Here is a 72,089-nt window from a genome sequence, read left to right on the forward strand (position 1 = left end):
TCTTCTATTACTATTCAATTAATTTTTTTAAAGTATGTAAAGACCGTAATACCTCCATTGTGTCTGGATTAATTTCATTTGTAAGGAATTGTTTAATTTTTAAGTGTTACAACAGCAACAGATTGCTCTAGCCTAGAAAAAAACAGTGGTTAGTTCAGTGCTTTTTCATGGCAAGCACTTTCAAAGCAGAGATTATGCCTTCAGGATCTGATCCTGAGAGATGCTGCTAAGCAACTACAACCTCCATGTAAGTCAAACGGAGCTGCAGTTGTTCAGCAGCTCTTGTTATTAGACTCTGAATCCTAATGGGCAAAAGAGCAAATTGAATCTGGTACTGTGTGTGTTGAGTTAAAATTTTAGTGGGCTCAGGGTCAAAGAATTTCGTATCAGGTATGGTTGACGCAAGTGTGGATATGATTGCATTATTTTCATGAAGGCTAGTATAAGGAAGTTCTAGTTTCTAAAACCCATTGCCTAGTTCCTCCTCCTTTTTCATCTTCTCCCTTAAGTTACATATATGGCTCTTATTACCCTAGAGTCTGAACATCCCACTATACCAGTGGTTCCCAAACTTGGGACACCACTTGTGTAAGGAAAGCCCCTGGCGGGCCGGGCCGGTTTGTTTACCTGCCACGTCCGCAGGTTCGGCAGATCGCGGCTCCCATTGTCCGCAGTTCGTTGCTCCAGGCCAATGAGGGCTGCTGGAAGCAGCGGCCAGTAGGTCCCGCGGCCCGCGTCGCTTCCAGCAGCTCCCATTGGCCTGGAGAAGTGAACTGCGGCCAGTGGGAGCCGCAATCAGCCAGACCTGCGGACGCAGCAGGTAAACAAACCGGCCCAGCCCGCCAGGGGCTTTCCCTACACAAGTGGCGTCCCAAGTTTGGGAAACACTGCACTATACCCCTCTGAGATAAGAAAGTATTACTATCTGCGTTTCACAGATGGGGAATTGAGGCACAGAGAGGCTCAGTGACTTGTCCAGTGTCACACATAAGCCCTAACCACTGAGTCATCCTTCCTTTCTATTACAGAAGTGCAGGGCAAATGCACACAATTGCGAGCATCCTAGCAATGCTACATGCTTGCTCACATTTCTTGGAATTCATTATTTGATTCCCGCAACTCGGGTAATAATTCTCCATCTCTCTAGCATATCAGGGGGTAATATTAAAGCTGGCAACATTTTCCAGAAAAATTTCAAATCTGCACATAAAAAATGTGTGAAAATCTACACAACATTTTCATGAAAATGTCATCCCAGTTTTCAACCAGCTATAAAGGTTTTGACCCATTTGACCCATTTTTCCACAAGCTCTAACTAGCATGATCTTGCTTTCATCTGTTTCCCAATAGAAGGGGAACTGCCCATTTTGTATTGTTTATTAGGGAGGATGGGTAACTGGGACAATCCTGGCAACTTTGTATGAACTTTTGACAATAGAAATCATTACAGATTCCCATTTAAACATGGCAATTTAACACTGATCTTTTTGTACTGAGTTACCCTTCTTGTGTTCATTTTTCTTTTTGTGCAACATTATTTGCAACAGTAAAGTATGTTGGCCAGACATTGAGAAAGCAATATCAAGGACTTATTTGGCTGTATACTTTTCAGCACATAATTCATTCTAAAGGACTGTAGGAACTTATCACCCTCCAAAACAAATGTCAGCAGAGTTCCAAATCAGGGTCCACATGCCATTAGCTGCAATATTTAGGGCATAGACTAAACATTTCTCAAACTTTACAAAATTCAAGTGACTCGTTTTGGTTTCTCTTTATACAAGTTTGCATTTCCTCTGGGCTCTGCATTTTCTTGACATTTGCTTTGACTGGCTCTTGTGATTGGCAAATCCTTTCTGCCTATAGTACAACATTGCCTTAACAGACAAGCTTTGGCAGTAGCTCCACCGCGCCACTTTCTTCTTCGGCGGCACTTTGGTGGCAGGTCCTTCCCTTCGAGAGGGACGGAGGGACCCGCCGCTGAATTGCCGCCAAAGAGCCCAACGTGCCGCCCCTTCCCCTTGGCTGCCCCAAGCACCTGCTTACTGAGCTGCTGCCTGGAGCCGGCCCTGACTTGAAGGTATTTCTCTTGTGCTTATCTGGACGTAATGTGATAACTTTTGAATACGGTATCTGATCAATTCCAAAATTTTAGGGAGTGTTCTATGCAAAATGGGCAGAACGCTGTTGATTTTGGTGAAAATCATAATACCATGATGGTGGGAGATGGGGAGACAAATGGATCTTCTTACATCAGGTCTATAATTGACTATAAGTCAAAGAACCAGTTGATGGCAGTTGGTAGCACTTTCCAGCAATACCCCCACCCATCTCAGCTCTGCCCATTATCCCAGTAGAGTTTAAAATGCTGACCCCTTATATTATCTCCTATACAGAAAAAAAAGAAATAAGAATGATGGAGGGAATGGGAAAAGGGGGGCAAAACAGGCCCCTGGCATGGGGCAATAATGGGGGACCCTGATATGGAGGAAAAAGGGGAAAAGGTGATACACACAGATCCTGGCTTGGCGGGGGCTAGAATGGGGTGACCCTGGTATGAGGTAGAATGGGTGAAATGAGGATCATGGAGAGAAGGGGGAAGCCCACACAGCACCTGGCACGAGAGCAGAATGGGACACAATGGTACATGTGAATTGGGGGAGGCACACAGAGCCTCTGACATGGGCGGGGGGAAGAGGACATGGGAGGAAGGGAAAATGAGGGAGCACACAGAGCCCCTGACATGGGTAGAGAATGGGGCACAATGGTGTACAGGGAATGCCGAATTGGGGGGGGGACACAGAGCCCCTGACATGGGGGGAGGGGAAAATGGGGGGAAGGAGGGAGCACACAGAGCCCCTGGCATGGGTGGAGAATGAGACACAATGCTATGGGGGGGGGGAAGAGTACAGGGGACACGGGTAGTGGGGTTACAGGGAATGGGAAGGTCTCAGACAGGGAGCTTGTGGGGGAGGGGAAATGACCTAAAATATAATTTCCACAAAAAAAGTGAAAGTCTGATATCACAGAATCTCCCAGATCCAGTCACTGCCATGCTGGGATGCTAGGAATATGTATTTCAGTTGATGTAAAACTCCTGTTATGAGAGAGAGAGAGACAGACAGACAGAGAGATTCCGCCAACAGTTTTGCCTGAAAGTATCTGAGATCTGACATAGTTGAGCTTTTCCTATATTTATATAAATCCACTCTTGCTAGCATATTTTTCTAGCTTTAGATTTAACCTCTGGATTTTCTGAATGGCATTCAATTTATTCATCCATCACAAGTTTATTAAATTCAGGAACCTTGCTAATTAAAGATACACTTTTTGTGCATGACCAGTGTTTTGCCTGATAATATTATGGATCTAGCCATTTATGTAACAGTTCGAGGTATTCCTTTTCTATATTGACCCATTTAGGAGTTTCCTCGTTGTTTTGTGATCCTGTGTCCCAATGTTTGGTTTATTGTTTCGCAATGAGGAAGATGTCCAGGAAAGCACTTTAAAGCAGTTGGTCATTCAGTCATTTGTGGTTTTGATATGAGTACTTGTGACACCTAGTGGTTAAGACCTAGAGTAATGCACAAGACATTAAAGGAAGAGGAAGTAGGAGGTGAAGACAGGGGGGGGAAGGAAAGGTTAAACACAATCTGGGGAGGAACCTGGTGACTATAGAGGTGGAACAAAAACACTGTTGGACACAGTTGAATTTAAAATGTTCTGTTGACACTGATGAGAATGTTTTTGTGGTGCCTGATCCAGCAGAACCAGATATGCCATCTAGCAATGAAGAGCTCTAGCTACAAAAACATTTTGAGATGGGTATGGGAGATTATGGATATGGGCCAAAAGAAATCTGATGAGGTTCAACAAGGACAAGTGCAGAGTCCTGCACTTAGGAAGAAAGATTCCCATGCACCACTACAGGCGGGGACCGACTGGCTAAGTAGCAGTTCTACAGAAAAGGACCTGGGGATTACAGTGGATGAGAAGCTGGATATGAGTCAGCAATGTGCCCTCGTTGCCAAGAAAGCCAATGGCATATTGGGCTGTATTAGTAGGAACATTGCCAGCAGATTGAGGGAAGTGATAATTCCCCTCTATTCGGCACTAGTGAGGCAACATCTGGAGTACTGCATCCAGTTTTGGTCCACCCACATACAGAGGGATGTGGACAAATTTGAGAGAGTCCAGTGGAGGGCAATGGAAATGATTAGGGGGCTGGGACACATGGCTTATGAGGAGAGGCTGAGGGAACTGGGCTTATTTAGTCTGCAGAAGAGAAGAGTGAGGGGGGATTTGATAGCAGCCTTCAAGTACCTGAAGGGTGGTTCCAAAGAGGATGGAGCTCGGCTGTTCTCAGTGGTGGCAGAGAACAGAACAAGGAGTAATGGTTGCAATGGGAGAGGTCTAGGTTGCATATTAGGAAACGCTATTTCACTAGAGGGTGATGAAGCACTGGAATGGGTTACCAAGGAAGTGGTGGAATCTCCATCCTTAGAGCTTTTTAAGGCCCGGCTTGACAAAGCCTTGGCTGGGATGATTTAGTTGGTGTTGGTCCTGATTTGAGCAGGGGATTGGACTAGGTGACCTCCTGAGGTCTCTTCCAACCCTAATCTTCTATGATTCTATGATTAAAGAGGTTTGAGTTCTATGGTAAGGCTGATGTTTAAATAATGGGATACAGTTATGCAGCCTCCTAGCTGTGTTGCAGAACTGATCTATATGACTCTAAAGCATGTCTTCCAGCAAATGAAAAGGCTAACTTGAAAAATTAAAGGCTGCCTTACAAACAGATTGTGCCCCAATAGAGAGGCCCAGGAGTTATGGATAACTGAGTTTCATCAAGACCACCAGGACACTCACAAGTATGCTTTTGATGGATAGAAGAAGAAGAAGAAGAAGAAGAAGAAGAAGAAGAAGGATAGTCTCCTGAACTGGGCAGTTCCAATGTATGAAGGAAAGAGAAGGGATTCCCTTTAAAAAGCTTAGTTTACTGCTGGCTCATTTTCTGACAGAGAACTTCTATCCAGCCTGACTACACCTACCACAGATGTGGTCATACATAGTGTTCAAACAATTTCTGTCAGTACTATTGTAAGGTTTGTCCAATCAGTAGAGAAACTTTGGATCACAGTAATTCTATGTTCTTTTAGAATTCTTAGGGACGCGCAGGATTGACAGTTCTTTATGTCACTCCCTAAAGAATCCCATGCCAGTTGCTCTTAGGCTTTGTGTGTGATCATTTGACTGGGACCAACCTGTCTTAACTCTATTTGCCGATCCCATCAGTCATCATCAGGTGATGTTCTATCAGAGGTGGTCAGAAGAACTCTAATCTCATATAGTAACTAGGGTACGAGTTGTATGTCATCCAGAGATGGGGTAAATATTTGCCAGCAGAAAAAGGAGTGAAACTGATATTTGGACTATGCTCCAGGATCACCTTACTTTCCTCATGCCTTCCTCTGCACAATGAAAACAGTTAGGAATGAAAGTTGAATCTGCTAACTGGCTCCAAATTCCATTCCTCCACTTTCCCACTCAGTGCCTCAGACTTGCAAGTAAGCCAAGAAACATTGACCCCTTAGGTCAGAGCAGCAGAATCACTCTGTTGGGATTTAATGCCATCAGTCTGTGATTTATAGCAGTCTTGTGTATGGGAACTTGGCAGGACAAATCTAGAGCCACACTGTAATCTCACAAGGGCCCTGGACTGTTATACAAAGCCCTAGAGAGTAAAGGGAAGTTGAGACTAGAAGCAGCTGAACATGAGACCCCACTGGTGGCTGGGATGATTAATAGTCAGCAGCCTGGATTGCAGAAGTCCAAAAGGAGTTGACATGCAAGAAAAGGCAAGGCTGTATAGGGGAGTTAAAACTGCCACCAGTCTATGGATCTAGGGTAGGGCTCAGGGAGTAACATTGCACCAGATAAAGCTGTAAAAGTGGTTAGTTTTTTTTTCTTTTTCTTTCCATGAATGAATGTAACATTCATATAAATTTGATCCATCTGTAGGCAGAAGATTAATGAAATATCAGAAATTACAAGATCATTAGCTTCTTATCCTTGCAGTGTCAACTGTACATGTTAAGAAGCTATTAAAATAGAAACAATTACTAAACTTAAAAATAGAAACAACAAGAAATTAGGGGTATGTCTACACCCAGCCGCTAATTCGGCGGCTGGCAATCGAAGTTCTGGGTTCGACTTATCGCGTCTTGTCTGGACGCGATAAGTCGAACCAGGAAGTGCTCGCCGTCGACTGCGGTACTCCAGCTAGACGAGAGGAGTACCGCGGAGTCGACGGGGGAGCCTGCCTGCCGCGTGTGGACCGAGGTAAGTTCGAACTAAGGTACTTCGAACTTCAGCTACGTTATTCACGTAGCTGAAGTTGCGTACCTTAGTTCGATTTGGGGGTTTAGTGTAGACCAAGCCCAGGAAACTGGCCAGGTTCTATTTCAGGATCACCCTGGTAAATCCAGAATAACTCCATTGGCTTGAATAGAGTCACACTCAATTTACACTGGTGTAATTGAGATCAAAATCTAGCTAATTAGTTTCAAAGTTGATGTTTTAACATCTAGCCTAAAAATCTCAGTAAGGGGTCAGTAACCATCCATGTGCAATTTGTCTATGTTCCTTTCTTTTCATCTAGAAATGCCATTGGAGACTACATAGCAAATGTTCAACTAGTTCTGGAGCTGCTAAAATCCTCTTCTTTTGACAAAGAAAATCCGAATTTAAGTGTTAGAATTTATATAAGAAAAATAAAATCAAAATGTTTACACCTTCATCAATTTGTTCTCTTGCTTTCAGAGAGTCTTAGTAGTGTAGAGAGTGTTAGTCTTATCAATGGGTGGAGCAGCTTTGGAAAAATTCCACATTGGTTTCCCCATTAAACAGAAATTCCTCAGATTTAATTTTTCCTGGAAGAGTAAAAGTCTTTTTTTCTAGTGGCATTAATTGTAACATTTCCTACTTGCAAAGAACAAATTGTGAGGGATTGTCCTGCATTTATAATGAAATTTGTGCTATGAGTAATGACTGAGCTAATAACCCTTTAGCTACAGCTGAGCTTTGCAGAAGAGCAGTTTCTAGTTTGGTGTGAGGACATGGCCATATAAATACTAGTCTTGTAACTAACATTCACAAGCCAGATAAGAACTATGTCTATACACTGCACCCCAGAGATGCAAACCACATAAAAGGGTCTGAGCTTGTTCATTCTAGCTTGTGCATTAACACTGCTAATGAAGCGTCTAAGAATCTTGCCCTCAGTTAGACCTATATAACCCCATTGTCCTCAGTTATACCAAGCACAACCCTATTGCCTTCAATAGGCAACAGATGAAGTCATTGGGGTCACAAAGGCATACCTGTAATTGGAATTAAGTTATTAACTCTGTTGATGATGCTCAAGCTATAAAAAAATGCAGTTGGCTTTTCCAGAGTGACATTGGTTCTACAGGGCTCCCTGTAGGAAGGAGTCAAATCTTACTTTTTTTTCCACTAAACTAAGCAGAGCGACTGAATGCACATAGGACGCAGTTCTGCTTAGTAAATACGTGCCATTGCACCGTCACTTTGCATAGTCAATCAAGTAAAATAACTGAGTTTTATTTACAAGTTCTGCTGAGAACCAAGCCCATTGGAAATGGGCTATGAAGAAAATTAATTATAGCTTTCTCACTAGAAGTATGAAATAATTGTGAAGACATTAGGAATTTAATGCTATACCATGTGCTTGGTAGGTGTTTCAGAAGCTATTTCAATCAGTACTTTTATTTTTAACATAGTATGTGACATTGGATTAGAAATGCTTTTTTACTTGTTTGGACATATTAATGGAGTTATCAGGGAAGTGTTACTGTAAGATGCAACTGAATATCCTTCCTACTGAAATATGTTGATACCATCCAAGGCCAATACACAATGTAAAGGAAATGTTTTCCCTGTGATAAAGTAATTAATTGGAATAACTTTGGCAGAATAAATGTGTTTTGGCCTGTACTTCATTTCCACACACTACTCTTATGTTTTATTTTACTCCAAGAATAAAACAGAGCCAGGCAATGTACAAAGAGGTGTAGAGTAGCAATGCCCTTCTCATCCCTCTATTGGTAAAAGTTAGCATCACCGGCATATTGGACCAAAAATAGAAATAGTAACTGATCATCATTTCCTTTTGCCTCTAATTGTGTTGAATTGTTAATATCACTGCTGGATTCATAAAAACAGGAAAGAACCCTCACATGCTAAATTTTACAATATTAAGCCTTTTGAACAGTGCATAGCATGAGTGTCTTAAAAATTAAGCACTTACCTTTCACCTCTAAGAGTAGGTCTACACTGTATCTCAGAATGTGCTTCCCAGCTCTGGTGGGACAGATGTGCACTAGCTCTTCTCCAGTTAGCAACTAAAAATAGCAGTGTAGCCCAGGCAGCAGCTCAAGCTAGTCATCCAAGTACAAACCTGCCCAGACCCCCTGGGTAAGTACTTCGGAGGCTAGCTCAAACCACTGTCCATGCTGCGCCTGGCTATACTACTATTTTTAGCACACTAGCTTGAGCAGTGCCACCACATGTCTGTCTACCGGCAGTGGGAAGCACATCCCTAGCAATGGTGTAGACATACCCTAAAATTAGGCAAAAAGAACAGGAGTACCTGTGGCACCTTAGAGACTAACACATTTATTAGAGCATAAGCTGTTCTTTTTGCGGATACAGACTAACACGGCTGCTACTCTGAAACCTAAAATTAGGGTTCAAGACCTGATGCCAAGCCCACTGACGTAATGGAAGGTTGCCCACTGACTTCAGTGGATTTTAGGTCTGGCTTTAAGTGCTACTTAAGGGCTGAGGGATGCACCCTTATATTGGGCAATCTTAGCTCCTGATCAACAGAAGTCCACTTCACAAAATAGATTAGTATATACATCACCATTCCCAGGAGAGCCCCAAGTCTGACCTGGTATAGAGACTGAACTACTCCGGACCCCCCCAGAAAAGGAGTCATCAGTTCTGAAGCATAAGGGCTTGTCTACATGCAGATACTCAGGAAAACTAATCCAAATGAACTAAGGCCTGATCTACACTACGGGGTAAGGTGGAATTTAGCTGCATTAGGTCGATTTAAAAATGAATGCATCCACACAACCAACCCCGTTCTGTTAACCTAAAGGGCTCTTAAAATCGACTTCTTTACTGCTCTCCGGCAAGGGGAGTAGCTTTAAAATCGACTTTTCTGGGTTGAATTTGGGGTAGTGCGGATACAAATTGACAGTGTTGGCTTCTGGGAGCTATCCCAGAGTGCTCCATTGTGACCGCTCTGGACAGCACTTTGAACTCCGAAGCACTAGCCAGGTACACAGGAAAAGCCCTGGGAACTTTTGAATTTCATTTCCTGTTTGGTCAGCGCAGTGAACTCAGCAGCACAAATGGGAAGAGAGATGCCCAGCAATCCCCCTCAGAGGTGGTACTTGCATGAATGGGGTAATTGATGGGACGGGGTTGTGGATCCTTAAGTAAGGCTTTCGGGGAAAGGAGAGTGGCCTGGACAGATGAACGAGGTCTTGGGAGACAGTTCTAATCACGCCAGCTCATAGTGACTTCTTGTGTGCTCTTGGACAAATCATTTGAGAGCCTTCCCCATCTATGACATGGAGATAATACTTATGTACCTCTCAGGGTTGTTGAAATAATTAATTAGTTAAGGCCAGATTGTGTCCAGCCCTGCACTTTTGTGCATGGGGTGAGGAGAAGTGCAAATTGCTTCCAGCCCTCAAATGTCCAGGCCTGCTGGAAGACCAGGTACAATCACAGTCCTTGCATTCCCAGGGCTTCTGGGAATTAACACCTTCAAAAGGTGGGGAGGACAGGGTGAGGGAATGCTGGTCAATGGATCTTGGTTCTGGGTCATCAAGCAGGTTGGGGAGTTCATGCTGCTCTGTTCTACAGGGTTTGGGGATTGATGGCCCATCACGTACTCCCTCAGAACCTGAATCCTGGAAGTTGGCCAGATTTCTTTCCTGAGTTCACACTGCAGCATAGCTCCTCCATATCTAATGCCGTAATGCAAGCCATGGCTGAAAATCACAATCTGGCCCTTAATTCCTGTTTAGCACTTTGAATGTGCAGAAAACTATGAGCCAGGTTCAGTCACCCCTACTGGTGTTACACAGCATCTTATTGTGCCAGTAGTCCCACTGATTTCAACTGATGATTGCAGTGGGGCTAGTTGTGGAGTAAGATACTATACAATATGCATAAAGGTGATAGAGGCCAGCCCTTCATTAAGTGTTAAATATTAGCATAATAACAGCATGTCTGCCTTCTGGCAGGTTAGTTTTACAGTTTTATTATTGTGCTTTATGGAACTTTTTATGTGTATTTTTTGGAATTGGAACTATAAGTAAAAGAATTAGGATTCAATGGATTTTGCAGACACTATATGAAACTGATTCTGAATTAGATTTAATTCCATTTATTGCTAAAACTTTATACCTCTCCTCTGACTGACTTTGACTTCACCTGTAAATATCTCCAGAGAGTAGTTAAAAGCATTTGCTAGTGAGAATTGATTCAGAAAAAAAAGGTAATCCACAACACATTTATGTGTTGACACTCTCAAATAATCTTACCTTTATCTCTCTAATAAAGAAAAGTAAATAAATTCTAAGCCATGTGGGCCAAATTCTGGTTTGACATGCAAGGGCTGAAAAGCCAAAACCAGAAAAGGAATCATGGGATAAAATGTGTTGGTTTGAATTCTGACTTCTCTCCAAATCCTCAGGAGATATAGGGATGGATCACTTGATGATTACCTGTTCTGTTCACTCCCTCTGAAACACCTGGCATTGGCCACTGTCAAAGACAGGATACTGGGCTAGATGGACCTTTGGTCAGACCCAGTATGGCTGTTCTTATGTTTTCCACCAATCTTCCATGTGTGAAACACTGGAGGACCTTCTGGGACTGAGCTGAGGGACCAAAGGACATTTCATGCATGTTAACATGGTCCCATGCACCTTCATCCTATGTGGATTATTCCTTTACTGGAAAGAGTAATCTATTTGGTAAGCTGTGCACTGGGCTGAAGGCTGCCAATACATAGGCTCACATTAGCAGTGCTAACATATACCCAAGTGGAGAAGGGGGCAATTACAAAATTTCATGTCTGGAGCTAGCCTACTATATACTTTCTTGTTTTTCCAAATCATGCTCAGGTAGAAGAGAAACACTTTTCAAATTTAAGGACAGCTTCTTCACGGAAAGTGGTGCACTACGTGAATTTTGGGGCAGCATTTGAATAGTTGGGATACTGATTTATATGTATGCATGCAAACTTGGAGATGGAAATACTCATTTTGATGTGGCAAGACAGTTATTCCTAGATTCCAACTTAAAAAAAGAAATGAGTCCCTTGAAGTGAATTGCTTCATTAATTGGTATTTAAGTACTCATTTTTCCTTAGGATGACTGAATTTTTCCTCTCACAGTTACCATGAATTATGTTACCTGAGTCCTGGCATCCTTCTTGTGTCTTGAGTGGCCAGGTAGTCTGAACTGACATACATAACATTCCACAAAATCTAATACTCTTAAGAGTTCTGACTCCCCTCTCCAATCTCTGACCTGATCACAATTAATTGCTGATGCTAATCTATCACAGGCTGCTCCTCCAGCCATCTCAGAACTGATGCCAGTTTATTTCCATCCTTTAATGAGACCATGAAACCATAAGTAGAGCAGCACTGTTTGTTCCCTCGACAGTTGCCTTCTTCCTACAGCCACAAAAACATTAAAAAATAAAAAGACTTTTTCTCTGTCCCTAAAATTATCATCAAGGATGGAACCACAGTGACATGCCAGAACTTGCTTCTATGCTTTATAGTTCTTCAGCAGTGCTATGAAGGAATACTGGATATTGCCTTATTTCTTGTTTTTGATCTGTTAGTGTAGCTCTGTCTAGCTTTTTAGCCATCTTATGGCATGTGTTAAACAAGGGATAATTAGTCAACATTCAAGGCCAAAATCAGTCATTTTAGCACTAAGGGCAATATGTCATATTTGCATGTGAGCTATAAAAGAGAAAACCTTAGCTTATCAAATGGAGAATAAAATCAGACTGGAAAGAAATTTGATTTTCAAATTTTGAGTATTACAAACCATACAGTTCAAAACTCAAACATAAGTGCCATTTTAACACTATTATCTAGTCTTCAAGGGCCCCAACCTTGCAAACATTTACACATCTGTTTAACTTTAAGTCTCCCTTTGAAGTTAATGGGCCTACTCACATGTATAAGTGTTAGCAGACTCAGGCTCTACAGCCGTATTATTTATATCATCCTCTTTCAAAATGAGGTGGCTTTCCACAATCATGTAATTATGGTAAAATAAGTCACCTGACCAGTAACCAGGAAGAAAGCACATTTTCAGATCACAACCTGCTTACTATTATGAAGGCACCTGGAGTTTGCTGTAGAACAAGACAAATAAAACCAAATAGCCCTCTGTGTCCTGCTCCATCAAAAGGAACCTCATCACAAAAGAAACAGATGTACCATGAAAGACATGGAAACCTTTTTTCTATTCAAATGAAAGGTGAACAATTAAATATTACATGATGTTAGTAGTGCAAACAACAAAGTAATAGAGCAGTGATCCCAAATTAACAATTATATTGTGCTGTTTTTCATAGATTCCAAGGGCAGAAGGAACTATTGTGATCATCTGGTCTGACCTGTATATATGCAATAGAACTTCCCCAAAGTAATTCCTAGAGCAGATCTTTTAGAAAAACATTCAATTTTGATTTAAAAGTTGTCAGGGATGGAGAATCCATCAAGACCCTTGGTAAGTTGTCCCAGTGGTTAATTACTCTCATTGTTAAACTTGTAGGCTTTATTTCCAGTCTGAATTTGTTTAGCTTCAACTTCTAGGCATTGGCTCATGTTATACCTTTCTCGGCTAGACTGAAGAGCTTATCATTAAATATTTGTTGCCTATGTAGGCATTTATAGACTGTAATCAAATCACTCCTCAACCTTCTTTGTTAAGCTAAATAGATTGAGCTCCTTGAATCTATTGCTATAAGGCATGTTTTCTAATCCTTAAATCATTCTAGGGACCCTTCTCTGAACCCTGTCCAATTTATCAACATCCTTCTTGTACTGTGGAAAGCAGAACTGGACACAATATTCCAGCAGTGGTTGCTGCTCCTGGGGTGAATTCTGCACCAAAAATGTAGAAGTTCTATGCACAATATTTTAAAATTCTGCAAATTTTATTTGTCAAAATAACACTATGTAATCATGCCAGTTTCAATTATTTTGGTAATTTATTTCAAAATACCAGTCACAAGTATGTCTGAAACAATACACACATACACAAAAATTCCTCCAGGAGTACGGAGTTATAGAAACACATGACAACCCAGTTCCTGTTTCTCTGCTCCCTCCCCCCCCCCAGAGTCCAGCTGTGGGCCCCCCCAGCCCAGACATTCACACCCCCTACCCTCCTAGAGCCCAGGGATAGCTCAGTGGTTTGAGCATTGGCCTGCTAAACCCAGGGGTGTAAATTCAGTCCTTGAGGGGGCCATTTAGGGGTCTGGGGATTGGTCCTGCTTTGAACAAGGGATTGGACTAGATGACCTCCTAAGCTCCCTTCCAACCTGGACATTCTTTGATCTTGCCCAGGATTGATGTCAGACAAAAGAGCTTAAGGTCATCCTCTTTAGCCTTTACCCTTTTTACATATTGGCACAACATTACCTTTCTGTTTAATAACCTAGTTATTGTAGAAATGTGGCAGAGGCAAAATCTGCATGTTAGTTATAAAAACATCTTTCCAGTATTAGAATATGTCAAATACAGGCCTGTGCACAACTGGTATTTAAAAATGTTATACTATTGGCCCAAAATCTTAGACAGGCAAATGCAGAGGAGATGAAATTCACTTCCCCCACATTGAGGAGTTGTATTTGGCCTATATGTGGGTGGAGTGCAGGGAGATGAAATTCACTTCATAAATCCAGGGTCATAGCTTCTACATGTGGCACCAATGCTACTGAATAAACTTGAAAGTAATAATACCGGTCTGTAGTCCTGGCACACCAGATGGAATACATCATACAGAAATCTCCTCTTCACCGGTTAGGGAAGCTTAAAAAAAATAAAATTGAGGAAAAATACAAAAAAGGACCAAAATGATACAAGGATGGGCCAGTTCAAGAAAACACATCAAGAAATATGAAACATATGAAGAAAGCATCTAGAAAATAATCTTGAGAGAACTACAATCCATCTATAAATACCTGATGATAATGTAAATAAAGGGGATTATTCACAAACTCATAAGAAGTTAACTTTAGGCCATTTCTTCTTATCTTTTATGAAAGGAAAAAATTAGGTTCCATATTAGGTAGCATTAACACATAGAACAATTGGTTAGTACACCAGATAGCACTTGCAGTGGTTAGCTAAGGCATCAGTGTAGTGATTAGTTCTGCAACATGTAAGCAGAGAGATTACATGACGCTGTAGATTCTTCTGAACCTACTATTTAGAATCCTGTTAAAAATTTTACCAGCCAGTTTTAGCTTTCAGAAAAAAGTTAGTCTAGTCTGATAGCACTAAACAATCTACAGTTTGTAGAACAACAATTTCACAGGATCTGTTTTGACCACTTCCCAATTATAAAAAATAATAACCAAGACATTAATATTTGTGATAATTTATTATTGCGCTTGTAAGCACAAACTGCATTACCAAATGTTTTGAGCAAGTAAAATTGAGGCTTTTAACTTTTTAGCGGACTATTTGGGCTAGGGGGGTGTTGATTCTCACCAGAAAGCAACCAACTAAAAGTGTGCTCAGCTGTTTAAACACAATGGATGAAGTTTTCCTCTCAGTTTGTACCAGTTCAATTCTACTACTTTTGCAACAGGCACTATCTTAAAGCGGTTAGAAAGATTCTGCACCATAACAATGATTGTTCCACTTGATACAATTTTACTACCTTTATCATCAATGAAATATGAATATCTGAACCAAAATGCAGTTTGCGGTTAACTATACCTTAACTCTTCCAGTGAGATGATATCCCCATCATTTGTGATTTAATACTGATTTTAGGCTCCCCTGCATAACTAATGAGCTTTTATAAATCTTCACTTGAAAAAGAAAATCTTTAAAATTCCACTATATTGACAACAGCTCCACTTCATATATCTGAAAATTTTATTTAACAGCCACAACCGTTCAGAATAGTTACATCATCGCTTTGAAATATGATTGCACACAGCTGTGCAGTCCATTGAAATACTACAAAACAGGGAAAAGGAAAAACCTGGAGAGTAGAGGAGCTTTGTTCGCTAAACTGAGCTCGTTTGTAGCAAACTCCAGTATGGAGACAATGTCCTCATGCTTTCTGGTAGACTCTCTTACACTTGCAACCATTCATGTCACATTCCTGGAAAAAAAAAATTAATTCAGTAGTGTATAGGCCAGTGGTTCTCAACCAGGGGTCCAAAGCCCTCTGTGAGGCCACAAGCAGGGGGGAGGGATAGCTCAGTGGTTTGAGCATTGGCCTGCTAAACCCAGGGTTGTGAGTTCAATCCTTGCGAGGACCACCTAAGAAACTGGGGCAGGCAAAATCAGAACTTGGTCCTGCTAGTGAAGTCAGGCAGCTGGACTCAATGACCTTTCAGGGTCCCTTCCAGCTCTATGAGATAGGTATATCTCCATATATTATTTTTCAGGAGGTCCACCAAAATAAACCAGAGAGCAGGACCAGCAGACTCACTGGGGCCCAGGGCAGAAAGCTGAAGCCAAAGCCCGAGCAATTTAGCTTCACAGGGTTCCCTGTGGCGTAAGGCCCTGGGGTATTGTTCTGCTTGCTACCCCCTAATGCCTTTTAATCTACTGAAAAACAGTTGTGGCACAGGTGGGCCATGGAATTTTTATAGTAGATTGGGGGGGCCTCAGAAAGAAAAAGGTTGAGAACCCCTGATATAGGCTAAATTACTGCAGAATACAGGGATGCAGATGGCAGTTTATAATAGATTTTGAGTCTCTTTTAAAGTTAGATTCCTGCTATTGTCTACAGTCTTGCAGTAGTCAATGATCAGAAAGTAGGAATGCACTCACCACCACCAGTTTCCCATCCTCTATCTTCCGTGTTATTGTGGAGTCCTTGCCATCCCACTGCTGGAGCTGAGTCAATGTGTTACCATCTAAGGTGACAAGAGTCTGCAAAGAAAAGCAGGACTTAAATATTTTACTCGGTCTCTTTGAGTGGAGGTGATACACTCCCACACTATACTCTAAGGCCCTACTGAAGTCAATGGGAGTTTTGCCATTGACTTCAGTAGGGCCAGGATTTCACTCTACATTTCTCATGACTCCTTTTCTTCTTCCATTACTTTGCTACTTGTTTAATCACTGCTTTAGCACATTTATACATGAAACATGACTTTGACAGCATGCACAATTTAAGTGAACAAGACCTGCTTAGTGTGCTAAGTTCATCTCCTCATACATGTGCTTTGGCTTTTTGTATCATCTACATCTGAATCTTGCACTTGGCAGATGTGTTGCCAGTGCACAGGTGAGGAGTGGGAGGGTCTTGGCAATTGGCCTGAGAGAATCCTATGGAGAGTGAATAATCTTTCTTCACCCTCCGCCACCTCCTCCCAGGGATCAGTGGCGGATTAATAATTTTGCCACCCCTAGGCCGGGAAATAATTGCTGCCCTGGCCCCGCCCCAACTCCGCCCTTTTCTGCCCCCATTCCAACCCCCTCCCCAACTCCGCTCCTTCCCTTCCCCTATTGGATCCCTTCCCCAAATCCCCGCCTCTTCCCCCAGCGCGCGGCATTCCCCCTCCTCCCCCCTCGCAAAACAGCTGTTTCGCGGCGCAAGCGCTGGGAGGGGAGAGAAACAGGACACGGCAGGGCGCTTGCAGAGGAGGCGGAGGTGAGCTGGAGCAGGGGGGCGGGGCGCGGAGGGGAGCTTCTGCCCCTATAAATTTGTCGGCCTAGGCAAGAATACGGCGCTGCCAGGGATAGTCCCTTTAATCAGTCAAGTTGGAAGCTACTTGAACTCTTGAAAAGACGAGGAATATGGAGTCTGAATTACATTTAATTTACTCCCTATATAGGTTATTCCACTTGTTACGCAAGTGTGTGAGATTGTGTCATCAGATTAGTTGTAGGACCATATCCTGCTCCTGTTAAAAATCAAAAGGCTTTTTTGACATTAACTTCAATGAAACTGAAATTTGGCCTTTGGTATTTTTAACATGGGTCTGGAGGGCTGCCAGTTTTATCACCCCAAGGTGCGTCATGGGGCCATACAAACTGAAAATGATTAACCAAACACACCAGACTTTATCTGGTTTCAGTATTTTACCATTTGTAGACTGGTTAGTCCATAAAAACTGATGGATTTCAATGGGGCTTGTGATGACAGGGGTACCCCACCCACCACCAGAGCAGGGTACTTACTCAACATGAGGGAGTGGGGGAGACTGGGTCCCTAAATAGCCTTTATATCTGTAAGCCAGCCACTCCAGTGGACTGGGTGTATTCAGTGAAAAAAAACCTCTTGTACTAACCTGAACTTTCCTGCCATCTAATGTATTTTCCTCACATTTCTCACCCAGCTTGAAGCTGAGCTGTGAAGATTTAAAGGTGCTTTCTGTTTTTATGGTGATTGTATCTCCATCCTTGCTGATGTAAACATCTGGTTTGGCCATGCTCCCCATTTTCCTCAGGGCCACACCCACACCTGCAGAGCAAAAGCAACAGCATATCAGAGGAGACAGTTAAACACTAAGCCCACATAGAGAGAGGATCCCTTTTAATTATACAGGGGGAGGGAGGAGAAATTCATTTTGCAGACTCATTCATCCTGAATGCTCCTGAGATCTAAATCAAATCTATTTCTCCCCCTATAGGACCTGCAGGTCACCTGAAAAGCAGTATCTCCGTTCACACAAACTGACGTGTAAGGTGGAAAAGGGGAAATAAGAGCTATAAAGTAGTGTTACAAGAAGATTGTGTCCAAGTTTAAGCGAACTGTGTTTTAAAAGTTCTCCAATTGACTTTTCAAACTGTAAAATGAATCCACTTTTATATTTATATACAATTTATTAAATGTATATTCATTATATAGATGTATTTCTTCTAACTTACTTAATGAACACCCAGCTGTCACTCTAGACGTGTGTAAAATGTCAAAAGTATAAAAAAAAAAAAAAAAAGTAGAAGACTCCCCTCTGCAGAAAAAAGCTTAAGGGAAAAATTGGAGCTTTGGAGCATGACTTGAATTCAACAAAGTAGGACTTTAGCACACTACTAAAGGAAGCACTTGAGGTCCCTTCATCAAAAAGCACCTTGCCTCCAGCCCCCTCTTGATTAATCCAGTGACTCATTAGCTTGAGTGCTTCACCCAACTCAACAGGTTTCAGGCTTTGGGGTTACTCAGGACTTTCACAATGCAGGGCTTTATACAGCAGCTATTAATCAGCCATTTAAATTGCATCCAACAATAAACTGGAAGCCAATGAAGAGCTCCAGGGTGACATTCTTTCTGCAAGAAGTATCATTAAGTAAGTCAGAAGCTGCATTCTGTAGTAGCTGTAGTTTGAATAATCTTAAAGTGCCCTCACATACAGCACAGTGCAGCATTCCAAAATGAAGCTGATAAGGGCATACATTACTGTGGTGAGATCTGCATCCAAAACAGAAGGGCCTGGATCCACAAAGGCATTACAATGCTCAGTATTGCAACAACTAGAAAAAAAATCACAGGAACATGCTACAATCCACAAAGCCTGAGTTAGGCACTTAGGCTCCCAATACAATGCATGGGGAGAGACAGGTGCCTTCAAATACAATCCACAAAAGCCAGCATGCTAGGCAGGGAGCCACTTAAGCTAGCCATTGGGAGATGCTCAAGAGAGGGTTGTGTACTAAGCCCCTCCCCTCTCATCAAGATAGGTGCCTAAGTCCAGGCTGCAGGGAGGTGCCTATCTTTGCTTAGCAATAGTGATCCATGAACAGAAAGCCGATGCCTGGAGTCAGGTGGCTCCAGCACCTAAACTATTTCTTGCAGGAATGAGTTAGGTGCCTGCCTTGCTGTGCACAAAAGAGCTGGAGGAAGAGAAGCCCACTTAATAGCTTTAGCTCAGTAGTTAGAGTACTTGCCTGGGAAGTGGGATATACAGGTTAAATTCTGCACTCTGCCAGAAGGGCAGGGAGAAGAAAGGATTTGAATAGGGGCTGCCCACTCTCCTGTTGAAGCTGTTCCACTGTGGCTAAATAATGAAAGAGTGATTGGAGCAAGGGAACTGTCCAGGGGAATCCCACATGGGTACTCTAACCACTGTACTACAGAATCATTCTGTCTCTGGCCCAATGACTATATAAGTATTTATACTCAGTGAAACTGTTATTTGGGGGGGGGGGCAGGGGAGGAAGCAGCACAGAGAGAGAAAGAGACTCTGTAGCATAGGCGCCAACTTCTACTGGCGCCGGTGGGTGCTTGAACCCCCTTTGCCCCCGGCCCTGCCCTGACTCCATCCCTGCCCTGCTCCCTCCCGCCCCCATTCCAATCCCTTCCCCAAAGTCCCCACCCCAACTCCACCCCCTTCCTGCCCCATTCCAACTCCTTCCCCAAATCCCAACCCCAGCCCCGCCTCCTCTACTGAGCATACCACATTCCCACTCCTCCCCCTGGAGCCTGCTACAACTGTTTGACGGCGGCAAGCACTTGGAGGTAGGTGGAGGAGCGGGGATGCGGCATGCTCAGGGGAGGAGGCGGAGGAGGAGATGAGGTGGGGCGGGGTGGGGAGCTTGACTAATTTTTCCCTGTGGGTGCTCTAGCCCCGGAGCACCCACGGAGTCGGCACCTATGCTCTGTAGTCCAGAAAAACTAGTAGTCCAAAACAAGTCCAGTGGTTAGGGCCCCCAATCAGGAAGGCAGAAAAGCCAAGCAATCTTGAGACCCAATCATGACACAGGTGGAAGTGGAAGTATCATTGAAGAACCAACTCTTTGTAATGTTTAAGATTGTAGGTGGGGTCTGAAAATGTGAATCTGTGGCTTGTGGACAGACATGCTCTGAAGGTAATATTTAGAACTGATCATCTGGACAGGAACCGTAGAAGGAGCTCTTTGTTAAGTGCTAACAATTCCTTGTAGACTATATTTAGAGCCATTCACTCTTTCAAAACTATACTCCTAGCAAAATCTGCATTTAATCTTGCAAACTATTTAGATTTAAAATCTAAAATGATGTGGAGCCTAAATATGCCCTACACTATCCTAAATATTCTTTTAAAAAGTGTTGATAAACACATTAAGGGTGGTGATAAAAAATAAGTCAGAATTCAGGCTGATACCTCTTTTCACACTTGTTTTCTGGGGGTGGATGGGGAGAGGAGACAGATGGACACGAGCTAAGGACCTAGTGTGTTCACTTTAACTTTTTAATTTCTCAAGTGTGTGGTTGACTTGTACCTCAAACTAAGAATTTATTATATTTTGTACTTCACATAGACTGTCTTTGCAAGGTCTGAATTTTAAGATCTGGATTTAGATTTTTTTTTAAAAACAAACATTGCCTGTGCTCACTCTTGTTTAATGTTATAAGCTGCATAGCAGGAAGTTGTATTGCTTTGCTATGAATGTTTACAATATCATAAGTTGCACTTTCTTGTTATGAGGCAATTTATTAACAATTAAACAGTTTATCATTTTTTAAAAAGTTCTTTGTGAGTTCTTTAAGACTTAGGGTAGGATTTTCAAAAGTGCCTAAGGGAGTTTTTTGAAAAATTGACCTTAAATTTTAATTTTGCGGTCTCTGGCTTGCAGTACAGTCTTCTGTCAGTACGGCAAGTGGCTTGGCAAGAAGCAATCACACCACATTGTGCTGCAGTAAGGCCATTAAACTGTTGTAGCCAAATGTACATTTCCACCCCCCCCCCAGGCTATCTGCATACCCAGTCCCCCTGCTCCAATGATTCTTTCCATTGTTTATCCACCGGGGAACAGCTTCAGTGGGGGCGCCCCACATCAGAATATCCCATAGCTCATCTTGAAAACATGACCCTAAAAGATTCAAAACCCATAAGGGAAATTAAAAGGACTCCAACAGTTTTTTAATCCAATCTCAGAATTGGGAGGAGGGGGCTCCCTTGTGATTTTTGAACAGTTGAGATTGGCAATTCAGGAAGAAAATACTTGGGATAGAAAGTGAACTGATGGTGCTACCACTGAAACTGTTAAGGAATACAGATACATTTTACATCTAGCAATAGAAAGAGTCTTTTCAATGATATTTTGTATCCCAGTAGCAGCTGCATTGATATGACCCCTTATGATAATATACTATCAGACAAATTCATGTGAGAGTATTACAGCACAAATTTAATAGAAAATAGGAAGAGGCTGATAATTGTGTGTTCTAGTTGGGGATTTCCCACTCCATTCTCTTCTCATGCTATCATTTACCCACCTGTTCTTAACACTAAAGACTGTCATTTAACTGAAAGCATGTGTGCACATACACAAGTTTCCAATCTGTTATTGAAATGTTAATATAAGGAACTGTGATTCTAGTCAGTTTCAGTCCAGTGTGCTCTGATTTTGCAGATTTAATGCACAACACAAAAACTCATCTCAAACCAGATAATATGCAAGCTACTTTGTTTATAACAATAAGAAATTCAAGGTGTATATACCACTGAGTCCCAATCTGCTCTCACTTCCACTGATAAAAATCTGGAGGAATTTCAGTTATTTCAGTGGAACTGAGAGCAAATTATGGCCCAGGGGTTCAGACATTCAGCAAACCAAGAGGTTACAAATGCCTCACAGCAGATGCATTATTTAGGCAATGAACGCACAGATGTATTGGCGCTACCCATCTCAGGTGCAGTATAATAAAGACTAACATGCACACGTTCATTTTCTCCATATTGGATAGATTTTGTTTTCTGTTCTTCTCCCCTTTCCCTAACCCCAGAGCAGGACCAAAACCATTCCAAGAGGTCCCCTCTCTATGAGAGTGTGCTCTGCCCAGCATCAGCTTAGCCAGCAGGGGAGAGAGACTCTTGCTATTCAAACCATTGCTGCAGGTCACACGGTTGCTTTTATGTTGACGCCCTGGGAATGGTCTCCTTTCACTTTAGTTAGCAATCTATTCCCAGGCGGCTCCTAGCATCGGGCACCAAGACGCCCCCGCAGACCTTGGACAGAGCAGCTGAAGAAACCAGGCACAAAGCTTTGGATCCCAGATGAACTAACATAGTGGAGCTAAGTCCGGTGGGCCAAGGAAGGGGCACCTTAAATCTTAGGTCCTTGCCCTTTCCACCCACCCATCCACCCACCCACCCCCATCCATCCATGCATCCAGGACTATACAGACAATACAAATAAATTACACACACGTATACGAGAGAGAGAGGGTTTTTCTTCCAGCGGGCAGCCAGCAACAATGGGATTTAGGGAGATAGTCACAGAAATCAGAGTCCACCAAACCTCATTTCTTCCCCCAAACCTAACAGCCAGGGAGATCCTGAATGAAAAGTCCTCGCTGCCCAGAGTGCGGGGGACATTCCTTTATTTTCTATCCAGGAGCAGAAGTACAGAGCCCCAGCACCCAGCCAGCCACCCCTACCTTCCCCTCCCTCAAACCCACAGACGGTGAGCGATGATTTTTATCCCACACGGTCTCTCTGCCCCGCCAAGGCTTCCTTACCTAATTCCTTCATGTACTCCTCAAAGCCTTCGCTGGAGATGAGGCTCCACTTGCCTACAAAATCGTCTATGCTCATCGTGCCGGCTCGCTAGGAGGTGTCCCGCAGGAGGTGGAGGCTGGAGGACGATGTAGGAGGCAGACAGGGGCCAGAGGCGTCTTTATCCAGATGCCCCTGAACATGTGCTGCGGGAGAGAACCAATGGGGACCGACAACGTCAGGGGTTCCTACTCCCGGCCCTCGCCCCCTTCGCTCATCAGCCCCCGGGAGGACAGAGCGGGGTGAGGTTCACACCGCCACTCCCGCCAGGAGAGTGCCTGCCCGGGGGCGCCAGGCGAGGTGTCGCCCCGTCAGCGCCTGCAAGCAGAGACTTGCTGCTGCTGCTGTGTGCAGCGTCGGCATAGCGCGGGGAGACGAGGTTGCATTTCTGCCGCCTTGCCAAAGGCAAGTGCTCTGGTTACTGGAGCCCGAAGGAAAAGTGCACGTGCTCCGCGTTTTCCAGCGCAGCTCCCCACTCCCAGAACATCTGCAGCCCTAACAGCGTCACACCGGGGAAAGGGTAACGCTACAGCCGTCTGGAATGGATCCTGCCAATTTGTGTTACCAAGCCCCAAAGTGTCCCACGATCACTATAGTGAACAAGTGCAGCACACACACGCGTCCAGACCCTGGTGCCTACTGCAGCACCGGTGCAGCAAAAACCCTGATCCAGCCCCTGTATCCTGCTGGAACCAGCCAAATCTTGGCTGTAAGACTCTAAATTGTAGTGACTAACTAAACAAGTCTAGCTGCTCTTACTGCACCTGGACCATCGTGCATTCTGGCAAATGAATGCCACAAAAACGCAGACTCTAGCGCATGGATCCTACTAGAGCCACTCAATTTTGAACATAAGGACATAAGAACGGCCATACTGGGTCAGATCAAAGGTCCATCAAGCCCAGTATCCTGTCTTCTGACAGTGGCCAATGGCAGGCGCCCCAAAGAGAATGAACAGACAGGTTATCATCAAGTGATCCATGCCGTCACCCAATCCCAGCTTCTGGCAAACAGAGGCAAGGGACACCATTCCTGCCCATCCTGGCTAATAGCCATTGATGGACCTATCTTCCATGTATCTATCTAGCTCCCTTTTGAGCCCTGTTATAGTATTGGCCTTCACAACACCCTGTGGCGAAGAGTTCCAGAGGTTAACAGTGCGTTGCATGAAAAAATACTTTCTTGTGTTTGTTTTAAACCTGCTACCTATTAATTTTGGCTCTCACATTCCAATGCCTGAAAAAAGAACAAATGTAGCTGCTCTTACTGCATCAGAAAATCCAGCACAAACTGATGCAAAACCTGGATTTTGCACCTGGATCCATGGAGCTTTGCAATTTCTGGTTCCAACCACCAAACTGTATGATTTCTTATTAATCATGTTTTTTATTGTAGTGCCTGAAGATCAGCCAAGAATGGGTTGTGTGAGGCACTGTACAGATACAGAATAGTAGACAGTCCCTGCCCTAAAGAGCTTACAATCTACATCTAAATAGAAAACAAGGATAGCCATTCCCACTACACTGGAAAAATTGAACCCCGCATGCATCCCAGCCTAATAACACTGGAAAAATGCATTTCTGATACCTGGACCTTGCCAATGTTTAATGGCAATGCTCCCAAATTCTACTAAATAGACAAAACATAGCAGCTATTAGCTGCTGCAAAGTGGCACAGAAGCACCACAAAAACATGTATCTGGCATCTCGACCCTGCTGAATCAAGCTAGTTTTTTGTTCCCAAAATTCTACCAGCTAAGTAGAGGAGTGCAACTGTTCCAGTTCCACTAAAAACTACAGATCCCAATGCATCCCTACTCAAAGGCACCCCAAAGATACATATGCAAGTTCTGGAGTGGCTGGATCCTACCACTTTTTTGGCCCCAAGCTATCAAAACAGACAACACATGGTGTCACTCCTACTTGACCAGAAAAATCCCTGCTCCAGCAAACCTCAAGATGCACCAGGGTCTGGGGTGTTTGGGTGCAGTAGAAGCAGCTACGCTTGTTTTCTATTAATGCCATGGAATTTAAAGTTGAGAATCAAAAATTGAATGAACACAGCAAGATCCCTTTGCTAGTTCTAGGTTTTTGCACCAAGATACGTCAGGGTTCTGAATTGTTCTGGTGCAGTTGGAGCAACTGGTCTTGTTCTCTCTTTAGGCATTAGATTTTGCAGCAAAGCTAATCCTTGAAGCTAGCTGGAAAATTTTGAAATTCCAAATTATTTATTGAAAAAAGAGACATATTTTTCACCAAAAAATCATCCCATTTTTTGACCAGCTTTCGCAATCAACCAGGTTTTTTTAAAAAAGATTCTGTACAAATCCAGTTGTTCAATCCCATAAACCAAACAAGCAGTGCAATATTCCCTTCCTGGTGGCACTGGATTGTCAATTACTGCTCTATATTTCCTTAATCTTCAGTAACCCTATTTTTTAAAATATGTGAATAATGTCTACTCATAAAAAAGCAAGTCACATTGTTTTCTTGTCATTAAATAGCTAACTTTAGACATAAACGCTTCAGCTTCCTTCCTCTTTGATCTTTCTTGCTTGCACAAGTGGGTCTGAGTGGGTTTTAAATTAGCCTATTTGCCATCTATTTCATGTCATGGCAGCTACTGTGCTGCCGGTCTAGTAGTCTTGATTTCAAAAAGGATAAATTAAAAACCATCTGATTACAGATCAAACAGAACATCTGTTAGTCACAATCTTTAATATATTGGGAAGCATTGAGTCTTCTGTCTTGTGACTGAGCACAAGTCTGCAGCATACGCCTCCCTAGAAGCAGAAATCCTGCCTTTACCATTGCAAAATATTAATTTCTGATCCAGGACTTCTGAAGTCCTGTCTGCAGAGGGTTTACGTGCACATAGACTTCTGGTTCACCCTCTTGGCAATACAACAGGGGAATGGAAAACACTCTATTTCCATCTAGTGGTGAGACAATATTCCTTTAACTGAAATCTAGGTATCCAGCTAGAGATCTAGTTACCCATGTATCTACAGTGATGACAACTCTTGTGATTTTAGCATAAGTCTTATGATACTTGGTGTTTTTCTTACAGTGCCATCTCCAGGAGTCATGGGAATATGGGAGAATCTTAGCTTTCATTTTAAAAAAGTGTCTAGCCCCACTAGTTTGCAAAGAAAGCTTGAAAATCTAACCCAACTGTACTCTAAGGCACTACGGGTAAATACAAATTGTCCCCATTTTTAAAATAAATCAAATGCATTTTAAGATAATCCTGTGATTTTTTTAGGGGAAATGCAGTCTAATGATTTTTAAATGCTTGGGATTGGCAATGTTGAGTTGTATCTATATCTCCAGTAGTCAGACTTAAAAAAAACTTCCCTGACATGGGAAATACTGCTGGAACTGGTGATATCTCACACAAGAGAAGAAACTTAGTAAGTGTGACCAATGTAGACGTATCTTTGTGCACACACGTACATTGCGCTACAACATATTATTTATGTTTGATTACTGTAGTAAGATGAGGACCGGAGACATAAACCCTTGGTATCAGAGGCCCGGTATGAGGCCTGAGGCTTGAACTGAAGTAATGGTCAAGACGTTGCTAACATAAAGCAAAGTTAGGCTGTGAGCCAGAGGCAGGCCCTGCTCACTGAAGCTGGCAAGAGGAAGGCTGCTAAAAGCACGTATACACATGTAAGCACTAATAAGATGAACATATGCCAGGACAGCACCAGAACAGCCTGGTACAAACACATCCCACATAGATAACAAGGAACAGGCAGACCTAACCTAAATACAGTATAAAAGGACAGTATGATGGATAGACAATATGAAAGGACAATACAGTGGATAGACAGTATGATGAATAGACTTGTTTGTTCGAACCAACCTGTACCAGGAGAAAGACAATACCCTAATGCATAGAGGGGCTGTACCTCAGTGCGTTCAATGATGCGTAACCTGTTTGTACCTGTGTATAAGAATGCATCCCTGAGTGAACGTCTTTGTCTGGCCTAGGGGGCAGTGGCAAATCCCGCCCCCGACTGAGCCGGTCCATTGTCAGGGAGCACATATGTACTAGCAGAACTGTAGACATCTGATCCGGGGAGCTAGAGACTGTGTTTCGTTTGACAATAAACCTGGCCAGGTGCCTTTGTACCTTATTAGAGTCTGTGGTCATTGGGCGGTACGCTCGAAATCTGCTGTGCCAGCGATCTGTGCAGAGCTGGGACAGCACACAGCGGGAACACACGCACACAGCCAACTGTTATCATCATTGAACAGAGCAGAGCACCACACCGGTAGCATCTGACGACAATTACTTTACATAGTGTTGATATTGGCCAAACATATCAAATGTGGGTGAATGAATTTAGGCACCTACATCCATATTTAGGCACCAAAATAAAAGTGGCTGCATTTTCAGAAATGCAGAGCTCTCATTGGCTCCCACTCAAATTTCTCTTCAGATTTCTCTCTAGAAATCCCTATTCAAGTCTGAGTTCAGGTTGGCATCAAGTTCGGACTACCTTAGAAAGAGCCCCTTTCTACTGGCCAGCTTCCTCTCCACTCCAGCCACATCCAAAGGGAAGGAAAAGCTGTACATTTACATTGGAGCATAATGAGGCCAATCCATGTGCCAAGTATTACAGTTCCTATCTGGATAGGATGAGCACTTGGAGAGTGTGACGGACCTGAAATTCTGGATGTGTCACTAGTCCATCATTATTGTCCAAGAGGAATAGAATAGAATCAAATTCAGTGCAAAGAAAATACATAACCAAAGTTAGAGACACCATTTTGACAGCTTGGGTACAGCCACAGAGGGATAGTACAGAAGCATGTTGACCCCAAATAGGCAGATCCTGCTTGAGTTGTGTAAGGGTGGGGAGTAATTTTGTTGTTTATCACTGACTGCAAGGGCAGAAGGGGGGGAAAGGATGCAAAGAGCCCTTCCCGCTACACCACACACCTGTGTATGATGCAGACAGATCATGGCCTTTGACTGCAATGAGAGCTGGGAATTGGGGCCAGCTAGCATTACAGGCAGATGAGGTTTGTTCTAATGTGACCATAGTCTCACCTCCTGCATTCCAGCCAAGGGAGGAATTAATGTCTTTCAAAATTACAATAGATGCTGCTTGGGCAGGGCACCTTCTCGCCATCCACACATATTGCTGGCTTGTGCGAGGCATAATTCTGTCTCAGACGTTGCCTCATTAAAATGCCCATCTACTTAATCTGGGAGGAACCCATATAAAATTGCAATCTGATAGTGTTATGTGTGGGCTGTATTGGGTAAGAGAGAAGAACTTCCTTTCCCCTAATTAATTATATGTCTAGAGAAATGGCGAAACTCTCTGTACACCAGACTCCTTGTAGGTGTGAGGTGGGTCAGCACCTACTGGAGCCTTGCAAAATTGTCCAAAAATATTAACAGCACAAACAAAATCTACTCACCTGCCCTTTAGCAGTGAAAAAGCTAATAGCATTCTACTAGGTCAGGGGTAGGCAACCTATAGCGTGCGTGCCAAAGGCAGCACGCGAGCTGATTTTCAGTGGCACTCACGCTGCCCGGGTCCTGGCCACCGGTCGGGAGGCTCTGCATTTTAATTTAATTTTAAATTAAGTTTCTTAAACATTTTAAAAACCTTATTTACTTTACATACAACAATAGTTTAGTTATATATTATAGACTTATAAAAAGAGACCTTCTAAAAACGTTAAAATGTAAAACGAAATCTTAAATTAGAGTGAATAAATGAAAACTCAGCACACCACTTCTGAAAGGTTGCCGACCCCATACTAGGCCATCAAAAAAAGTTACTCACCTCTCCTGCTTTGTGAGTAAGAAGAATTTTGCAAGGCTGACTGTTTCTATTTCCTTATTGTGTTTGGGTGGTACTCTGTTGCCAGCTGTGTAGTCACTGGGCTAACAAGATGAAACATGAGACCCTGGTTACACAGCTGATGTGGGGTACACCTTACTCAGTTCAAAAGGTACTATGATACTACATCGAGAATTGTGAAGCTATGTGTGACCCTTGACATTTGCATGTCAATACTCTTGCTATACTTTAGTTTACAGATATTTCAGTAGTGTCTGAGCTCTGGGAAGTGGGTTTTATATATATGTAGGGTCCTACCAAATTCACAGCTGTGAAAAATGCAACATGGACCATGAAATCTGGTCTCCCCCGTGAAATCTGTTTGTGTACTTTTACCCTATACTCTACAGATTTCACGGGGGAGACCAGAATTTTTCTCAAACTAGGGGTCCCAACCCAAAAGGGGGTTGCAAGGTTATTGAAGGATGGTCATGGTATTGCCACCCTTACTTCTGCCCTGCCTTCAGAGCAGGTGCCCAGCAGCAGTGCAGTGCAGAAGTAAGGTGGCAATACCATACCATGCTATCCTTACTTCTGCACTGCTGCTGGCAGTGGCGCTGCCTTCAGAGCTGGGCGGCAAGAGAGTGGCAGCTGCTGGCCGAGGGCCCCGCTCTGAAGGCAGCAGTGCAGAAGTGAGGGTAGCAATACCATACCATGCCATCCTTACTTCTACACTGCTGCTGGCAATGGCGCTGCCTTCAGAGCTGGGCTTCTGGCCAACAGCCACTGCTCTCCAGCTGCCCAGCTCTGAGGCAGCGCCACCACCAGCAGCAGTACAGAAGTATGAGTCGCAATACCACAACCTCTCCCACAACCCTCTTTTGGGTCGGGACCCCTACAGTTACAATGCCATTACATTTCAGATTTAAATGTCTGAAATAACAAAATTTATTATATTTTAAATCCTATGACCGTGAAATTGACCAAAATAGAATGTGAATTTGATAGGGCCCAATCTATATGCAGTTTGCTAAGATTTAAGTAAAAATAAGGTTGCTCTAACCCCGTGCCCAGCAAAATCTCCCTGGTATCTGCAAACCACACTACATGCTTTCTATCTCACCAACAATATCCGGGAATCAAAGCTTGGTGTCCCATTCTGCCTTTGGATATGGGCACCATATCTAGGCAGAGTTTTGCCCTTAGGTGGCAGGTTTCCCAAAGCTGCATGTGGCAGAAGAATATACAAAATGATCCTCAGGACCTATATTTGCTGTATATACAGTAATATGTATTTATGTGCAACCTAAAGAAATGACTTCTTAAGTGTCACTTTGAGACTCGTTTGAGTGATCAAAAATCACACCTGAAAGTTTTCATCTTTGGTCCATATCTAGAGAAAATTTGGCTTTTTTTGTTCTGTTTTGGCTTTTTTGTCCCGTCAAGAATCTAGTCAGAAATTTCAAACTTTAAATTGTAAGGTGTAAACTCAGGGATTGCAGTCAATGCAATTTAAATTCCACCCTAGCACTAGTCATCAAAAGGTATGCATGCTCCTCCCCCAAGCTGCCTTTCTATTATAGTAGGGGCCAGATTCTGCCCGCATAGAATGGCTCCAAATGCAGCATGGCTGCACAAATGTAGGTGGGAGTATAGCTTGGCAAAATTGCCAAAATCAGTGGTTGAGATTTTCAAAACCAAATGGGGGATTTAACCTTGCAACACCCATTGACACTAATGAAAATTGTGTGGATATATCCCCTAAGCAGTCAGCTTGGCAATCTCAACTGACACCATTTAAAAAAAAATAATGCATTTTAATTTGATCATTTGATTAAACTTTTTTTCAGTAAGAAAGGCCTCTCTCCTGCAATAGCTACACCAGGCAAATTCCTGTACCTCTGCAGAGTCCCTGTGAAGTCTCTGAGACTCTGCATGGCCACCAGTGCAGATCTGATTACCCAACAGCAGCCTTTAGTCCAGAGGTGTAGTAGAAAACTGTAATTAGCCAACCGATTAATTTAAAAAGCATTCTGTGTCACATTTTATGATACGGTCAAGGCTTGGTCAAAAGGCAGTGCCATTAATTATTCCAATGGAGAAATAAAAATTATGCCTTCAAAATTATTCCCTATTTATTTGGGAGGGGGAATGTTATACTGGTAAATGGTGAGACCTTGCTGAGATAATCTCTAGTCAGTTTCCTTGTTAGGAACAGAATCAGACTCTAAAGAACTCAAAAGATGAAAAACCCGGTGGGCCTGATGCTGGGGGACCTCACCCAATATTAATGTTGATGGGAGTTCACAGTCGCAGCATCTCAAAGGCAGAGCTCAGCATCTTGCAGGACTGGACCCTAAGGGTTAACTATTCTTATCCCCTATTAGAAGTGCCACATTTTTCAGTTTTTACTGAGCCCACAATTGTCAGTTTTTTCAGCACTCTGGCTCAAATGCCAGACTATCATTTCCCACAGACATTGATGTGCTCCTAATTTAATACATACCCCATTGTTAAGATAACATGTCCTACTTCCTAGGTGACCATGTACTTTAACCCAGGGATCGGCAATCTTTTGCACACGGCCCATCAGGGAAATCCGCCAGCGGGTTGGGCCAGTTTGTTTACCTGCAGCGTCAACAGGTTCGGCCGATCGCAGCTCCCACTGGCCGCGGTTCACTGTTCCAGGCCAATGGGGGCTGCAGGAAGCGGCACGGCTGAGGGATGACGCTGCAGGTAAACAAACCGTCCCGGCCCACCAGCAGATTTCCCTGATAGGCCGTGTGCCAAAGATTGCCAATCCCTGATTGAGCCCACCCAATGGTCATCTTCATATTAACTCTACCAGAAACAAATAATGGATTAATTTATTTGGGTATAAAATGAAGGGTTTTAAATAAAGGATCAGAGCACAGGTCTATCAAATGTAGGGTGACCAGATGTCCCGTTTTTAAAGGAATAGTCCCGTATTTAAGCCCTCCTACAGGTGTCCCAACTTTTTCTTAAAAACGGGCAAATTGACCCATATTTTTTGCTTCCCCCCCATCAGCCTCCCTGCTCGCCAGCCTCCTGCCCACCAGCATCAGTGGGGAGGTCCAGTGGCTGACAATGTGGGTGGGTGTGCAAAGCTGGTGGTGGGGCGGAGCTGCAGCACACGGGGCTGGCCGCTCCCCCTTCTGGTCCATCAGCACAGCCCCCGCTGCATGCCGGCTCTTGGCCAGCAAGGCCCCGCCCCCTGTCTTGTTTCTGGCCAGCGCTGGCTGCACACTGTGGCAGCTGATAAGTACGGGCAGGCGCCAGGTGGCGTCCGGTTACATGTCGCCTCTGCTACCCACCCATCAGCCCTTTACATGCTCCCCCTCTTGCTGTACTCTCCTTGTTTTGCCCCACTGTTCCTCCATATCCCCCCTGGCGGGGCGTGTCCCGCTCCCAGCCCTGTGCGGAGAACCAGCCCCTGGTCTGAGCGCTCAGCTCACCAGCAGCCTGGCCAGGAGGCTCCTTCCTTCCTCCACTGCCTCTGGCTGGGCTGGCACCCCAGGACAGCCCAAGACCCTCCAGTCCAGGGTACTAGCCAGGAGAAGCCGAGCCCTGCATGTGCCAATGCCCTGCACAGCGCTGGCACAGGGAAGCTTCTTAGTCCTTCAGCTAAGCTCTGGAGCGGGCAGGGAAGTGATTTCCAGACTGTTCCTGCTGGCTCCACAGCAACCGCCTCCCCTCGGCAGGGGCTTAGCACCCTCTTCACCCGCCCTACTCCTCACCACTCTGAGTCCTGCCCCCAGGGAGTGGGGGCTGTTCTGTCCCCTAGGCACCCTCCTCTGCTGAGCCACCTCTCTGGCTGGTTTGCTGAAGCCCCCCGCAGTCAGGTTCCCTGGGACCTGGTGCACAATGTGTCCTTAGGGCTTAACCCTTTCCTGCCCGCTCTGTAGCCTGGGGACTGGAGGGGGCTGGGTTATGTCGGTGACCAGCAGCAGCCTGGAGATGTTAGTTGCCTTTTGACACTGTGTGGGCAGGAAGGGACAAGTTGCTTCCAGCCATGGGGGGTAAGGGGGAGGAAGAGATGAACTCTGCAAAGACACAGGCCAGGTCATCCCTTCCCCCTCTCCTCGTTCCCTGTGGCTGGAAGCAGCTCCCATCTCTTCCTTCCCTCCCGTAGTTCTGAAAGGCTGCTGCTAGCCACGTTCTGGTGTGAACCCTGGCAGAAATCAGGGGGGAGGAGAGGGGGAGATGAGACCCCGTGTGCCCCCCCACCCCCCACAGAACAGTGCGTCTGGAACTCATTTCCCCTTTAGCCTGACAAAGCTGAGCTTTGTTAACCTTCCGGGTACGTTCATCTATTTTAATGTGCTTGTTTGCACAAAGTGGGATGAGGAAAGGTTCTGACTATTATGGGATTACTACGTTATGTACTGAGTTTATTTTATCAGTATAAAGGCCATGTTTTAAAATGACTTGGGCAGTCGAGTCCTTTTATCGTATTAAGGATATCTGTCCTTTTGCCATGGTTTTTAATAACTGTACAATGCCTAAAGGATTGATAGGTGATTTAGTAAATGTAAATTTTAAAAAATCCATTACTACGACACACATTGTGGTCGCGCCTGGAGCCCCAGCCGCAGACCAGGACCTCAGTGGGCTAAACACTGTACACAGAACAAAAAAAAAGGCTTTCACTACCTTCTCTTGCCATCTTTCTGAAATAAGAGCGAGCCTAATGGACCTTACCATTCTCCTTTCTATGGGCCCAAACTACAAACCTGTACTGGTAAAACTGTCCTTCCTTCTGCAGATTTTATGCATATGGGAAAAAAACACACAGAATCAGGCCTACTCTGTTCTTAAAAAAACTAACAAAACTGGACCACAGCAAATGACCTCTCCCTCCAAAATACTGAAAACACCAATTCATCTTTCACTTTGGGCTATATTCTGTCACCCTTATTCACAACAAGTTGCACTTTTTCTCTGTGGATAGTCCCTTATAAGATGGGTCTTCCACATTCTTATTTATTTTGTGGGTTTGATTTAATTTCTGAGCTAACTAAACACTTATTAATCTTCAGAGATTCTTGAATCAAAATCAGTTACTTAGTGACAGACAAGTAGAACACTATAGAATCTGTCCTGAATTTTGTCTAAAATACTGTAGCTGAGTGACAGCAAATCTAGATAATATTTTAAACTTATTCATCACATTTATATTTACTGACTAACTTTAAAAGCAATAACATTGTTTAACCATCTAATGAAGTTTTGGATACCAGTGCATAGCATGTATGCTGAAAACACTGTCTAAACTTAATTTTTCCATTTGTAACAAATTTATTAGGCTCATCTTCATTATTCATATTAATATACAAATAGGCATGGCATTGATCCAGTGTGTGCATAGTCAAGAGACTGATGATTTGTGTAGATGGCTAGAGGAATTTATTTGTGCATACTAGACTTGCCGACCCTGCCAGAGTTAACGATTTTAGCTTCTCCATTATACTTTCCTTAGGAAAAATATATATTTATATGAATTGATATTTATATGTATGTTGAATTGGCCAGCATTTTGTCCATGTCTCTTTTTAAGATTTCATGTCAGTTATTAGTGAAGTTTCCTATGTAGTTATGATGACAAAAACTGCTCACTGCTTTTCACATGCCTAAACAATTTTAAACATAATTGTTCCTTTGATCTTCAAGCACCCTTTTTCTTGGTTTTCTCTTCTGCCTTAAGGTCTTTTGCTATGCATCTGGAGTTGAAAGCTGATAACATTTCTGCTGCTGTCAAGTTGGCTCCTTTCATTATCAATCTGTCTCCATCAGCTGTAAAGGAAAGATCATAAGTTTTAGAGGTGATAAAGTTATAAGAAACAATTTAGCATACATTCAAACTAAAATCAGTGTAAACACTCAGTTCATTCAGTTTACTTAAAAATATTCAATGATTTCATATACCCATTACCATTGAATCTGTGCGCATACCATACATTTCAGAGTAACAGCCGTGTTAGTCTGTATCCGCAAAAAGAAGAACAGGAGTACTTGTGGCACCTTAGAGACTAACAAATTTATTAGAGCATAAGCTTTCGTGGACTACAGCCCACTTCTTCGGATGCATACGAAGAAGTGGGCTGTAGTCCACGAAAGCTTATGCTCTAATAAATTTGTTAGTCTCTAAGATACCATACATTAAGAGCAAGGAACACATTAAAGTTAACTGCCCACAACAACAAAAACAGCCTCCATCCCTGAACTGCCTCATCCAAACATAAGGAAAAGCTCCCCATATATGATCTAGTTTCAGAACAGATGTGTTACTAAAGTAGTTCACACTATTCTCTGAAAGTCAGCAAACTTGGACTCTAAGGATATGTCTACACTAGAAAGGTAAGTCGACCTATATTATGTCGACTTACAGCCACTGCTGTAATTACTGTAGCGGTACAGTTCCACACTACCCTCCTTGGGTCTGTGGTATGTGTCCTCACCAGGAGCACTTCCACTAACTTAAGAGGGGTAGTGTACAGGGCTGAGAGACCAGTCTCTCAGCTCTGCTGGCAGCTCCCTACTGGGAGCCCAGCTGCCCCACAGACTTCCGGTGGGTTGCCCTCCCTCCACTCAGGCAGGGGGTGGGGGGAGAGGAGAGGGGGAAGCTGACCGCGGCTTCTTGCCCCGGCTTGCAGCCGGGAGCAGGGTCCAGTCACCCAGGCTTCTCACCCCAGCTCCCAGGCAGGAGCGGAGTCCAGCCGCCCAGCTCTCCAGGGGAGTGGGGGGAAGCGGGACTCTAGCTGCCTGCTTTCTTGTCAGTTTCCTGGCTCCTGCCAACAGCTGATGTAAGTAACGCAGTGTCTACCCTTACATTGCATTGTCCTATCTACACCGACATAAGCCTTACGCCTCTCGTGCAGGTGGAGTTATAACGGTGTAGTAGGGCACTTAGGTTATGTCTACACTTACCAGAGATCAACACTGATGTGATCGATGTAGCGGGGGTCAATTTAGTGGGTCTGGTAAAGTCCTACTAAATCGATCGCAGAGCGCTCTCCGGTCGACTCCAGTACTCCACCGGAACAAGAAAAGTAAGGTAAATCGACAGGACAGCGTCTCCCATCAGTGCAGCACGGTGTAGACACCCACAGTAACTCAACCTAAGCTACGTCGATTCAAGTTATGTTATTCATGTATCTAGAGTGGCATAACTTGGGTTGACTTACCGCGGTAGTGTAGACAAGGGCTTACATCGGCAGGAGGAAGGCTGTTGTATAGAGACTGACATAATTAGGTCGACATAAGCTGCCTTACATTGACCTGTGTAGTATAGACCAGCCCTAAGGGAGTGGATTCCACATCTGAAAGAGACAAGGTGGGTGAGGTAATATTTTTTAGTGGACTAACTTCTATTGGTGAGAGACACAAGCTTTCTCACCAACAGAAGTTGGTCCAGTAAAAGATATTACCTCACCCGCTTTGTCTCTCTAGTATCCCGAGACCAACAAACTACAACTATACTATATATTGTGTATAGTCAGTTTCGGTATCCCCTGAAGAGGAATCAAGTTAATCAGTTTACCCTGTTCGTTTGTGTCTTTAATACAGAAACAGGTAAGAACAAACATTTTAAAAATTAGGAAAATTTCATTTTAAAACCTAAAAATTGTCAGGGAGAACTAGGAACAAAATGTAGTGCCTAAAACTAATTGTAACTAAATTTCAAAGTGACTAGATTTTTCAAGTTGACAGTATCCCTCAAAAAAACTATAGCAAGCCCAGCAGCATAATACACTGTCTTGTGCAGTTTCCAAGTTCAGGTCATAGAATCATAGAGTATTAGGGTTGGAAGGGACCTCGGGAGGACATCTAGTCTAACCCCCTGCTCAAAGTAGGACCAATCCCCAGACAGAGGTCCTGTGTTCGCAGGCTGCAAGGACTGGAAATGTTTCCTTGGCAACATGCTCAGCACCTTGGGAAAGTGAAAAATTGAGAGCAGTAGTTCCTGGCATCAGTAAAATAATCCCTTTTGGCAGAGGCTCTGCACAGCATTGAGCTTCATCATCTAGTATAGCCAGGCAAGAGATAAAGATGAGAAATAAACGAGGAAGGAAATACTGTAAAGACACTGAAAAATATATATATGTTTGACATATCAAAGCTAAATCTTTGCAGTGTTCGCTAGAAATGACAGCTGACCCGATTAAAATATGAAAGTTTAAAAGGAAAACAAATAGATAATCATTAGTGAAGGAAAAATCTTAATGGGCTGGGTTCTCTGCTGGACCTCTTAGAAGGCAGCAGAACAGAAGGTAAAGCTCAGGAGAGAGGAGAACAAAGGCGGATTAAAGCGATTTATGAAGTGCCTCAAATCTGGGCTGCGCTGGGGTTGATGGAAACCTCCAGTATAAGTTAGAGGAGCCTACAGAGCTGGCTGCACATCTCGTAGACCCATTTCTGCAAACATTTATACATGTGAGTAGTCCCACTAAGGTGGGACAGCTCATATGACCAAGTTACTCAACTGCATAAGTAGCTGCAGGATCAGACCTTACGTTCTCAAGACTGAGAAGTCTATGACTCCAATATTACAAGTGAGATGCACAGAGGTGGACAGGTCTCTGTGGCATCATGGAGCCACATTGACTTCAACAGGGCTCTGCACAGGTACAAGGGTCCACTTGCAGACCTCTCATTTAAGTATTGGAACTTTATGTTTGTAATGAAATCAATCTCTTTTTTTTTAGCATTCCCTTGCTTCCCAGTTCTAAATCCAGTAGTCGGAATTTTTTATGATTTCCTTCCATATCCATTAACCTGACTGATTCCATCCTACTTTTGCTCAAAAACATGTTTGTACAACACCTAGCACAATACGGTTCTGATCCATAACTGCGATGTCAATACCAATACAAATTACAGGAAACAATCACAAATATCTTCCAGTGCGAGTCTAGAAAGGCTACGTTCCCTTTAAGATGAATGATAAACTCCTTACCAAACATGATGTCTACAACTGGTTCAGATCCATCATGTCTTACATCTGTTGTCACTACACAGTTGATATTGGAGGCACGAGCTTTTTTACTGTTAACATGTTGAAGAAATATTCTGAAAAGATTTAAGAAATATAGATTAAGTAAGAATATACTGAACATATTTCTGCAATTAATTTACATAGTTTGATGTTGCTAGCTAACCAAAATACAAACCAATTAGGATTTATATTTACTGCCCCAGTTCTACAAGGAGTTCCATAAGTGCAGACTCGATTGCATGATCATTTTAACAGATTATTATTACAAAGAAATTTTAAAATCCAATTTGCTTTTCACTATTTTGTTTACTTTCTGCATTTCTTTTTGATTGATTGCATTATCCCAGCTATCAATCAAATCAGTTTTATTTTTCTTTATAACTAATTTTACTTTCAGGTTGTCAATGTTTCAGTATTTGGAGTCCAGATAAATGTTTATTTTGTTTAAATATCTGTTTCCATTGGATTTTTTCCCCAACTCCATGGTAACATGTCTAATGATTTGCTGAAGCTTGTGTAATTTGTTTTTCCACATTTAAATTTTGGCCAAAGTTCAATTAATAGGGTCCCTTTGAAGATAGGACAGTCACCTGCAGGAGTCAGGAAGGGACGCACACCAATGTATTCTGTTATGGGTTATTTTTATTGCCTTCCTCTGAAGCATCAGCGATGGCAACAGCTGGAGATATGACATTGGAAGGGATGGGCCAGAGCTCTTAGGTGGCACGGAGCATTCTCTCTCTCTCTCAAGGTGCTTGGCTGGCTGGTTCTTGCTCATATACTCAGGGTCTACCTCATCACCATATGTGGGGTGAGGAAGGAATTTTCTCTCAGGTCAGATTGGCAGTGACCTTGGTTGTGTTTCACCTTCCTCTGTAGTGTGTGGGTGGTTGTGGCAGCGGCGACTTGTAATATACAGGTCAGACTAGATGATCTGGTTGTCCCTTCTAGCCTTAACCTCTATTACTGTGTGTGTATGCACATGCACGCATGCGGGTGTGTGTAAAATAACTCGTCAAATCTGCTCCAAATTTGTGTTTTATGTTCCTGTAGTGAAGTAGTTATGGAAAAAGCACAATTATTTGGACTTCAGGCAATTAATTACCAAAGAACATCAGCATTGTGTTTTTCCTCACTATTTGTAAGTATTGTAACACTAATAACTAGGGCCCTACCAATTTCACAGCCATGAAAAAAACGTCACGGACCATGAAATAAGCCATTCCTCGCAATGGGGGCGGGCTGGGGGGGACGACTAGAGCCACCTCTGGGAGCCTCCCCCTTCTGCAGGATGCTCTGGAACTAGGCAGCAGCCCCAGAGGGTTCCCACAGCTGGAGGAGGCTTGTGGAGTTGGATCCAATCTTCCCTGTGCTGCTGGGAGCATCCCAGCAAAGGGGGCTCCTAGCTGATAGTCCGGGCAGGGCTGGGGCAGGACAGAACTTGCTCTTTCCCTGCAGGGGTGCTCTTGGGTATCTCTCCTGGCTGCAGATAGCTCCACACCCCTTCCTCCCCACTCTGTCCAGCTCTGAAGGCAGCACAGAAGTGAGGGTGGCAACCCCATGACCCTCCCCCACAAACAGGTTTGCAACCCTCCCACGCATTCCCTTTTGGGGTCGGGACCCCCACCATTAAAACACCATGAAATTTCAGATTTAAAAATCTAACAACATGAAATTTACCAATTTTCAAATCCTATGGTCATGAAATTGACCATAATGGACGGAGAATTTGGTAGGGCCGTACTAATAACAAAGGCCCTAATCTTACTGCTGACGCCACATGGGCTGACCCTTGCACTCACATGGATCCTCAATGACTTTAGGATTGGGGCCTCTGTGCTTAGCATAGTAAAGTTAAGCACATGTGTGTTTGCAGGCCTTAGTAAGTACCTCTACACTTTGAGCTGGAGGTGCAAATTCTAGCTCCAGGAGACTTAACCCGTGCTAGCTCTGACTGAGTGTAGCTGTGGCAGCAGGAAGGGCTACCCACCCACTACATGCTTAGTGTCTCCGACTACATAGTGTGGATAGCTCCCCATCCCCTCTACTGCTACACTCTATTTTTAGCATGCTCGCTCAGTCCCAGCTCCAGCAGATATGTCCCCTCAAGTTGGAATTTACGCTTTCCAGCTCATAGTGTAGAGTAGACATACCCAAAGACACAGAAGCAGAAGATAGACTAGTTGTATTTCAACCCATCTTCTGATCATTTGTTACAGTATATCTTTCCTGTGGAACTTCGTTATGATACCTTTCTTCTCTGAAAAGCGAATAAAAATGGCACCTTTCTATTAAAGAATGCCGCCTCAGTGTTCAGACATATATCTGCTTACTGATAGTAAATCATATCATCTTATTGTAGTAACAGTAATTTTCACTGCTGCATTTTACTCTCATCAATGTAGTAAAGACAGCACATCCGAGGAGGAACTAGATTCTATTCCTTCTTTTACAACATCAACAATTGTTTGCTAAACTCATGTAAATTATATTTGTGCAAATCAAGTGAACACATCTATACAGGTGTCACCAAATGAGTAGTCTGAAAACAATGGGGTTGCATAGGTCTTGCCGGGATCTTAACTTGGCCAACTCTCACGATATTTGATATTTTAACTTAAATATAAGAATGGCCATACTGAGTCAGGCCAATGGTCCACCTAACCCAATATCCTGTCATCCAACAGTGGCCAATGCCAGATGCTTCAAAGGGAATGAACAGAACAGAGCAATTATCAAGTGATCCATCCCATCCTCCAGTCCCAGTATCTGGCAATCAAAGGGTGGGGCTGCTCCCCGTGAGAAAAGGATGGGGAGAGATGGGCTGCTCCCTGTGAGCGAGGTATAGGGGGGGACGGGCTGCTCCCCGTGAGTGGGGTATAGGGGGACGGGCTGCTCCCCGTGAGAAGAGGATGGGCGGGGGCGGGCTGCTCCCCGTGAGAAGGGGATGGGCGGGGGCGGGCTGCTCCCCGTGAGAAGGGGATGGGCGGGGGCGGGCTGCTCCCCGTGAGCGGGGTATAGGGGGGACGGGCTGCTCCCTGTGAGAAGGGGATGGGCTGCTCCCCGTGAGAAGGGGATGGGGGGACGGGCTGCTCCCCGTGAGTGAGGTATAGGGGGGACGGGCTGCTCCCTGTGAGAAGGGGATTGGGGGGGACGGGCTGCTCCCTGTGAGAAGGGGACGGGCTGCTCCCTGTGAGAAGGGGATGGGCTGCTCCCCGTGAGTGGGGTATCGGGGGACGGGCTGCTCCCTGTGAGAAGGGGATGGGCTGCTCCCCGTGAGAAGGGGATGGGGGGACGGGCTGCTCCCCGTGAGTGAGGTATAGGGGGGACGGGCTGCTCCCTGTGAGAAGGGGATTGGGGGGGACGGGCTGCTCCCTGTGAGAAGGGGACGGGCTGCTCCCTGTGAGAAGGGGACGGGCTGCTCCCCGTGAGTGGGGTATCGGGGGACGGGCTGCTCCCTGTGAGTGAGGTATAGGGGGGACGGGCTGCTCCCCGTGAGAAGGGGATGGGCGGGGACGGGCTGCTCCCCGTGAGTGGGGTATCGGGGGACGGGCTGCTCCCTGTGAGCGAGGTATAGGGGGGGACGGGCTGCTCCCTGTGAGAAGGGGATGGGCGGGGGCGGGCTGCTCCCCGTGAGAAGGGGATGGGCGGGGGCGGGCTGCTCCCCGTGAGAAGGGGATGGGCGGGGGCGGGCTGCTCCCCGTGAGCGGGGTATAGGGGGGACGGGCTGCTCCCTGTGAGAAGGGGATGGGCTGCTCCCCGTGAGAAGGGGATGGGGGGACGGGCTGCTCCCCGTGAGTGAGGTATAGGGGGGACGGGCTGCTCCCTGTGAGAAGGGGATTGGGGGGGACGGGCTGCTCCCTGTGAGAAGGGGACGGGCTGCTCCCTGTGAGAAGGGGATGGGCTGCTCCCCGTGAGTGGGGTATCGGGGGACGGGCTGCTCCCTGTGAGTGAGGTATAGGGGGGACGGGCTGCTCCCCGTGAGAAGGGGATGGGCGGGGACGGGCTGCTCCCCGTGAGTGGGGTATCGGGGGACGGGCTGCTCCCTGTGAGCGAGGTATAGGGGGGGACGGGCTGCTCCCCGTGAGAAGGGGATGGGCGGGGACGGGTTGCTCCCTGTGAGCGAGGTATAGGGGGGACGGGCTGCTCCCCGTGAGAAGGGGATGGGGGGACGGGCTGCTCCCCGTGTGGAGGCTGAATGGGAGGGGGTGTCTGGCCGCCCTCCCGAGCTCTCCTCACCGCGTGGTTTCCACGTTGGTCTGGAAAGGGCAGAACCGGACCATGACGCTCTTCACGTTCCTCAGCGCCACCACGGCCTTGGGCACCGCCATCTTCCCCTTGCTCCGCCTGGGACTACAATTCCCAGACGCCCCTTCGCCAAGGCGGGACGCAGAGCGGTGGCGGTGCGCACAGCTCTGTGGGAAATGTAGTGCTCGGCGGGAGCGGCGGCGCAGCCGGAGCCCCTAGCGGTGCCGCTCCGCTGGTGCCGGTGCCTGTGCCTGGGAGCTAGGCGCCGGGTCGCGCCTCTCCCGCTGCGGGATGATAGAGTTTGCTGCTGGGTCCGCTCAGATGAGCGGTTTTCACTCATTTAAAGCAATGATCCCCGTCTTCAGAACGGGCTCCGATTTTGCCCTGGGAGCAGTCGGACGGGGTGCGGGGGAGTGTACGCCCCTAACGCCCCGCCAGGTGTCGTTCATTGCAGTGCAGTGAACAGAAATGAGTGAAGAGCAGGACACCCCCGGCCTCATCAAAGCTTTCAAAAGACAAAGAGCAAAGATTCGAGTGCAGGGCAAGTGTTAGGAAACTTGATTCTTTTCATGTTAACATTTTTATTTGATTCTTTTTTTCTTCATCAAACTTATCAAACAGCAGGAGCAAAAATATAGAACTATAAATGGAGTATATATCCCTGACACAGTGCCCTCCTAGGTGCCCTGTAGTTTGTTTATACACGGACCCACTCCAATTGGCTTTGTGCAGATAGACATTCATTGGCTTCAGTGTGGGTTGTCAATAGAGTTGCCAACCCTCCAGGATTGTCCGGGAGTCTCCAGTAATTAAAGATTAATTTTAATTAAAGATTATGTCATGTGATGAAACCTCCAGGCACATATCCCACCAAAATTGGTAACCCTAGTAGGCACATGAGGTATCACTTGCAGAATCAGGGCCTACCATAGTTTCTTGTAGGTTTCTCTGCCTTCATAGAATTTAGAATTGCAGGAGTTAAGGATATAAAGACCTATATCCCTGGCAATACACAGCCCTGATCCTCTAATGCGTTGCTGTGTGGGCATGGATACATCCATGCAGAGCTCACTGCAGGATCTGAGTCTATTACTGTAAGACGTACCAACTGGTTTCCACTACTTCTCCTAGGAATTGTGTCTTGCTTTGGTTTGCCTGGCCTCCTCTGATAATATCTATCAATTTTTGAAGCAAACCTTTTTTATAAGAATGGTTGTATACTAAACAAAGGGCAATATGAATCATTACTGCTGAGACCTGCTGAAGAGTCTGATAGAAATGGAAATAAAGACTTTTTAAAATAGGTGCATTAGAAAATATATAAAAGGAGGTAAGATAAACCAGCTAAATAATAAGTCATTAAACAAACACTGTTGAAGTTAATTGGAATGCAGCATAGCCAATGCAATTCATCAATTTTACAGCAGATGGCAGAAACAACTTTTGTAAAGTTTTTGGGAGTTGTGTGCTATCTGAAATTGTTGGTAGAGTACTGGGATCCTAGCAAACCTTTGGTGTGGGAGCTTGGAATAAATCAGCTTTGGTAACGTATTTAAATACAGTGTGAAATTCTAGGGAGTCTTTCAATACTGTATTTCATTTTTACCTTGGTTGAAGTACTGCTGATGCTTTTTTCCACAGTAACTAACTGCTGTATAAAATAGAATAGTTGGCATCATTTAGAAATGCTAAGGTATTGTTGTAATGTAGCTTTAGCTCTCTCTCTCTCTTTTTTTTTTTTAATGTAGTCACTAAATTAACTCCAGCTTTCTAGTGAGGTGAAGCTTAAACAATAAATTAAATAGTTAAACTAATTTCAGAAGTAAGTATTTTAAAACTTTGTCTCCAAATTCATTTATATTATAGCTTTGTCTTTGCAAAAATAAGTCTCTGAGAGAAAGCATTGTAACAAACATACTTCTTAAGCAAAAACTCAGTGATTTAAAAGAGGATTTGCCTGAGTTAGAAGTGCCAGATCAGGCACATAGGGGGCAAATAGAATGTTTTATATTTAAAAGGTGAAACCAAACTATAGAACTTCAACAATCCTTCTCTCTCTTCATTATAATACAAATCAGCCTCTCTTAGAGCAGTATTTTGGGAATGCGGAAGAAAAGATGTATTTTATTGATCGTTAAGAGTTCAGTTCTGCCAGGTGCTGGGCACCCTGTACTCCTGTTGATTTCAAAATAGGTAAGGCAGAAATAATCTTTATATCATCCTATTGTGTTTTGATAGCAGTTTTCTGTGGAATTTGTACAGTTTGCTGTGCAGAATCCAGGGCAAAGAGAACTTTCTTCAATCATCTCCTCCATAATGCAAATCAACCAACCTGTTGGCCTTTTCATAATCTATAAAAGTTTTATCTTTCCTCCTAGCTCTGAACCATCACTTTGGAAAGATATAAAAAAATCCCCTTTTCAGTAGTTTATTTTTTAGCTGCCTGAACGTGATCCATCCAACTTAAAGTAACATAAGGCACAATATAAGTTCAGTAACCTTAAGACAACACATCTTTCTTCCTCCCTTAAAAAGATAGAATCTTTCTATGAAATGAAGCCAAGGGAAATGAGTGCAGGCATCTTGTTTGCTTAAAGAAGGATCTTCTCTGTACTTGGTTACAACCAAGTCCTAGAATTAATATGGAACAGAAGCAGGAATCTTAGTTTTGTTCTTTTACACCAGTTTAACTCCATCAGTGTCTCCGCTTACCCTGGATTTACACAGGTGTAACTAAGATTGAACTCTGACCCATAGTGTCTTAATTTGATTCCAGAATAGCTCATAACAAATTATCCACAAAGAACCTGAATCATTCCTTTCCATTCCAGCAGTTAATCTGAGAACTCTGAAATGTCTATGCTAGAGACTATTCTCCAAGGATTCACATTTGAAACCAAGTGATTAATTATTCTTAAGTACTGTATAGTGATAACTAGAGTATATTTACTTTTAACAGACAATGATGTTGTGACATCTGTAACATTGGTATCCCAACCTGATTGATTTCACGGCTCTACAGCCAAAATGCTTCTGAAATAAATGTAGTCAAACTTTACTAATTCTGGGTCACTGAGAATGAAAATGATGCTTAAAATTGTTGATTGGCTCTAGTTTTTCAGGATATGCTATTTGGTCAGTATATACGACCCTGGACTTGGGAATGGCGAGGGATAGGTGAGTTATAAAGGGAAGGGATCTCAATTTAAACCAGAAATGACTAAAATACATCTTTGACTGGATCCATGAATAAATCTATGACTGGGTTTGGACAGTACTTGCTTTTTAGGCAAAACAATGAATGATGCAATCTGAAGCTGGTATTGCATCATACATGATATGAATTGCATCATGTTATTCCTAGAAGTCATGGATGATGCAATCATAACAAAGCTTACATCACTCTGCTGAACAAATTGCCCTATATCAGCTCCAGAAATCATACAGTGTCATGCTCTCTTATTTGTCAGTGTTTGATTTTGCAAAGGGACACATTTCTGTTTAGCCAAAGTGAGCAGAGGTGCCTCGTACTTGTGTGAACAGTGCAGATAACTTCTGCTATGTTTGTGGTGAAGTGACTTTTGCATCACAAAAGCGCAGTATAACCACTATGGTTAAGAAAGCCTATCACCTTTATTTTGGCTGCAAAATTGGAGATCAGGACAAGAGGTGGGCCCCACACATATGCTGCAACACTTGTGCAACAAATCTTCGCCAGTGGTTGAACAAGAAAAGGAAATCTATGCCTTTTGCAGTGCCAATGATTTGGAGAGAGCCAACGGATCATACCAGCAATTGTTACTTCTGCATGGTGCCTCCAGTTGAGAAAGGTGTGTCAAAGAAGAAAAAGTGGACTGTGCATTATCCAAACATTCCATCAGGTATACGCCCAGTACCCCACGGAGAAGGACTGCCGGTTCCTGATGCACCAGAATCATTCTCACTTGAGTCAGACGAGGAAGAGGATGAAACTTCTGGTCCTGAACCATCAATGTCACTGGACCCGCATTTTCTCCCATCCTCCTCCTCTGAATCACACCTCATAACACAAGGTGAACTGAATGACCTTGTCAGGGATTTGGAACTACCCAAGAGTAAGGCAGAGCTGTTGGGCTCCAGACTACAGCAGTGAAATCTCCTGGCAGGTGATGTTAGGGTTTCCATGTTCCGTGACCGTCAAAAGCATCTTGTCCCATTCTTCTTCATGGAAGGTGATCTTGTAGCCTGCAACAACATCGATGGTGTGATGGCAGCCCTCAACATCGTTCACGATCAGATGTGTGGAGACTGTTCATTGAATCATCGAAGACGAGTCTTAAAGCTGTTTTACTGCATAATGGCAATGTTTTGCCATCACTTCCAGTTGGTCATGCAGTCCATATGAAGGAAACCTATGACAACATGAAACAACTTTTGAGGTGCATAAACTATGACCAACATCAGTGGCAGCTTTGTGGCGATTTGAAGGTTGTTGCTCTCTTGCTTGGTCTGCAGACTAGATACACAAAGTACTGCTGTTTTCTCTGCGGATGGGATAGTCGTGCAAGAGATTCCCACTACATCAAGAAAGATTGGCCACTCCGACAGTCATTGGAGCCTGGGAGGAAAAGTGTTCAGCATCCACCACTTGTTGAATCAAGGAAGATTTTGTTACCACTCTTACACATCAAGCTGGGTCTGATGAAGAACTTTGTCAAGGCCATTGACAAAACACAAGCAGCTTTCAAGTACCTCCGTGGAAAATTTCCAAGGTTAAGTGAAGCTAAGATAAAGGAAGGTGTCTTTGTTGGTCCTCAGATTCGTGAACTTCTTCGAGATGATGCATTTGACCATGCACTGCATGGCAAGGAAAAGACGGCATGGAAAGCCTTCCAGTTAGTGGCAATAAATTTTCTCGGAAACAACAAGGCAGACAACTACAGGTTGTTGGTGGAAAACTTCCTCAAGGCATACAAAAGCCTTGTTTGCAACATGTCACTAAAGATACATTTTTTGCACTCTCATCTAGATTTTTTTCCACCGAACTGCGGAGCACTGTGAGCGACGAGCATGGCGAGCGATTTCACCAGGACATTGCAACAATGGAGAAACGCTATCAGGACAAATGGAGCCCATCAATGCTTGCAGACTATTGCTGGACAGTGACAAGAGATGCTCCATTTAATGAATACAAGAGACAAGCCAAGAAGCGCCGAGTAGACACTGAATAGGACTAAACTATGTACATAATCGTTTTTTGCCTTTTGTTTCATAATAAATTTTATTTATATAACCCTTTTGCTGATTTTTAAAGTGTTACATAAACAGGACAGGTGAAATATTATCATGTAAAGCAACCATAAACACATGAAAAGACCTAGGTTTACAATTTATGATTAAAACTCTACTATCTACACAATATACATAGACATAAAATGTAAACACTTAAATATCTTAGAAACAGTAGCCAATCAGTTGTTTTAATTGTCATATTTGAATTCAGCACATCAAAATACATAATAAATAGCACATTTTATCTCTGAAGCAGACAACTTCTCAAAAATTGTAGACCAGTGTTTTTATTCTAATTACTATTTTAGAGCGGCAAACTTTCTCAAAAGGAAAAATACAGTCATCCCATTGACTAATTCAGCAGTCCATAGTTTTATATCTAACCAATGTATGCATCAGGCAGCAATTCAGCCCCTTTACACACCCTCATTATGGAGAGGGTGTTAGCCTGAGACAGCTGGAACTAGGTTTTACTTTACAGAAGATGGGTTATCTGCAGTGTTCTACCCCCTCCGCATCTATCATCGGCAATTGTGTAGTTAAGATAAAGGCAGATTGAGGTTGCAAATAGTCAGGTGGTATTTATTAAGAGTAACAATAACAGGCTAGGACTCCCTGAAAACTAAGATAACACAATAACAGCTTGTTTTTTAACACAAATGATGTAAAAGGGGGTGAACCACAGAGCCCCAAACCCTATACACAATGGGGTACACAGGACTTAACAAGAAGGACTATACTATTTCTTGCAGACACTGGACAGGAGAACAGGAACACAGATGGGAACCAGGTTCTCAGGGACAGGTGCCAGGAACAGGAACACAACAGGAACTGGACCTTAGGAACTTTGGTGACAGGTAAGTAGAACTTCAGTATGGTTTCTTATGTCTTCTATTCTTGATTTCATCATCCTGCGCGCTGAATGCGAATGCTATCTCAAGTGATGATAGAACAGGCGAGTGGAGGTAAGTTAAGGGAACTTTGGTAGATGTTACTGGTTCATCTCAAGTCCTAATCCCTCAGGGCTCTAGCTAATAGCAAGGCTGGTACTCTGTAAGAGGGCTTCTATGCCTCACTGAGTTGACCTGCTTTCACAGCATCCAGAGACACAGAGCGCCCCTCAGAGGGTGACACTCCCTTATATGCGTTCTCTGTTGCTAGGCAGCTTCTACTGCCACGACACACTATCTTTCCAGTCTTTTCCTTGTTTTGGCGCCAAACTCGAAAAGAGCACTTTAATAGTTGATTCCTTCCCTTGAATCCTTTAATCTTTTTTTCCCTGATTATTTTCCCAAGACCCTCAGGCCCAGGATTTAGCATTTAGTAATTAAGTTCCAAACACCTATTCATGACACAAGGTACTCTCTGTATGAATAAAACATAATGCTGCCTGGGGGCAGCAGCCCTCAAAGAGGAGAGGTGAGCCAAAACAAGCCCTGCATGCCTGCCTGTTATGTGCAAAGGCAGTCTCTCTAGCTGGCTGCACAGAATGCTAAGCTTGGCTGTATAAAACAGGTCTTTTCTGGAAGCAGAGAAACACACACACCATGTCTACACTACAGGGACTATACTGTCAGAGCCCAGTGCCGCAGCTATGCTGGCATAACCCTGTAGTGTAGATTCAGCCATCAGTGACAGAATGGGTTTTTCCCATCAGTGTAGAAACACCACCTCCCCGAATGATGGTAGCTAGGTTGACAGAAGCATTCTTCCATCAACTGAGCTGCATCTACACTAGGGGCTAGGTCAGCACAGCTACGTTGCTCAGCTGTGTCCACCCCGCCCTGAGTGACATCTCTATGGGTAGACCAGGCCACAGACTTTAAGGAGAACAACAGCAAGAGGCAGATCCTAGTACCCACTATGGACAGAGACCGCTAAGAGCAGTAAGGACGCATGGGACACCCTTGTTAAAATTCTGCACAAAACTGAAGGGATGACTTCCCTATCTCCCATGGAGGATCACTGACTTACTACTGAGGTAAGAGATGACTTACCATTGAGGTTCATAAAAATACTTCAGAAGATCAATCACAAACAGAGGAAGGTAACAGGGGAGTTTCGGAGGGATTAGTTTCAGCTGCGGCCTCATGCGTGGAGGTAGCAGGGCTTGGTGAGTGGTGCATTTGGTCTATCTATGGGTTGTTTGTTTGACTCTTTATTTGTTGTTCTGTATGTACCGGCTGTGGACCCCTGAGCAAGCCCTTGAGGCTTTGATGAGTGCCTTGCTAAAGGCTGCCAGGGTCTAGTCCTTAGAACAGAGATGGCTGAGGGGGGATATGATAGATGTCTATAAAATCATGACTGGTGTGGAGTGTTATTTATCCCTTCACATAACACAAGAACCAGGCGTCACCCAATGAAATTAGTAGGCAGCAGGTTAAAAACAAACAAAAGGAAGTACTTCTTCACACAACACACAGTCAAGCTGTGGAACTCGTTGCCAGAGGATGTTGTAAAGGCCAAAACTATAACCAGGTTCAAAAAATAACTAGCTAAGTTCATGGAGGAAAGGGCCATCAATGGCTACTAGCCACGATGGTCAGGGATGCAAGACCATGCTCTTGGAATGTCCCTAGCCTCTGACTGCCAGCAGCTGGGAGTTGACAACAGGGCATGGATCACTCAATGATTGCCTGTTCTGTTCATTCCCTCTGAAGGGCCTGGCATTGGCCACTGTCAGCAGACAGGGTACTGGGCTAGAGGAACCATTGGTTCCACCCCGAATGGCAGTTCTTATGTTCTTGGAGCTTTGATCAGCTCAGCTGATTGAAGTTTGAGTGGTTAATTTACCTAGTGAGGTAAATAGAAAGGAGCATAAACACTGCCAAATTAAGTGTAAAAATGTAATAAGAAAAGCCAAAAAGGAGTTTGAAGAACAGCTAGCCAAAAACTCAAAAGGTAATAACAAAATGTTTTTTTTAAGTACATCAGAAACAGGAAGCCTGCTAAACAACCAGTGGGGCCCCTGGATGATCGAGATACAAAAGGAGCACTTAAAAACAATAAAGTCATTGCGGAGAAACTAAATGGATTCTTTGCTTCAGTCTTCACGGATGAGGATGTTAGGGAGATTCCCAAACCTGAGCCATCCTTTGTAGGTGACAAATCTGAGGAACTGTCACAGATTGAAGTATCACTAGAGGAGGTTTTGGAATTAATTGATAAACTTAACAGTAACAAGTCACTGGGACCAGATGGCATTCATGCAAGAGTTCTGAAATAACTCAAATGTGAAATTGCGGAACTATTAACTATGTTTTGTAACCTGTCCTTTAAATCGGCTTCTGTACTCAATGACTGGAAGTTAGCTAATGTAATGCCAATATTTAAAAAGGGCTCTAGAGGTGATCCTGGCAATTACAGACCGGTAAGTCTGATGTCAGTACCGGGCAAATTAGTTGAAACAATAGTAAAGAATAAAATTGTCAGACACATAGAAGAACATACATTGTTAGGCAAAAGTCAATATGGTTTCTGTAAAGGGAAATCATGTCTTACTAGAGTTCTTTGAAGGGGTCAACAAACATGTGGAAAAGGGGGATTCAGTGGACATAGTGTACTTAAGTATCAGGGGGTAGCCGTGTTAGTCTATATCTACTAAAACAACAAGGAGTCTGGTGGCACCTTAAAGACTAACAGATTTATTTGGGCATAAGCTTTCGTGAGTAAAAACGAAGAAGAAGTGCATCCGAAGAAGTGAGGTTTTTACTCACGAAAGCTTATGCCCAAATAAATCTGTTAGTCTTTAAGGTGCCACCAGACTCCTTGTTGTTATAGTGTACTTAGATTTCCAGAAAGCCTTTGACAAGGTCCCTCACCAAAGGCTCTTACGTAAATTAAGTTGTCATGGGATAAGAGGGAAGATCCTTTCATGGATTGAGAACTGGTTAAAAGACAGGGAACAAAGGGTAGGAATAAATGGTAAATTTTCAGAATGGAGAGGGGTAACTAGTGGTGTTCCCCAAGAGTCAGTCCTAGAACCAATCTTATTCAACTTATTCATAAATGATCTGGAGAAAGGGGTAAAAAGTGAGGTGGCAAAGTTTGCAGATGATACTAAACTGCTCAAGATAGTTAAGACCAAAGCAAACTGTGAAGAACTTCAAAAAGATCTCACAAAACTAAGTGATTGGGCACAAAATAGCAAATGAAATTTAATGTGGATAAAAGTAAAGTAATGCACCTTGGAAAAAATAACCCCACCTATACATACAATATGATGGAGGCTAATTTACCTACAACTAATCAGGAAAGAGATCTTGGAGTCGTGGATAGTCTCTGAAGATGTCCACACAGTGTGCAGCGGCAGTCAAAAAGGCAAACAGGATGTTAGGAATCATTAAAAAGGGGATAGAGAATAAGACGGAGAATATCTTATTGCCCTTATGTAAATCCGTTGTATGCCCATATCTTGAATACTGCGTACAGATGTGGTCTCCTCATCTCAAAAAAGATATACTGGCATTAGAAAAGGTTCAGAAAAGGGCAACTAAAATGATTAGGGGTTTGGAACGGGTCCCATATGAGGAGAGATTAAAGAGGCTAGGACTCTTCAGCTTGGAAAAGAGGAGACGAAGGGGGGATATGATAGAGGTATATAAAATCATGAGTGGTATGGAGAAAGTGAATAAGGAAAAGTTATTTACATGTTCCCATAATATAAGAACTAGGGGCCACCAAATGAAATTAATGGGCAGCAGGTTTAAAACAAATAAAAGGAAGTTCTTCTTCACACAGCTCACAGTCAACCTGTGGAACTTCTTGCCTGAGGAAGTTGTGAAGGCTGGGACTATAACAGGGTTTAAAAGAGAACTAGATACATTAATTGAGGTTAAGTCCATTAATAGCTATTAGCCAGGATGGTTAAGGAACGATGTCCCTAGCCTCTGTTTGTCAGAGGGTGGAGATGGATGACAGGAGAGAGATCACTTGATCATTACCTGTAAGGTTCGCTCCCTCTTGGACGCCTGATATTGGTCACTGTTGGTAGACAGGATACCGGGCTGGATGGACCTTTGGTCTGACCCAGTATGGCCATTCTTATGGTCTTATATTATTATATAATCACTCCCTGCTGGTGAGCGGCAAAGCTGAGCTGAGCGAAGCAGGGAAGACTTGTTACGAATTCAAGAGTTGTTGGCGAACTCAAGAACCACTAACAGAGACAAGTAACAGGAGAGTTTTGGAAGGAGTTGAGAGAGGATGTGTGTGAGGCTTTCCTTCCAGGTTCAGTAGTACCTGTGATATCAAGATGGTCACTGATGGACCAGTGACAGTGACCTGCAATGGATGTGCCATGTACTCTCTCCTGCCTGAAGCCAGAAGGGATTTCCTGTGTGAAGTGCAAGTTGGTTGCTGTGCTGGAGGAAAAGATTTTTGGATTGGAGGGGCAAGTTGAGATACTACTAAGGATCAGAGAAGTTCAGGAGTTCCTAGACAGCCAGGTTCAGGAAACACCAGTACCCCAGGTTCAAGGAAGAATGGAGCTGCCCACAAAAGAATCAGTGAGAGAGGAGGTCAGAGAGGAGGCCTGGCAGTTCACAACCACCAGAGACAAGATCTCACAGCAGCATTCTACATGGTTTGAGACAGATGAGGATAGGCAAGCTGTGGCTACTAGACAGAAGAGAAGGAGGAGGAATTTGTTGCTGACTGGAACATGGACAGTCAGGCCTAGTGGTGAAAGCGAGAGTTTTAGAGCTGGGTACAGGAGGGGCAAAGTCCAGGAAATTACCTGAGGGTCAGTACCAGAGGAGCAGAAGCCAAATGCCAGAACCAGAGGTTCAACCATTCGTAAGCCAGAGGCAGAGTTGGGGGTTGAAGCCAGAAGTCTGGTGCCAGAGGGGAGCAAAGACTGGAAGCAGGCTGGAGGCAGGGACTGGAACAAGAGCAAGCATAGCAACAGGTGTGATATGTGGTGAGCAGCTGTTGATCTGCTGTGAGGCCAGGCGTACTAGCAGGGCACTAAACCAGCTGCCAATCAGGGGCTGTGGCCACTCTGAGTTCTAAGGCAGTGCAGATGGGCTCATTGGTTGCCTAGCAGCGCAGTTAGTCAGGGAGCAGGCCAACAGCTCTTCCTAGCTGGTCTGGTCCCTCACAGAATTCCATACAGCTAGAAGTTTCAAATAGATGTCACATCCTCAATGTGGAAACTATGGAAGATACCGCTCAAGATCTAGCAGGTCCAAGGGGAATGGAGAGATGTACAGAACACATGTGGATGGCAGCTCAGCCCATCCTGTAAGAAAATTAATCTTACCTGCAGAGTTCTCCAACCGTCCAAGGAAGACAGACAATTCTTGTTGGAAATTCAGTACTCAGAAATATCAAAAGAACATTTTGCAAGAGATAGGCAGACAGCAGGAGAGTGTGCTGCCTTCCTGGAGCCAAGACACAAGAGATCACTCTAAGACTGTAGTCTTCTGAGGTCAATGGACAAGGATCCATTGGTGATGACTTATATCAGCACAAATGACACTACATCACAGGATATCTCACAGATAATAGATGACTTCAGGAAACTTGGAAGCATTCTTCTTTAGCTATTGTGGGATGTTAAAGGGGACAAAAGACTTTGTTGTTCTGCTCTCTCTCTCTCTCCCTCTCCCTCTCCCCCTGCCCCGTGAAGAGGAATTGTCCAAATGGATTCCTGCCACCAGCTGAGTTTGCAGCTCAGAGCACATAGCAGAAGGGGGATAAAACCCTCAAACAAAAGGAACTTGGTATCTTTATGTTGCTTGGAGTGTGGGGGGCAAGGGTTTCTAGGAATAAGCAAGAGATCCCCAGCTGCTTAGTCTGGATATATCGAGCTTATTTATTGTAGAAGCTTCTATCATCTTTTGAAACTTAAGATTGTAACTCATTTGTGTATACATGTGTGATGGGGCATTCACCACTGACCAGCATGGATGGGGTTAAAGTGGCTTGAGAGGCCAATTAGTCTTGGGCTGCACCTGCTGGGCAAAGAGACTGATTGAGAAGGAAGATCACCTGGGCAGGAATAAGCGGGGCTTCTATAAAGTCTAGAAGCTGAGGCTAGAGCAGGGAGCTGCAGTAAGGAAGCCTGTTGTCACATTATCTGATAAAAGGGGGAGAGTAATAGTCTAAGAAATGGTGGGAAGGAATCCAGAGAAGGAGCAGTAAGGTCTGAGAGGGAAAGATCTGAACTTCTGGTTTGAGGGTCCCTGGATTAGAAGCTGGTGTAGAGATTGGGCCTGGATTCCCTTACCAGCCATGGTAGAAGTGGTGCAGTCAGCATAGTGCCAGAGACTTTGAGGAAGGGAGATTGTTATAAAACCCGAGAAGGGAAGGATAATGGTGACTTGACTGGAGGGCTAAGCTATGAAGGAGAGGTGCTGCAGCTTGTGATGAGCAAGAGGGGGCTGCAGTGCAAATGACAGAGGCAAGAGACTGAACAAATGCTGGGCGGGGAGCAGACAGTGATGAGTTAATTCTGTGGATGAGCAGGTGCCACCAAGTGGTGAGTAGCAGACCCCTTGAATATGAGGACTAGACAGAACAGGACATACATTTCTGGGGAGAAATCTGAGACTGGAGGTGTGTTGGTGTCACCCTGCAGTATAACCAAGGCTAAGGAGATCCAGAGTTTAACTCAAGTGTAATTGCAGCCAGCCAATCACACACTGACACTCAGGGTGTGGCCTGCAAGCTATTTGGCTGTTTGAGTGGCCCAGATAGAAGGTACTTCAGCAGAGCATTGTAAAACACTCCAGGTTGCAGGGCAGGGGTGACAGCCCCACTGATCTGGACTGTACCCTGGTATATCAGTAATGAATTGTTCTGCTCCACTGAGAACAAGACAGGAAGTAATGGTCTTAAATTGCAGCAAGGGAGATTTAGTTAGGAAGTTTTTACTAATATCTAATCTATACGGGTAGTTATAAGTTCTGGAACAAATTACCTAGAGTGGTTGTGGAATTTCTGTCATTGGTGGTTTTTAAGTACAGGTTAGCTAAACAATTGTCAGGGATGGTCTAGATAATATTTAGTCTTATTTCAGTGCAGGTGATTGGACTAGATGACCTATTAAGGTCCCTTCCAGTCCTACATTTCTATGATTCTATGTACCAACAGTAATACTGTTTTTATTTTTTAAAAAAAAGGCAATTCTGTGCATGCATAGTAGACTTGTGCCATTTCTCCCCAAAACTGTCAGTATATTATATCTAGATGCATAGTTTCCTAATATTGCCAGTACTTCTCCCTGGAGCCTCATCTTTTGTTTGCAGTTTTATGCCGTTATGGAATCAGAAAAATAATCGAGATACAAGTGTTGCCACAGTGTATTATTGTAGTGTAATGTGCATCTATGGACACAAGGTCCCCAAAGTCAATAAGAGTGTGTCTGTTGCTTCCACACAGGAATTCCAAATGCCGTGTAATCAAGGATGCACATACATTTATTGCAGCATTATTAGATATAGATCTTAGCCACTTTGAAGTATTTGTCAGGTGTCTCCATAATCTATATGCTAGCAATTACATTACCAGTTAATGTATGTCAAAATATAAGAAAATGATCATAATACAGGAGTTGTGCAGAAAAGAATTGTTACACAAGAGGTGTTCTCAGGGAAATTACCCCACACAATTCAAAGTAGGAACACAAGATGCTACGCAAATGATTCCATAATAGTAAATAAAATTCATTGGAGATTTTTTAATTAACATTGATCCTACAGTATTAGCTACAAGAATGAGTCTTCTGAAATATTATTCATTGTCACTGGAACTTTGCAATACGATAAGCAGACAGAGAATTATGTATCTAGTTCTAGAAGTTTAACTATTTCAGATCAAGATTATAGATGCCTTCAAAATACCTATGTCTGTCTTCTGTCTCACAGAACTAAAGAAACCTTTTAATTTATATCAGTTTTCATTGTCTTGAATTATTGATAGCACATTCACATTGAATTCCCCTTTAACTTTGAGACACATTAGCTAAGTCAAACATCTCAGAGCCTCTAGCATAGCGAATTCAGTGCTCTGTATTCAGTTGTTAAATATATACATTTACACACACTTTTATGCTTAGTTTTGCAGCAGTTTATATAATACAACATGCAGTGGGAGAAGGTTTTACTGATTCAATCACACTTGTCCCAACATAATTTAAAAAAAAAAAAAAAAGCAAATCCCATTTTTAATGTATGCTAAGAACTGCCATTTGTTGCCCAAGTCATGAGCAATGTGGTGGCTCATGTCCCCAATGAGATATTAAAAATTTATTAGGTGCACTCTTTAAAAAGTTGAGTGAACCTGCCTGAAGCTGGCTTCAGTGAGAGCTCTTTTCATTAGCTATAAAGCCCGTTTCATGAACTATTAAGGGATGTTTATTTCTTCTTCTTCGTGATCTTATGTGCTGAACAGGCTTCTGTTATAAATTCTTCATCTATCCATCAATCTTCTACCATTCTACAAAATTTACTGATCTAGAGCTCCACATGGATTTTTGGGTTTGGATGGCTTCAGTTCTGAGAGACATAGGAAAAAAACTGGCAATCTCCAGATTTGGACCTCAAGAATTTGACACAGTCACAATTGAATAGCAAGAACAGGATAAGTTGTAGACACAAACATGCTGAAATAAAGGTACTTGGGTAATCAATTTGAAGTGTGTATACCTCAGGTTTGGTACTTAAACATATTTAGGCCCCTACATTCATAAGGATTTAGGTGCCTACCTTTAGATACCCAAGTCTGAAAATTTTGGGCATACAATCATAGGTTAAAAACCAGTTCTATCCATATATATTTTAAAAGGACCAAAATTAAAAGGACCACTGTGTAGGCATTTATTTTCATATATATATATGAAAATAAATGCCTACACAGTGGTCCTTTTAATTTCAGTTCCAGGTTTGTTTGTTTGATTTTGTTTGTTTGTTTGTTTTACAAGACTAAGCAGTGTGAACAGAAATGAACTGTCTATTGATTTCAAGTATCAGGTCTTACAAAAAGCCAATGTCAGGCTGTGGGGGAAGGAGAGAATAATTTTTGGCAATAATGTTCAATCTCACCACCTCTCTAACTTGATAAATAGAACACATACATTTACTGCAAGTATTTCTAGTTGTATAGTGTTTTGACTAATTATGGTTACTATTTGCCAATTTTAACATGTTTTATTTTTAAAAATAAAGATGATGATTCCTAGCATCTGGCATGTGCCTCACTCCTTAGTAGAGATGGACTGGAAACATGGAACTAATGTAAAATGAATATGTGGCCTCGCTCTTTTATGCTACAATAAATAGTTCTAGAGTAATTCAAACAAGTATTCAGGAACAAAACCTGTCACTTCTTATATTGTCACCTCTCTGCAAGTGGTAACAGATTTGGGGGACTTGCAGGTCAGATTCCAATTGGAGGAGAAATCAGTGTTGTGGAGGCTGGGTATTTTCTTAGACTAATTTGTTTATTTAGACTTGTATAAAGCCCTGGAACTGAGGTGGTCACAAACTGCCTGCAAGCAATCCACCGCCCCCCTCCTTTTATTTATTTATTTATTTATTTTAAATAAATATTAGTCAAAACACTAATACCTGTTTCCCAGGACTCCTAATGATTGACTCTAGTTAGAGAGATTAAGACAAAGAGTTAATTTTCTTGCTATTTGCCACAGCTCCCCCAAAAGAATTTGCATCACAAAACTAACAAAACATCATTATTTAAAAAATTGTACATTGCTTGCTTGGTTAGAAAAACAGCTTCCTAAGACTGTGTGCAACAATTCTGCGTGGAGACTCCAGCCATAACAATGTATGTTAACAGTGTAAGTTCTTTTGTTATGTTTGTAGCCCAAGGGGGATGAGGTCTTTAGGCACTACTTGTAATAGAAATAATGAATAACAAAATGGACCATCTCTTTTTCATATCTTAGTCTGAAATTATATCACCAAAACATAAACCAGATGGGTTTATGCAAAACATTTTGTCCAAAATCCATAGAATCATGCTCATACTTTATATCTTAAAGGCACATACTCTATGAAAAGGGTGACTGAGCATGACAAGTGGGATATTATGCATTTAAGTTCACACAAAAGGAGATCTTTATGATAGCAGGCTATCGAGTTGAGTGTAGCTCACTGTTGTGATGAAACCAAGGCCTTCACTAGCAACACTTGTCTGCCCCTTGTGAATCATTCATATAATCACTTACAATCAAGTAAAGAGATCATCAGCTCAGAAAAAGAGACTCCTTTGCCCAGTATATTCTTATACAAATATAGTCTATTTCAGTTATTGATTCATGCCCTTTGGTTGTGGTATGTTTAAATCCAGAGTATTTCTGCTGTCTTAAGTTCTTTCTATCTCCTCTCCTGAGGCTTTCAGAACATACAATACTTATATACTTTAAAGATATGACATGATGCTTCATCTCACTAAAATGCCTCATAAGTGAGGATTACTTAGCCCCCTCTTCTGATATTTGATTTGTCCTCACAGTTGGTGACCTTGTTGTTTCTCCAACATATTGTGAGCCCCTGGGGCATGTAATCAAATGTCACAGGATTCATATTAAATGGTTTTTTGCTTTACTTTATACACCTTCCAAATACCACTGCGAGAGAAGTTTCTTCTTGTGCATGGCACAGATGCAGTAGCAGTAACCTATACACAACACCCTTTCCTCTCTGACATCAGTTGGTAGACGTAATTTTCTGCATCACTTTCAGATTTACATTGAGTTCACTAATATCTTTTTCAAACATGTCTTACAACAATAATATTCCATGGTAGGCCCTAAATCAGCTGTCTAAAAAGTCAGTTCCCCTCTGGAGATTGGTGGGGTGTTTTCGTTTGTTTGTTTGTTTTCCTCCCCTCTTCCCCCTCCCCCTGGAGTTAAGGGTGCTGTAGCTGATAGAATATTTGCTGTTTGTGCGGGTCTGACTGTGCCATGTTGTCTAGGTCTTCCTTCAGGCTTATTTCCCATGGCACTCGGGGCATGGCTACACTCGAAACTCCAAGGCGCTGCTGCGGGAGCGCTCCCATGGCAGCGCTTTGAAGTGCGAGTGTGGTCGCGGCGCCAGCACTGGGAGAGAGCTCTCCCCGCGCTGCAGGTACTCCACCTCCCCAAGGGGATTAGCTTACAGCACTGGGAGCACTGTTTACACTGGCACTTTGCAGCGCTGTAACTTGCTGCACTCAGGGGGGTGTTTTTTCACACCCCAAGCGAGAAAGTTGCAGCGCTGTTAAGCGCCAGTGTAGCCATAGCCTAAGGCTTAAGTCCCCTGTCCAGCAGTGAGAACCACATAGGCAGACTCCCCCATGCAGTGATCTACTGAAGTCCAATAACTTTACTGCACATATGAATTTATGAACAATGCTACATATGTGCCAGGAGATGACACTCTTTATATTAACTAATGATTTTACATAAAACACACGTATACACAACTCTAATATAGCACTCCCTTAACACTTAGGACTGACCCACAATTAGGAGGGAAAACGAGGCAATAAAGAAAAAAGAAATACCATAGAAAAGAGAGAAGAATGGGCTAAATAAATAACTAGCAACAAAAAAATCGTAGGGTAAAAAAAACCATTTTTACTCTTCTCCCCCCCACATCGTACTTAATTATTTTCTGGCACTCGCATACCATTGTGGTAGATATAAAATATTTGTACCAAAATAAATATGGTACCAACCCATTAGTCTCTAAGGTGCCACAAGTACTCCTGTTCTTCTTTTATCAATACATTACAGTGAATGTTCTTTACTTATACTGACATGTTCATGCAGCATTAGTGTGCCATTCTCTAGAACATTAGTTGAAAAGTCTGCCAGTTGTTTTGCATCCACAGGGATGAACATTCCATAGAAATATCAAATGCAGTGAGCTGAAAAAGAGATTTTACTGCAGATGACAAACAGGCATAGAGAAATCCCCGTCCGTTATTTAAATTTTAAACCCTTCAGTACGTAATCAGTAACTGCACCAAGATGAAAAAATCAGCTTCTGAAAACTGCTGAATTATAATGTTGGCATAGAAAAAAGGAACAAAGAGTAAATCACCAACTTAATTATTGAGTTGTAAAGAAGAAGTTAACCTAGGAACTTCTGAAGTAGGCTAAATTATAATGCTGTAGTGGGAACCAAGAAACGAAACCAGAAATAAGTAATAGATGATATAACTACAACTCATATTATTTGTAGTGTTATCAAAGCTGATAATCAAAGTGAAGTAATGACAGCATATTTGGTAAATATAATCTGCTGATTGTTTCTTTACAAATACATTGGAGTACCATGTATTTCTAGCTACATGTTTTACCAATATTTATGCACAATAAATATTTTTCTAGAGGTATCCATATTCCTCATAGTTAATGATTCATAACTTCTTAACTGTGGTTTTCTGATGGCATAACTTCATTAAAATCTATAGTTATGCCAGTATTAAACTGGAGGAATGCAGTGGTGACATAGATTCAAGTAAAATATTGGCCCCATTGAAGTCAATGGAAGTTTTGCTATTGATTTCAATGGAGTTAGTATTTTGCCCTGGAGACTTTACTCTCAGGGAGTGGATTTTTATACAGAAAGAGTAGGAGAAATCAATTAAAACCCTTCACAGCCTGCCACACAGATCTTGCCATATTAATGAATGTATGAGGTGTTTTTAGATGACAGTCTTTTTCCCTATGTTCACCCTTTCTACATGACTATGATAAACTTGGTATAAAGTATGCCTTGTGAGGTATCATTTGAAAGCTCATATGATAAACATCATTGTCCTGGTACAATGTGTGGCAATATTGTATGTAAAGTTATGAAATTCCACTGTATAAGACATGTTCCAAGTCTAGGGAAACTGCTTCAACCAGTTCTCCAGAGACTAGCCATCACCTTGGCCAGGTATCAGCATAATCAAATGGACTATCACCTGGTTAAGCTGCCATTCTTTGGCAGGAAGAAGGGTGTGAGTGAGAAATTTACATCTTGGTAATGCAACAGCTGGAGGTTCTCATGTAAACAGACTGGCTGAACCCCAGCTGGAGATGATTCTCAAAGAGGAGGAAAAGATATAAAAATGAGGAACAGAGGCCCCAAATCACCTCTCTCCCCTCATCTCTACTTAAGGCATCAACAACATTTGAAAGACAAAAGAAGCATCACTGAACTGGGGGAGCAGTCCTGCAGAAGTCCAGTCAGACTTCTACAAGCATGTGGTGAGAAACCCTTTTTCTTTAAGTTCACTTATCTTGTTAAGTTAGGTATTAGTTTCCATTTTACTTTTTATTTCTTTGTAACCAGTTCTGACTTTTATGCTTCATTACTTATAATCACTTAAAAACTATCTTTCTGTAGTTAATAAACTCGTTTTATTTAAGCCGGTATGTTTGAATTGAAGTGTTTGTTATCTCAAATGACGTTTCCCAAGGTTTGTGCATTTCATTTTCTATTAATGAAATAACAGACAGCTTGTATTATCCAGGAGGTACTGAACAGTACAAGATGCACATTTCTAGGGGAAGTCTGGGACTGGGAATTTGCTCATGTCACTCTGCAGTGTAATTCAAGGGTGGAAGGCTGGCTGGCTGAAGCACTGTTGCAATGTAGCTGGGGGTAATTTACATGCTGGAGGTTGTGAGAGCAGGCCAGGAGTGGTTACTCTCACAGCAAAGCAGTGTAAAAGGCACCCCAGATTGGAAAACTGAGGAGAGACAGCTGTCCAGATTGCACCCTGGGAAATGTCACATATACACTTAAACTGTGCAGCTTTAGCACTTCAGTGTAGACCGGGGTGGGCAAACTTTTTGGCCCGAGGGCCACATCTGGGTGGGGAAATTGCATGCAGGGCCATGAATGTGGGGTTGGAGTGCAGGGTGTGGGAGGGAGTGCAGTGTGCAGGAAGAGGCTCAGGGCAAGGGATTGGGGCAGAGAAGGGGTGCAGAGTGTACGAGGGGGCTCCAGGAAGGGGGTTGGGGTGCATAATGCAGGAGGGGGCTCAGGGCAGTGGTGCAGGGAGGGGCAATCCCACGGGCTAGATCCAAAGCCTTGAGGGGCCGGATCCAGCCCGCAGGCCGTAGTTTGCCCACCCCTGGTGTAGACCCTCGCTACAGCAGTGTGAGGGGTTCTCCCATCACTGTAGTTAATCCACCTCCCCAAGAGCAGTAGCTAGGTCAATGGAAGAGTTCTTCTGTTGACCTAGTGCTATCTACACCGGAGGTTAGGTTGGGTTAATTATGTCGTCATGGGTGTGAAAAATTCACACCCCAAGCGATGTAACTGGGTCAACCTAGCTTTTTAATGTAGGCCTGGCCTTGGTGTTCACATATAGCTAGTCCCATATCTAGGGCTCGATTTGAGTGTATTGGTAGTTCAAAATTATTGTTGAAGTTGCCAAATATGATGCATACTCCGTACATATTCTGTAGCACCAGAATACCATCAACTAATTCTTAATTAGTTAAATGTGTACAGTGCCTTGAGAAGGTAAAGTGCTATATAAGTAGTGATGATGATTGATCGACTGCTTTACTTGAAACACATTTGTTTTGCAGTAAGACCAGACTGATATATATATATATATATATATTTTGGTAATGGATTGTGTCAGATGCTATTTTCTTATAGTTTTATAATACAACAACTGAAGATCATGCAATTCCTCTCCTTGGTGTTTCATAGTCACTTTTTTCTTTTCCTAAAACTTTAGGCTGCAAGTAAAGCAACAGTTGCTGGATAATAACCAGTTATCATGCCTTTCACTTCAAACATGCATGCCACAAAGTATTCCAAGTCTTCCATTTTTGATAAGCAAGTCCCATGTTGTGATCTTCCATTGTAGTCATTTTTCTTGTATGGACATTCCTGCCCTGGCAGATTAGATGACCTAATAGGTTTTTCCATTTCTAGTGTCTGTGGCTCTATAAAATTACTATACTTTTTGTTGTATCTGCACTACCCTCGTTCTTTTATTAAGTCCCTAAAGTTTCCTATGCAGCTTAATCCCAAGGTAGAGTAAAAAAAACGCCAGGTTTCACTTTGCTGTATTCCTGCCTTTCATTTATTGTGAGAGATGCTGATCCAGTGAGTCCTCCATGATCTGTAGATTTTTGAGGATCTGCTGAAAGCAAGAGCTGCCTGTATAAAGGATCCAGGCCTCCACATTCCCTCCTTGACCTCCCCCCCTCCTCAGCTCTTTGCTATCCCCTGGCAGCAAGGAAAATATGGTCTAGAGTAAATTTACTGTACAGATAACAGGTACACAAATGGCTGAAACTGTACTCAAAGAGTAATTATCAGTGGTTCACTGTCAAACTGGGAAGACATACCTAATGGGAGTCCTACAGCTGGGTCCAGTACTATTCAATGTTTTTTGTTATGACTTGGATCATGGGGTGGAGAATTATGCTTACAAAATTTGCAGATGACATCACGCTGGGAGAGGTTCCAAGCACTTTGGAGAACAGGGTTAGAATTCAAAAGGACCTTTATAAATTGGAGAATTGGTCTGAAATGAACTAAATTAAGTTTAACAAAGACAAGTGCAAAGTACTTCACTTAGGGCTGGTCTACACTGAAAAGTTACAAGGTGACACAACCCCACTGGAGACTGCGCTAGGGTGATAGAAGAAGTCTTCTGTTGACCTAGTTACCTCCTCTCGGGAGGGCGAGGGTGGATTACCTACAGTGAAGAGAGAACTCCTTTTGTTGCTGGAGTAAGTGTCTACACTGAAGTGCTACAGGGTTGGATGCCAGGCTTTCAGGAATATGTGGACAAACTGGAGAGTCCAGAGGAGAGCCAAAAAACAAACAAACCCAGATGAACGGTTTAGAAAACCTGACTTATGAGGAAAGGTTAAAAAAACTGGGCATGTTTAAGCCTAAGAGGAGAAGACTGAGGGGGGACACAGTCTTCAAATATGTTAAGGGCTGTTATGAAGAGGACTGTGATCAGTTGTTCTCCATGGCCACTGATGGTAGGACAGGAAATAATCAGTTTAATCTACAAGGGAGATTTAAGTTAGATACTAGGAAAGACTTTCTAACTATACAGATAGTTAAGCTCTGCAATAGGTGTCCAGAGGCAGTTGTGGAATCCACATCACTGAAGGTTTTAAAGAATAGGTTAGACAAATACCTATCCTGGATGGTCTAAGGTAACCAGATAGCATGTGTGAAAAATCGGGACTGTCCCTATAAAATCTAACTTGGTTCCCCATGTGTGTGTGTGTGTGGTGGGGATGGACTAGAGGACCTCTAGATGTCCCTTCCATTCCTGCATTTCTAGTATTCTGTGGGATCTCCTCTGGCCTACGCTGCCCTGACACTTCCTTGGTGGAGGGGAGAGAACGATCTGCAGCCCAATGGGGAAAACTCATGTGAGTTACTGCTGATACTGACCACTGTTTTGAAAGAGCCCCACCCCGTTCTCTCCAGCTGGAGAACTTATATAGGCAGAGTTCCTGTGCAGGGGGATTCAACATGATCTAGAATAAGTGGAGACATGTCCAGATGCTGGCACTTCATTTCAAATGAGAATAAATTTGGGCGGATCTTACAAAAATTGGAGCACTCTCCAGTGTTGAGTTTTCGTACTATAGGAGTCACCTTCTAGACTAGCTATTGCAACCAAAAACCAAAGTGTCTGAGCCTCATTAAAGGTTTACCTAGTAAGGAAAGGAGTGGAAAGCATCTCTTCATTTTACATTTATTTTCTTTCCATCCTTCCCTGAAGTGTGTAGTTTGTGAACTGAGGCAGGCATCTCCAGTTGGTAAAAATAAAGGGATGAGAATATTTAAAGTAATTGGTAGTGACAAGTCACAGACCGAGTACAGGCAGTTTGCTGTGAAAAATCCTCAAGTATAAAAGAAGGGAAGGTCTATGATATTTCATCTTGCATGAAGAATGTAGTAGTGGGGAGGATTCCTAGGAAATCCAACTTTTTTTCCCCAGAAGAATTAAATGCAACATAAAATTGTGCCCATTCGTTTAACAAATAACCCATATTACAACAAGTGACATACAATAGTATGTCAGCTGTTCACACTGAGGAAAATACACAAAACGTGTGAAACATTAGATCATACTCTTTTCCTGGGTTAAGGGAAGTCAGTTTGAACTTTGACAGTGTACTATCATGTAGCATCAGAACTTAACTGGGGGATATGGACAAGAAAAACAGTAGGTAAGAAGGAGAGAGTCATGGGGTATGCTTCACTGCTTGCTAGACAGAATAATGTATTATGCTATTGTTAAAAACTCCACCTCAGATGAACCCTTTTGAATGTCTAGCAGTGCACGAGTATGTAAATAGTTTATTGCTGTAATTGTAACTAAAGACTAAAAGAGGCTACAGTGGAGGTTAATTATAAAGGTTCCCACCAGGATTTCAGTGTTAGTTTCTTGTTGCCATTTGGGCTTTGGTGAAGCAACCCATTGATATGTTTGGGAGATGTAAGCCCTCCATGAGAAAACAGCCTTGAAGAGGGAGCAACTCTAATCCTAAAATATTAGTCTTTACATTTGGCCGACACTGTTCATATTCTCTTTAGTAATGGAGTAGGTGTGTGCTGCCATTTACAATGTTAGGAATATTATTGTAAAAATTTCTATTCTTTGACTTAGCTAAACAATCAGGAAATTTGATTAAGCACCTGAGGCTGGAAATGCAGTGTGCTGTACAACGTATTGTCTTGACTGGGAACTTTTCATTTATCCTTTAAAAGGCTCAAATGAATGTTCTTTAGCTAGATACTCCCCGACCACTTTAACACAGCCAGCTGAGGAGTGGAATAAAGTAGCCATTTGATATCCGTAATACAACAGCTTTTAGGGGAGGTGAGATAAACAAACTTCTTCATTTGAAACTATTATAATTTATCTACATTTATTCATTAAGCAGTACCAAGCTGCCGGATGCTGTATAATATATAGGTAAAGGTACAGTCCCTACCCAAAGGAGTTTACAATGTTCTGGGAGAGGATGGCAGTAATTTAGAGTGCTAGATTTTCCTTTCTCCATCTTTCTTGTATTATAAATTGTGGGTAATGATGGTATTCTGTTGGTGTTGTTTGGGGGGAATAAAAAGGGGAATTTTAAATAGGCAATATGTGAAGATACTGGATATTAATCTTTCCAGCTCTAATATAAGTAACTATGGGTCTGAAAAATAGTTGACCACAGTATGATGGGTTGGGTCACAGAGACCCCCTTGGGACTGTCACCTGATGTGCTGAGACTACCTCTGAGACCATTTTCTCTGCCAGTTTGGGCCTCCAGAACACTGCCTTGTTGAGCCAGACATGCCAGTCTGCTCCAAAGCTGAAGACTGAAAATGGCTTAAGAAGTGCTCCTGTCTCTAGCACCCAGTTCCCAATGGGATACAAACCCCAAATAAATCTGTTTTAACCTGTGTGACAGGGTCGGGTCAGATGGCTACAGGAGAGTGATCGAAGGCAGATATATTAGCCCCAGGTTACCCAGGTCCCTCTCCCTGGGTAAGGCAACAGAGGCAGATCCAGAACAATCAGGAACTTGTTGGAACAAATTAAGGCAGGCAGGCTAATTAGGACACCTGGAGCCAATTAAGAAGTTGCTAGAATCAAGTAAGGCAGTCTAATGAGGGTACCTGGTTTAAAAAGGACCTCACTTCAGTCAGTGAGGGGCATGTGTGAGGAGCTGGGAGTAAGAGGCGCAAGAAGCTGAGAGTGAGTAGGCATACTGCTGGAGGATTGCGAAGTACAAGCGTTACCAGACATCAGGAGGAAGGTCCTGTGGTGAGGATAAAGAAGGTGTTGGGAGGAGGCCATGGGGAAGTAGCCCAGGGAGTTGTAGCTATTACAGGAGACACTATAGACAGCTGCAATCCACAGGGTCCTGGGCTGGAACCCGGAGTAGAGGGCGGGCCTGGGTTCCCCCCATCCCCTCAACTTCCTATTTGATATAAGACTATTTGATCTGGGCTGTGGGTCCCACCAGCAGGGAAGGTCTCTGGCCTGTCCCCTGACCCATTAGGTGGGCCAGCAGAGATTGCAGGGATTGTTCTCCTCCTTTTCCCCATGCTGGCCAGCAATGAGGTTAGCCAAGTGAACGGCAGGTTTGTGCCACTAACAAAAGGAGCCAAACTGAGGACTGCCATGAACCTCTGAGGTGAGCAAATCTGCCAGAAAGCACAGAACCCACCAAGGCAGAGGAGGAACTTTATCACACCTGTATAAAGCTTATACAGGGTAAACTCATAAATTGTCTGCGCTCTATAACACTGATAGACATATGCACAACTGTTTGCTCCCCCAGGTATTAGTCACTAACTCTGGGTTCAATAATAAGCAAAAAGCGATTTTATGACGTATAACCAGTAGGATTTAAGTGGTTCCAAGTAATAATAGACACAGTAAATTAAGTTAAAAGTAAAATAAAACAAAAACACACAAATCTAAGCCTAATACATTAAGAAACTGATTACAGATACAATCTCAGCCTCAGATGTTCCAATAAGCTTCTTTCACAGACTGGACACCTTCCTAGTCTGGGCCCAGTCCTTTCCCCTAGTACTATCCTTGTTCCAGCTCAGGTGGTAGCTAGGGGATTCTCATGACTGCAGCCCCTTTGTTCTGTTTCACCCCCGTATATAGCTTTGGCACAAGGCAGGAATCTTTTGTCTCTCTGAGTCCCCACCCCTCCTTCTAAATGGAAAAGCCCCAGGTTTAAGATGGATTCCAGTACCAGGTGACATGGTCATATGTCCTGGGAGACTCTAAGCCTTTGTTCTTCATGACTCACAGGAAGGCTTGCAAATAAACAGAGCTATTTATAACCAATTGTCCTAGTTGATGGGAGCCATCAAGATTCGAAACCACCATTAATGGCCCACACTTTGCATCATTGCAATAGGACCTCAGTTATATTTCATATTTCTAGTTTGATACAAGAATCATACATTTATACAAATTGGATGCCCACACGTAGTAGATTATAACCTTTTAATGGTACCTTACAAGGGATCTTTTGCATGAAGCATATTCCAGTTACATTTTATTCACACTCACTGGCATATTTTCATAAAATCATAAAATCAACGTCACAAACGGAAAACCCAGATGTTGCAGAAAGTTATGTTGTTTATCAAGTAACTCTCAATATCAAATCTGATTCAGTATGTAACCAATGTAATAGATTAACATTAGAAGTCATGGTGAATGCTCAGTTTTTTTATGAGATGTAAAACCATGATACTCTTAATAGTTTTGACCATTACAGATTCCATGAGACTTTTCAGTTATGAGCAAAATCTTTCTTAAGTAATTATATTTATGGAATGGATCAATTATTTCTGTCTGAACGGAAAGATTAGATGTGATCATTTTACAATCTTTCTAGCTGAATATTAGACCGGAGAGAATAACATGCAATGAATAATTTAATGAATTTAGCCTTTCTGGTCTCGGAATGTGCATTAGCAGATCATTTCCTTGAATTTATTTGGCAACATTTTCAGTACTTAATTGTTGAAATTTGAGCTGTGCTGCTTAGTTGTGACAAGCCAGTGTGATGGTCCTCACTTGTGGTCTGGTTGGGGAGCATGGCCTAGTGGTCATGGCCACAACTCCTGACTGCCAAGAGAGTTGTGGGGAGGGGAGCCCGGGCCCTCCCACTCCACTGGGCTCCAACCCAGGGCCCTTTGAGCTACCTGTGGTCTGGCAACCAAGGCTGCTTAAAAGCTTAAGGCTGTTCTTCCTGGGCCTCTTCCTCTCATCTCGTTCCCTGCCCCCTCCCCCAGCCCCGGATCAGCTTAGCCCATGGCTTTTTCCTGTTGCCTTCATAGATTGACTTGGATGTAAAGATTTGCAAGCAGATTAGAAGGGAAATCCTTTCATAAAGGACTAGAAAAATAAGAGGCTGTTAAACAAATCAAATTCAAGATTTGAGAGGGCTGCAGTATTTGTGACAAGTTTTAACCAATTAAGTAATAGCTTTTGACATGGGGGAACTGCCATCTGAGTGTGTCTAGAAACTGCTAAATTAGATGCCCACTGGGAAAACTGAGGGTGGTAAATGGACAAATTCCAGTTGCAATCTAGATAATAACAAATCCCTACTTGGCAGGCATTAGTACTAGTAGAAAAATTAATAAAGGGAAGGATGATTGTTACTCCTCTGCACAGCTACAACTGTGCTATTGCCCAGAAATAAACAAATCATGTTTACATGGCGTAAATCTAGATTAATTCTGCTGTAGACAAGTGTCACTCCTGATTTACATTGGGATAGATTAGAGCAGAATCTACTTCCCACCTTCTCCCTGAACCCATCTGCGGCATTTTGAATTGTCACAAACATCTTACTAAAGCTTGGAGGTTGTAGCAAATGGGTTCCTGCTTCAGTAACAGCTGGGTTAATTTGTGAGATGTAAAAATATAGCTCCCATGCTGAATCGTGGAAATCAGTACGCACTTGATGGCTTGGGATTCTATTTTTTTATAGAGACGGTTCTTTGCTTGATATTTTACTGCCAGCACAGCACAGAACAATACAGTGAATTCATCCTGTTTACTAGTTGGTGGGATTGTGGGTTGATTGTGTAGTTTTTGTTTTTTATTTTTTTTAGCATATCTAAAAATATATTGCTTAACTGGAACTGCATCTACCCAAGAAACAAGACCTGACCACAAACCAGCCTCTGCCTACTGTGACACCAAAATGAGATGCTACCCACAATTGATTACACAGATCTTAATATAATAGTCCCTCTCCTTTCTTATTTGCTTTGATCAGTGGTGAAATAGTTAAGTGTTGACATTTAAATTTTAGGTCCCAGAGTTAGCACCCTAGTGAGGCAAATGGGGCAGCTCACACCTCTCAGAACCACCAGTTTAGGCTGTGTGCAGACGCAGGCAGACAGCATTGCATTGGTTTATACTCAGTTTACACTCTGAAGGTTTTCCTGACTACTGAAACGTCTAGCAACTTTTTTTAAAAATGAAGCTTGGATTCTACAGAACAAGATGATAGCCACTATGAAAAAGTGCTAGGGGAGAGATAGCTCAGTGGTTTGAGCATTGGCCTATTAAACCCAAGGTTGTGAGTTCAATCCTTAAGGGGGCCACTTAGGGATCTGGGGCAAAATCAGTACTTGGTCCTGCTAGTGAAGGCAGGGGGCTGGACTCAATTCATAGATTCTAGGACTGGAAGGGACCTCGAGAGGTCATCGAGTCCAGTCCCCTGCCCGCATGGCAGGACCAAATACCGTCTAGACCATCCCTGATAGACATTTATCTAACCTACTCTTAAATATCTCCAGAGATGGAGATTCCACAACCTCCCTAGGCAATTTATTCCAGTGTTTAACCACCCTGACAGTTAGGAACTTTTTCCTAATGTCCAACCTAGACCTCCCTTGTTGCAGTTTAAACCCATTGCTTCTGGTTCTATCCTTAGAGGCTAAGGTGAACAAGTTTTCTCCCTCCTCCTTATGACACCCTTTTAGATACCTGAAAACTGCTATCATGTCCCCTCTCAGTCTTCTCTTTTCCAAACTAAACAAACCCAATTCTTTCAGCCTTCCTTCATAGGTCATGTTCTCAAGACCTTTAATCATTCTTGTTGCTCTTCTCTGGACCCTTTCCAATTTCTCCACATCTTTTTTAAAATGCGGCGCCCAGAACTGGACACAATACTCCAGCTGAGGCCTAACCAGAGCAGAGTAGAGCGGAAGAATGACTTCTCGTGTCTTGCTCACAACACACCTGTTAATACATCCCAGGATCATGTTTGCTTTTTTTGCAACAGCATCACACTGTTGACTCATATTTAGCTTGTGGTCCACTATAACCCCTAGATCCCTTTCTGCCGTACTCCTTCCTAGACAGTCTCTTCCCATTCTGTATGTGTGAAACTGATTTTTCCTTCCTAAGTGGAGCACTTTGCATTTGTCTTTGTTAAACTTCATCCTGTTTAACTCAGACCATTTCTCCAATTTGTCCAGATCATTTTGAATTATGACCCTGTCCTCCAAAGCAGTTGCAATCCCTCCCAGTTTGGTATCATCTGCAAACTGAATAAGCGTACTTTCTATGCCAATATCTAAGTCGTTGATGAAGATATTGAACAGAGCCGGTCCCAAAACAGACCCCTGCGGTACCCCACTCGTTATGCCTTTCCAGCATGATTGGGAACCATTAATAACAACTCTCTGAGTACGGTTATCCAGCCAGTTATGCACCCACCTTATAGTAGCCCCATCTAAATTGTATTTGCCTAGTTTATCGATAAGAATATCATGCGAGACTGTATCAAATGCCTTACTAAAGTCTAGGTATACCACATCCACAGCTTCACCCTTATCCACAAGGCTCGTTATCCTATCAAAGAAAGCTATCAGATTGGTTTGACATGATTTGTTCTTCACAAATCCATGCTGGCTGTTCCCTATCACCTTACCACCTTCCAAGTGTTTGCAGATGATTTCCTTAATTACTTGCTCCATTATCTTCCCTGGCACAGAAGTTAAACTAACTGGTCTGTAGTTTCCTGGGTTGTTTTTATTTCCCTTTTTATAGATGGGCACTATGTTTGCCCTTTTCCAGTCTTCTGGAATCTCTCCCGTCTCCCATGACTTTCCAAAGATAATAGCTAGAGGCTCAGATACCTCCTCTATTAGCTCCTTGAGTATTCTAGGATGCATTTCATCAGGCCCTGGTGACTTGCAGGCATCTAACTTTTCTAAGTGATTTTTAACTTTCTTTTTTTATTTTATCCGCTAAACCTACCTCCTTCCCATTAGTATTCACTATGTTAGGCATTCCTTCAGACTTCTCGGTGAAGACCGAAACAAAGAAGTCATTAAGCATCTCTGCCATTTCCAAGTTTCCTGTTACTGTTTCTCCCTCTTCACTAAGCAGTGGGCCTACCCTGTCTTTGGTCTTCCTCTTGCTTCTAATGTATT

General features: G+C 43.2%; 2 protein-coding genes across 2 annotated transcripts; both read right to left on the reverse strand.

Moving 5' to 3' along the window:
- Positions 1 to 15,234: 15,234 nt before the first annotated feature.
- LOC128832197 (fatty acid-binding protein 5-like) lies at positions 15,235 to 23,110 on the reverse strand. The gene is made up of 4 exons (XM_054019328.1): positions 22,774 to 23,110; positions 17,624 to 17,796; positions 16,158 to 16,259; positions 15,235 to 15,480 (listed from the first exon to the last, which is right to left on the reverse strand). Exons 1-4 carry the CDS (start codon positions 22,847 to 22,849, stop codon positions 15,430 to 15,432), a joined length of 402 nt encoding a protein of 133 aa, XP_053875303.1. The 5' UTR covers positions 22,850 to 23,110; the 3' UTR covers positions 15,235 to 15,429.
- An 8,361-nt stretch (positions 23,111 to 31,471) lies between these two features.
- On the reverse strand, positions 31,472 to 41,979 carry MRPL53 (mitochondrial ribosomal protein L53). Its single transcript, XM_054018335.1, has 3 exons — positions 41,875 to 41,979; positions 37,597 to 37,709; positions 31,472 to 34,433 (listed from the first exon to the last, which is right to left on the reverse strand). The coding sequence occupies exons 1-3, from the start codon at positions 41,964 to 41,966 to the stop codon at positions 34,306 to 34,308; spliced, it is 333 nt and encodes a 110-aa protein (XP_053874310.1). The 5' UTR covers positions 41,967 to 41,979; the 3' UTR covers positions 31,472 to 34,305.
- Between the last annotated feature and the right edge of the window lie 30,110 nt (positions 41,980 to 72,089).

The sequence above is a fragment of the Malaclemys terrapin genome, chromosome 2 (assembly GCF_027887155.1).
Source record: "Malaclemys terrapin pileata isolate rMalTer1 chromosome 2, rMalTer1.hap1, whole genome shotgun sequence".
NCBI classification, from domain to species: domain Eukaryota; kingdom Metazoa; phylum Chordata; order Testudines; family Emydidae; genus Malaclemys; species Malaclemys terrapin.

Bases quoted from the DNA above. Each gene is read 5' to 3' on its own strand.
- MRPL53 (XM_054018335.1), bottom strand. From the start codon at position 41,966: ATGGCGGTGCCCAAGGCCGTGGTGGCGCTGAGGAACGTGAAGAGCGTC. The intron at 37,710-41,874 runs GTGAGGAGAGCT...AAATCTTTTCAG, and splicing joins ACCAACGTGGAAACCACGCG to AATATTTCTTCAACATGTTA. The intron at 34,434-37,596 runs GTAAGGAGTTTA...TTTCCTTTACAG, and splicing joins AGTTGTAGACATCATGTTTG to CTGATGGAGACAGATTGATA.
- LOC128832197 (XM_054019328.1), bottom strand. From the start codon at position 22,849: ATGAGCATAGACGATTTTGTAGGCAAGTGGAGCCTCATCTCCAGCGAA. The intron at 16,260-17,623 runs GTTAGTACAAGA...TTTTCTTTGCAG, and splicing joins TAGATGGCAGGAAAGTTCAG to ACTCTTGTCACCTTAGATGG. The intron at 15,481-16,157 runs GTGAGTGCATTC...TTTTTTTTCCAG, and splicing joins AGGATGGGAAACTGGTGGTG to GAATGTGACATGAATGGTTG.